Here is a 60,948-nt window from a genome sequence, read left to right as displayed (position 1 = left end):
CCCATACAACTTGGTATTAGTTGGGGTAAAATGGACAATGAGTTTCTTTTGAAGATGAAACGTGGTGTTTACTTTCAGTGACACAAACAATTTGATTCGGATTGTTTATGTCTGAATATATGAGGGTCTGGATGGGGCCCTTCATTTATGTATAAATTCTGTAAATTTAGAAAATTTTTCTCTATTCTTTATTTTTTTTGCCCATTGTTTTCTATCCTTTTGTTTTAGCACCCCATTATTCTCTATTCTAATCCCGCACCTGGAAGGAGCGCTCGATTCCAATCTTAATTGACTAGGATTGTCAGTTTTATTACCGAAGTTCGGTGGTTCTCTCCGGGGACTCTGGCCTTTTCCACCAATACAAACTGACAGACACGAAATAGAACAATAGTGCTGAAAGTTGCGGTAAACACCAATTAATCAATCAATCGTCTATTCGTTTTTATTCTAGCACCCCATTATTCGCTTTTCTTATTTTCTGACGTTAAATTTCAACAGTAGTTACCAAAGCAGATACAGAAGTTTGCGCAGGGTCTGGGTTGGCGAGAGAAGCTAACAACACAAATAAAGGCAATAGTACTATACCGCTGTTCAATATGCTTAAATCGATTAAACTCAAACAAATCCGGGTCACAAACTAAAACTGAGGGAAACACATCAACTATAAGAGGAAACCAAACGGAACAACAGAAACACTGAACTGCTACAAAAACAAACGCCAACATCCATAGAATATGTGATAACAACTGTCATATTCCCGACTTAAAAGACTTCACAAACGAAACAAACGTTGTTATAAGCATACATGAGTGTCATTATTCTTTAAATAATAATGGTCTAGGATTTTTTCTAAGATCAACTTTACTGATGTTGGACATTTAGTTTCTTGATAAGTTCTTAATTTATCAACGGGGATTTGTTCAGAAATGCATGTTATAAATCATGCATCGTGATATATCGGAAGAACAGATTATTAGCCCTACTCTACATGTAATTGTTCCTTCATCTCAGTCAAGCAACTTGCAAAATCAACCCAACCGATTTATTGCTTAATTTTTGTTGGTCCATTATATATTTATCTATACATATGCAATATATGAGACTAGATGCCCATGAAACAGCAACCGGTCAACCGCTGAAAAAAATAAAACAAATACTTTCTATATGAAACATAATTTATTGATCAGTAAATGTTCTTGATTTTCCCATTTCAGATAGATTTTTGTATTTAAAATATAAATCAAAGCTTCAGATAAATAAACAACAAATGAACAACTTTTCTTACACATGACTTTGGTAAACTAGCATTTCTTCAGTATACATTATATATATATAAATGTACACTGACGTAATTGGTATATATTAAGTACATGTATATAAATTAGATTCAACTTACATCTGTGAATGATACATATATAAATATAAATCTATAGAAAAAGGAAAGTTAATGCGTATAGATGTTCATGAGCAAACAATTCCGTGATATAAGTAATATCAAAATGTCTTAATTTACATCGGCATTTTTTTAAATCAAATCATATGTATTCGTAAAGACATGTATATAAAATGAATGTGATGCCCATGAGAATATAAAAGTTGCATAATTAATTTACTTATTACAATGCTACAGGTTTCTAAACAAATATTCATATAAAGGTCATCAAAGATACCAGGTTTACAGTTTGCTAAGACGGAGGCACGTTTCGTTTACAAAAATATCATCAGTGGCGCTCGAATTAAAATGGTTTGCAAGCCAACTCTATACAAAGTTGAAAAGCGTTAATATCCGAAAATTTCGAAAAAAATCAGTTAAGTCTATCTATGCTTTGGGTTGAAAAACCTTAATATTTCGAATATATCGCCATTTTATAAACAGTTAATTTATAGAAAATGAACATGTCAATGATAGTGCATGTCAACACAAAAATGTTGACTACTGGGCTAGTTACCGTCCTTTACAGATATTGAGCGAGAAAAAGTACTACTTATAACATACTCACATTGTTATGTGTGCAGTTTAAACCACTTAAGATGGTACATTGGATAAATCATGTAATAAGGATTAAATGAAAATAATACTTTAAAATGTCATGCATCTAAAGCACTTTTCTTGATTTAACTGAGATCACCCCCAGTTTTTGGTGGGGTTCGTGTTGCTCAGTCTTTGGTTTTCTTTGTTGTTTTGTGTACTATTATTTGTCTGTTTGTCTTTTTTCTTTTTTAGCCATAGCGTTGTCAGTTTATTTTCGACTTATGAATTTGAATGTCCTTTTGGTATCCTTCGCTTATCTTTTACTCTCATTAAAACCCAAGCATTTGAAAGCCATGAATGTATATATACAATTCAGTATATGTTCAGTTTAGCTTTTGGGATAAGTAGATGAAGAATTTGTGAGACAATTGAGACGTGCTTGGATGTTTTTGATGACAACTTATACTTAGTGTATGGGTTAAACAGGTTTGCTGTAAAAAAAAATTAAAAAAATTAATAAATTAAAAATCGGTGTTTGGAATTGTTTTAATTAGATTTTTAAATCGTTAGGGATTGCTTAGGAAAAGAGACTACAATATATACAAGAATTCAAATGTGCAATCCATTTACTAGAAGTATCCCTTTAAAATTATTAGGACATTAATAAATTATTTTTTCTACTATATACCTGAAAAATAGTGTAAAGAGATCACGGACCACGGTCCCAACTACTAGAAAAAAGTTAAGTTACAATATTTAAAAAAAAAATTGTATATAAATTTAATAGTCAGTGTCCATTTCTTCTTCACTATGACACATTCTACAAAAATTGATTTTAGCAGACAATAAAATAAGAGACAAATTTCTTTACGAGGGTATACGACAATGGAAAACTTATGACAAAAAAAATAAACTCATCATAAATACCAGGGTTACAGTGACCAAGGAATGTATTACTTTATTAAAAGTACGATATGTGCTCATGATATGTAATACAATATAGTTTACGTCTAACAATATGAAGAAGTATTCAGAGTCCATCCGTATATGAAAATCAAATAACAATTACATTTGCGGGAACATGACTAAATGGTCTTTGTTTGAAAAATTAATAAAACAATATACAAAGCAAAACACAATATAATACAGTATGTAATCAAAAATCAAAACTGATAAATGATAGAAAGGTTAATGAGTGATATTTATGAATGAATTTAGTTGTAGCCGATATATATTATATTATATATGAATGTACCCTCAGCTGCCCTGGGTTAAAATTAAATGGCAAATATTGACTCAGCTTAGACCTTTCCTGATAGACTGAAATGTTGACTACATTGAGGAATCACGATTGTGTCTAGAGTTTTTTCATAACCTTTCTTTTAAATTATCTTTGACTAGTGATATGTTTTCAGATACATGTCATTGATTCGACGCCTTCAACGTCAATCACAATCAATTTTATTGTTTTTATTATACATTTCTATAGCTACTTTTGAATGTTTAATTGAACGTATATCTGGAAGTTATCTTGTTTTATATATATTTTTTTGATATACAAATGAGGTTGAACTAGTTCTAAATCCATACAAAATATCATCAATATCCGAAATATCGCCCAATTATGTATAGTTTGCCTTTAAAAGGGTTTGTTTCTAAATAACCATTTTATCTGCTAAATGCTAGTAGACACATATACAAGGATGTATATATATATATATGTATATTTCTCTAATTCTTCGTCAATTTATCCCTTTCTGCACCCATTGTATAAAAAAAATTTAATCAACGTGTGGTTCGTTTGATCTCAGTTCTTCATTGGTTAAAATACGATTATGACGTCGAATTTTCTTGCTTTTCTCTGAATTTCCTATTGTGACGGCATGAAAAAAGGCGACCATGCCTGATGACGTCACATAGAAAGAACACATCTTTTTGCAGATCATTCGAAAAGAAGGAGTAAATTTGCCTGCATATTGTTTGAAAATCATTAGAGAAACAGATTCCACCACCAAATCTCGTGTAATACGATATTTATCCACTCTCGACAGTTAAATTTTAAATATTTAAAACGCTCGGCGAGCCTCGCGTTTTAAATTTGAAAATTAACTGTCTCGAGAGGATAAATATCGTATCACACTCGATGCAGTGGTAGAATCTATATATACATAACGGACGATATCAAATGTAGACAAAAAAAAATAAACAGATAACGAAAAGTTTGACAACATATATGGACAAATAAAGCATAAAGTCAGATCATTCAGGGATATAACAAACGTTTTTCTCGTTTTTGCATTTTGAATATAATGAACACGTTAATCTATAGGAGACTATAAAGTATTGTCGGTATGATGGAAGACCAAATATTTTTAACGCATCTTATAACCAATACTATAACTTTAGGATAACGTCCTTTCCATATCATGGCAGCGGTATTATTCTAAAATCCTGTAGTTGCCTGTAAATCAAACAATAAAATAGATATTACTTATTTACTAGTATATTTTTGTGAACATGTTTTGATTCTTCAAGTAGTTTCTATTAGTTTTTTTTTTACATATATCAGACATTAAATCTTAATCATATTTAAATGAAGGCAACACCAATGTAAGAAAACAGAAGGTAGTGTCATTGATTGGTTTATAAAAATGAAATCAAAATATTTTAAACCATGTAATAATGATAAAAAAATTAAAATACGTTTTCTTTTCATTTTTTCTTCTTTTTTCTCTTTTAAACTACAGCAATGAATCCAACATTAAACACATTGATGCTGGCATAACATGTATCTGACAAAATAAGGTGTGTAAATGAAAGAACTGACATGAATTTAAGCAAGTTCGGGATTCCAAACATTTAAAGGCGTCATATTGCTAGTAATTCTATATCTACAATTGCTATACTACATCTATCTGTCACTATCACAACAAATACTTTATAATATTCCGTATCAACTTCACAAATAATACACGATGGTCCAATGAAGTACAGATTCTAGATACAGACGTTGTTTATCACCTTAATAACGTGTTATAGTATTCTTTAATTTGTCTTTGTAATTTATTACTTTTACTGTTTAACCTATTTTTGGCATTATCCATTTGACGTGGCTCGGTACTTGTAAATCCCGTCATTGTTTTGTTGTGCTATGGTAAATTTTTGTATTCTTGTCTTTCGTTTTTGCTAATGTGCTTTGTCTATATGCCTTTTTGATTGTCTTTGTAGACATATTTGCTTTTTTTTGTAGATTTATTTTACACTTAATAAACTATCTTGCGGATGGTAAATTCTATATGATCACGAGCTATAAAAGCAGTAGGTGAATTAAAATAATATGCTCAAGTGGACATTGAGTAAATGTAAGGTGGACTCTCCAGAAGCTAACTTCTTATACCTTGGCAGAATTTATATCAATCATTTAGCTCTCGTTCAAATTCAAATTCAAATAATGAGGGCCTTGATGGAGTTTACAGAAAATAGAATAATGTCCCAATACTGCAGAGAATGGCAAAATAAAATAATAGAAAAAAATAAGCCAAACAAAAATAAAAGAGAAAAATAGTCCAACATATAAAGAAAAGAGAATAATGGGGTGCTAAATTATTAAGAATGGAGAAAAATGGGCACATTTTATAAAGAATAGAAAAAATGGCTAAAAATGATGAAGAATACAGAATTGTAGGACTCTCTCCAAATCTAGACCCTCATTAATGGGTAAAAAGAAAACTGTTTTAAAACAAATGATGAAAAAAAAACTCTTTGTAAATGCAACATGATTTTTGAATACTCTGTTTTATAGATTTAAACAGTTTCCGTATAACACTTATTATCAATACTACTACCACAGCCTTTTATTAAAAATTATTACCCGTCCTGTCGGATATGACTAAATTGAAGAAAAGCATTTCAACAATATTTTTAGTTTCAATTTTAATTTCAAATAGTACTTAGTATGAAAGCTCTTTTCTTTTGCATTTCATTGATAAGCACTTTAGTATAGTTATGTGATTTAATATGTCATAAAGAAGATATCTGGTGTATTGCCCAATTTTGCATCAATAAAGCGACATTAAAAACATCTAGAGATCAACATATGGTTTTAATCAATATGCATATGTCTAGTTTACAACATGTCAAAAAAAAATGCTCCTAGCCTAAAAATAATTTATCTTATTAAATCGAGACTCAATAATATGCGTTTAACACCTCGACTGGACATTAAACAGACATTCATTATCAACAAAACTCAATTCAATCTCGCTTTCATTAAAAAAATGATGATCTCCTAGAGTTTTCAAAAGAAATTCGGTATATTTTGTCCAGTGCATAGACATAAGTAATCGTCTTTTCAATTTCTTCCCTATATATTTTATATTAAAAACGCTTTTTTTTTCTTACAAAAATATTTTGAAAGCGTTTGTGTTTGGATTTTTTTTCCAAACCAGGTGTTGAAAGATGCACAAATGTTTGAATTTTGATTATTTATTTGTTGGTAGTTTTGTCTTCTGTTGTTTATTTTTTTATACTAAATTGAAAACACTAATAATAATCATTTATTTTAGTAGAAAGGTAAAGCAACTTTTCTAACAATAGATAAATCTACTGTTAAATTCATTAGAAATAAAAAGGTTCATTACAAAATTTCGACCAAAAAAAAAAAATAAATATGGGATAATGTCCTTTCTAGCGTAAACAATTTGATTAAAATGTGATCAGAAATAAACACACAAAAGTTGTTTGAAAAATGAGGTTTTATATGAAATATATAATAGCACAAAATTGCAAGTGACGAATGTCTATGTCCACTCACTTACACATTTATCAGATCTATATGTTTTTGTAAATAATATTTCTCTTCTTTGGTCCTAAAATTCATGAAATAGTTTTCAAGAACATGAGTTATGATTTCCCTTAACATAGTAGCCCATATTTATAATAAATGATAATCATAACTGAAATGGATATTTACCTCCGCGCTGTTCTGTCGTATACTACCAGATACTTGAGGTCTTCTAATCTATAAAACAAAGAGTTCTATATAATACTGTGATTTGGTTTATTTCCATGGAGTTAAAATTTGGAGATTTCTAAGCACAACCTGATTTGAGATTTTTTATTCTGACGTTGTTTTTTTTTTTTTTTTTCCTCGATCCTAATCTTTTTTTACAAATTTGATTTTCATTACAGATCAGTTTAAGTGATGACATATTTTCACCATTTTATCTCAATCGCCAAACCTTCCAGAACATCTAACCCGTCTAAAAAGTATTGAGTGATTGATGTGTGATTGTAAACGGAAATAGTTTTTTATTTCATTTATAATTATAGAAGAATTAATCAACGAATACACCGAAGATGATATCACTAATTCGATAACATGTGTCACAGTGTGTTGAGTTTAGTGGATTGATATTTCAGTAGACAGCCGGTATTCGAATAGGTATTTATTGTGCACCACTACTGGCCATTTTTTTCTCATTTGAGGCAATTTATACAGAACCTTCTCAAAGACGAAAAGAAAAAGCATGCATCTTGCAAAGTTCTTTGATATTTACTTTCAGATATATTTATGATGATCTGTCACTCAATAACCCACATTTTAATGAGTGCTTAAATCTGATATTTCCCAGCGAACTTGAAATTAAGGGTTCTACCAAAAGTAGAATGTCTGCTTTATATCTTGATTTTTTCCAATTGTCAACTTCCTATCTCTCAGTGGTAATATACCCTACCCTCTGTTCTATCGTATCGCGTTAACATATCTCATGTAATACGTAAGGCTCGTGCATGTTCAAACTATACAGACTTTATGAACAGTGCTGTTCTCCTTACACAAAATCTGCTTCAACAGAGTTATGATGAAGAATGAATGGAATCGACACTATATAAGTTTCACGTTCACCATCAGGAAATTTTGTTGTCTCAGATCACTAGCGGCATATTTTCGCGGTCTCAGATCTTTATATACGAATATTCTAGTATTCGTTTGATCTGTAATTTATCCGATTGTTTCCTATTCCCGAATGTCACAATTTGATTGAATGTGAATTCGTATGGCGTTTCTACCCCAGAAATAGATTACCTTAGCTGTATTTAGCAAAACTTTTAGGAATTTTTGGTCTTCAATGCTCTTCAACTTCGTACTTTATTTGGCCTTTTTAACTTTTTTTTTATTCGAGCGTCACTGATAAGTCTTTTGTAGACGAAACGCGCGTCTGGCGCAAATACAAAATTTCAATCCTGGTATCTATGTTGAGTTTATTTACCCTGTCGACGCATCCTGTCTTCTTCTTTTTTAAGTTCATTCGATTCCCTCAGTTTTTGTTACCTTGGTTTGTCTCTTTTAATCGATTTACGAGATTTTTACATCAGTAAACTACTGTCGCCTTCATTAAGAATAAACAGTGCATTATAATGGTTCCTCACAAACTCTGAACATTTTAGTCAGAACTTCTGTGTTGACATGAAATATCAATAAATGTGGTTATTTCCGGTAAATTTTCAGTTAATAAATGTTTGAATTATTCAAAACACTACTTGTGTTTAAATTGAAATTCCTTCACTTTTGTACTATTAATGGATAGTTAGACCAAAATAACGGACCGACGAAGCATATGGACACATACATCATTTTATAACCCTGCTTTCACCTTTCATACAAATGTATATTTTGATATAATAGTAAATCAGAAGTAACAAATATTAAGATCTACCTCAAAACGCTTTTCTTGATCTAATTGTTCAGTTATTTTTGCATATGTGTCTTTGCTATCCTCAGGATTCCAGGATTGTCCGTTTGGGGGTCTGGTTTGACTTGGATCACTATAGTCACTATACTTATCATCATCATAACCTAAATTTGTAAAACCCTGAAAAACAAACCAACAAAATTCATTTCAATACACTTTGAACATCAGATCAATTACAATTGAAACTTATAACACATAGTAGTGAAGACTCGGTGGGTGAGTGGTCTAAGTAGTCGAACTACTATATCACTAGCCTGTCAATCCTGAGGTTGTGAGTCCGAATCCCGCTTCCTCCACCAATAAAAACTGACCGGTACGAAATAGCGCAATAGTGCTGAAAGTGGCGTTAATTACCAATCAATCAATCAACAATCAATCCAATACATAGTGTAACAAACATGAGCAGCATTTTAAAGCTTGACATCACTAGGCATTTAGTTGTTTGATTTTATTTCATGTCAATACCACTTTAAGGACATTTACATCTATAATGGTAATTTCATTGTTGATCTTCAAAAAATCTGATATAAGAAAGTATCATATTATGACGACATTTAAAATAAGCCTCAAAATTTGGGACACCTGGCCCCAATTCATCGTGACACAATATTTCAGCTGTAAGAAGGTACTACAAAACAAATGGCAGTTAAGAGCAAGGAAAAACAATAATTAATAAACTGCTTCGCTGAGCGCAGCTGGATACGCCCACAGAGGTCCAACCCTGAACAGTTGGGGCAAAAATGGACACAATATTCAAGTTTGATACAGGTCTGAATTTGGATTGTAATTAAATATTTGACATACATGTATTATAGGTTTCTGAATAAATGAGGTCAAAGAATTTGAAATTGGTTATATGAATTGAATTTATATTCAATTAAAGATTTCTTGCTGTTGTGCAAAACACTGTGCTGTTGCGCAATACTTAGTAAATCTGTTGTCAGACTATAAACAAATAAGTTCAATTAATTCTAAATGTCATATTAGAAATTTATGAAAATCAAAAGGGAGCTTACATCAATAGAAATAAACAATTCACCAAAGTTTCATGAAAACTGCTCACAGCATTTTGAGGTATTGTCCGAAAACTGGAAAATCCCCCCTTTTTTAATGAATAAAACCCAATAACTCAGAAATTTAAAATGTAAAATTTATAAATTCTAAAGGGAGGTTACATCAATAGGTATTAACAATTCACCAAAGTTTCATAAAAACTGCTGAAAGCATTCTTGAGTTATTGTCCGACAACTGGAAAATCCCCCCTTTTTTAATGATTAAAACCCCATAACTCGGAAACTTAAAATCTAAAATTTATAAAAAAACAAAAGAGAGGTCACGTCAATAAATATAAAAAAATTCACCCAAGTTTTATGTAAATTGGTTAAAGCGTTTTTGAGTTAATGTCCTACATGTTGACGACGGACAGGACGGACAGACGGACAACGGTATACCATAATACGTCCCGTAAACGGGCGTATAAAAAAAATGTGCCAGGTCCGCTGAAGAATATGCATATTGTAGAAAACCTTAGTGTATCGAATAATTCACATTCATAAACAGTAAATATGGAATGGCCGTATCAATGATATTTTTAATGTCAAGTTAATGCGGTTAATAAAACTTAATGCGTTTGGAGTAATATCTGGGTTTTCAGAAAACAAAAAATGGATGGCCAGGGATGTAAAACTACTGAGGACATATATGACAAAAATGGATGGCCAAGGATGTAAAACTACTGAGGACCTATATGATAAAAATGGATGGCCAAGGATTTAAAACTACTGAGGACCTATATGACAAAAATGGATGGCTAAGGATGTAAAACTACTGAGGACCTATATGACAAAAATGGATGGCCAGGGATGTAAAACTACTGAGGACCTATATGACAAAAATGAATGGCCAAGGATGTAAAACTTCTGAGGACCTATATGACAAAAATGGATGGCCAAGGATGTAAAACTACTGAGGACCAATATGACAAAAATGGATGGCCAAGGATGTAAAACTACTGAGAACCTATATGACAAAAATGCACCTAATACGAATAGTCAAAGTCATATAAGTTCAATTTTGCCTGATGTAGTTGGCAACTTAGTTTCTAAATAGTTCTTTAATTATGTAATGTGAAAGCTATATGTTATAAATCCTGTCGAACCACTGACCAATTGTTATGATGATAAGACTCGGGGCATAACAGTCCACCAGCAGCGGTCGGAACCAGTGTTAACACCTTTTTTACGTAACCTAAGTGCTCTTCTGTATTTATTGTCATCAGGAGCGCTCAAAACCAAAAATCTGAAAGCCAGGACGTTTATTTACTTCAGGAGCTTTTGACCAAAAGGAACATAAAACGAATAAAGCCGAAATGTTCCGAGGTTAACTGTTACCATATGCTACACTCATATGGTCATGATAATATCGAAACAATGAGACATTCATTTTGAAAGTCGGTGAACTTTAAAAAAAAAAAACAAGTCAACAATCATTGTATTTGCAACTATTTGAAATTCATTTATTTGCAACTGTTTGAAATTCATTTCATTTGCTAGTCGGTTAAGAGAATTATTTTCAATCTCGACTTTTTGTAATATCTACGTGATAAACGACATATGATCTCTATAACTATAAAAGTTATTTGAATTAAGACACATACACTTACAGGTTGTTGATTTTTAGAGTCATTTCTATAATAAGGAGGTCCAGGTCTTCCCATAACATCTGACATTGGTTCATAACTGTGTCTTCTATCATATCTAAATTTAACAATATCAAACGATGCCTTCAAATGTGCCAATACTCACAGTTATAATTATAGTTCACGTTAAAATGTCAGATCTTAATTGATTAATACGAGGAAGACTCTATCCCATGGCTTGGCGAGAGAAAGTTTTGCAAATGTCACCCTCTCGGGCAGACCAATCAAAAACCGATAATTTAAATAGACATAAGCTATATGAAAAAATTAGAATAAGATAATTTTTTTGTTCAATCATTGATGAGAGTGAAATAATAAAATAATAATTTGCTTTTAGCAGCCAGTTTTGATATTTTTTTCAAAATAATGTAAGAAACATTGCTAATGAATTATTCACTTGCAAGTGAATAATTCGACCTCATTGGTTCCGTATTCATGTGACCTTCAATTCAACACTTTGCTAGAGATGGGCTACGCATGAATTCAGCTATTAAAAGGAAAAGAATGTCAACATTGAAAGTGAAACAAGGATGAATCATTTGGTTGAATGATTCGATCCAAAAATAAATAAATCCTATACAAGTAAAAACGATGGTAAATATACTTTTGAACCTACAGTACGAAATCAAACAGACCTAGAAAAATCCAATTGCACGTGATCGCTTTCTATCTATATGTATATGTATGTTTATATCGGGTTATATGACCGTCGGCAGTCTTCGGAGGTCATATCGATGGTTAATTAGTTGGAGTCTAGGCTAAAATATACACGAAAGGCTAATACATATAATCGATTCAATGTATTGTTAATTGCTTGTTTTTGACCTTTTGCAATTTGGATATACGTTTTAGTTTGTTATAAACCAAATATGAGAATTTGAAGCAAATCGGTGAACATAAATTTAACAGCTAATGCTCCTTTAAAAAACAATAAATTTGCATCAATAATTTTAAAGACGCTTTATAGGTTTCTGTCTCGGGCCTTTTTTTCCTGGTGGAGTGTTGTCTTGTGTGCAATTATATTACATCTTCTTATTTTTATATTTAAAATGATGTGCTGATTTTTTTTTTATTTCATTAAAACAAAAAACTTTTATGTGTTTAAAATGTTCATAGAATTCTAAAATTAATGAAGTATAAATTCAAGAACTAATTTTAAACATACCCATATTTGTCTCCTTTATTTTTACAGCAACAGCAAATTATCAGAACAAAAATTAAGATTAAAATAACTGCTCCCCCTGATCCGGCTGCTATGGCAACAGCTAATTCCCATTTCATTCTTCGGACTTCACAGTTGTCTCCTTCATATTTATAATATTCTTCGCTTGCACACCTGTAATGAAAAGAAAGAAGAATCGTAATTAATGGCAAAACACTATTTTCGAATTTTATGCAGTTAACTTTTAAAGATGTTTCCTAAATTCATCTTCGTATTTACATACCATTCGGTTTTGATGCTTGTAAGTTGATGCTCATAATAGTTTTATGTATTCGACTTCCAAATCTTTAAGTCTCCAGTTTTACGTGAAGACGGTTATTTCAGACTCACGTGACATGTGTTTGCATAAAAAATCTCTTTAAAGATTAAATATTGACAAATTCAATGTTGAATGTTGAAAGCTTAAAAAAATATTAATGTTGAAAGCGAATGCTGAAAATCATCGAATTTTGTATGTTGAAAATGAAATTTTGTTTGTTGATATCGAATGTTGATTTTGAAATCGAGTGTTGAATGCATATGTTTAATATCGAATGTTGAATGTCGAAAATCGAATGTTGAATGTTGAAAATCGAGCTGTTATGGAGTCAAGAATCAGAAATATTTTATCAACCCTTTTGCCGATCCACAATTTTATATCATTCTAAATGGTTGTCTTCAAACCACATATAATACAACATCACATTGTCAAACTTGTTATATCGGTTGTCCAACGCAATATTTTGATAGAAATATACAAATTTCTAAATGCATTTTCTGCTTTAAACTTTGTCTTCGGTTGACAAATATAACACTTTCATCTAACTGTTTAGTTGATGACGGCTGAAATAAAGAAAATTGCCACACTCAAATGTCTGTACTGGGAATATAAAACTGAAAAATTGGATGTTGCATATCTCAATGCACTTTTCCAACCAGCCTTACTCCAGACTTCCTTCAAAAAAGAAGGTAGAATTTACTAGTACAAGTACCTTTCTTCTGCCAGTCTGTCATTAAAGCCAGTTGACATATTAAAAGATGACAGCCAAACTGAATTTATATGAATGAAGTATTTGAGAAATATGAAAAAAAGTAACATATGTACAATAATTTGTCAGAAGAAAATTTAAGATATAAATTAGAAGATGTGGTATGAGTGCCAATGAGACAACTCTCCGTTCAAGTCACAATGTGTAAAAAGTAAACAATTATAGGTCAAAGTACGGCCTTCAACACGGAGCTTTGGCTCACATCGAACAGCAAGCTATAAAGGCCTCCAAAATGACTAGTGTAAAACAATTCAAACAGGAAAACCAACGGTCTAATCTATATAAAAAGCGAGAAACACTTATGAACCACATCAACAAACGACAACCACTGAACAACAGGCTCCTGACTTAGGACAGGTGCATACAATTGAAGCGGGTTTAAACGTTTGAACAGGCGCCAACCTTCACCCTAACCTGAAACAGTAGTGTAACATTACAACATAAAAAGACACACTATAAAGTATCAATTGAAATGGTATATTTTAAACAATGTAGATTAAAACCAGAGGAATAAAAAAAACATCAAGGAAATGTTGAAAAAAATCTTAACAAACATTTCGAACTCGAAGGTAAATTTTAAAAGGGGAAAGACCATAACACCTGACAAAATAAAACGTTAGACTATATATCAAACAACGGAACGAACGGAAAACAACTTTCATATTCCTGACTTAATACACGACTGTCATATTCCTGACTTAATACACTACTGTCATATTCCTGACTTAATACAGGCATTTTCAGAAGAAATTGTGAGCAGCGTGGGTGATAAAACACATATACACTTACGAACAATGATGTCCAAACATGTTATTATCTGTTACTATTGTGCTGCAAGTTCCATGGTTAGAACAAGTTACATCTTTACATCTACTTGTGCACGTGGCCTCTGTTGGACTTGTATTAGTACACAGGTATCCATAAAATTTATCACAAACACCAGCGTTGCATGGATTGCTAAACGCACTAAGAGCTGAAAAGGTATAATTTTTTAATCGTTAATTCACTCAAAACTTCAGGTCTTAGCCAATAACGGGCATATATAAGTTGTCAACATGTTTAGAAATATGACAGAACTTCAAAACATACACATGTAAATTTGATACAGTGAAAACTCGCGGACTTTTTAGAACATGATATTTGTATAAAATGACATCGTTTACTAATAACTATCATATATAGCAAAATTGGACTACCTTGTTGAAAAAGTGTTATCATCGTGCCGTACTGTCAAAAGTTATGCAGCCAAAAGGAGTACATTTTATATCCAGTTTGGCCTTTCACAGACAAAATATTTCCTAAATAAGACATTTTTGCATACATATTCAAAACTTTGACACATTAATTTTGTAACATATTAAGACAAAGTGATTAAAGACATTAAGGTTAAGTACAACAACTAGACATGTCAGGCTCTTTTTATATTACGGGTGAATTAGGAAAGTTGTAATGTAATAATTAACCATCAGGAATGTGTTTTAATTACATTTGCGAGCAATTTTTTGTATTGTAATGATAAGCTCACCTGAAACTTTAAAATCTTTGGCGTTAGTTAAATTAGATGCGGTATTGTTTTCAAAGGCCTCTATAATCTGATTTACGATTAAAGATGAATTTATTGCTGCCGTATTGGCATCGACAGAAATTTTAACATCTGATAGGTGACTTGCTGCACTGTAAATAAAACATTTTTTTTGCAAATGACAACTCTGACAAAGGTTAATACATTTGATTTAAAGTGATTTTGTTTGTCATGAAAAAAGATTCTTATCCTCTACTTGACAAAATATAGATTTTCTAACCTCAATCCGTTCTTTAACAAGAAATTTCTAGAGTTTGCATTTAATCAGTTACTCCTATAATATTCTTCTTGGGTCATTTAATATTAACTTAGTATAATCATTGAAATTATTAATTCAGCAAAACTGTTACCTTATTATTATGATGGTGTAAAATATCACATTTAATCAAGTATCTTGTCTTTAGCATCAATATAGATTCATTAAATTGTGGAAGTTTTCAGTACAAACAATACAAATATATGTGTACATACCGTTTTCTCCTCGTTTTGTTTTTACACCTGAAAGTAGAGATCGCGTCATTATTAAAATCGTCAAACATCATCATCATCGTCGTCATCGTCATCGTCATCATCTTCATCATCATCATCATCAATAATAATAATAATGGTACATGTAAATTCATTAAGTGACATAAGTCGGATTCATTGTCTGGTTTGCAATCTACAATCAAGCATTTATATAACAGTTTCGGAACATAAAGCTATGTGAACAGGTGCTTTGGGCTTGGACCTTTTCTTTCCTCTTTTTTAACGGACAGAGGGGCAGCAAGTATAAACAAATGTTATTGTAATATTAAATGACATAGAAAGTATAAGAAAAATAAGTTGAAACATTATAGAAAAACTAGTATAAATAGCATAAACGACACAAAATGCTTAAGGGGGTCCATGCAACAAGCGTGGATATGCGTTCTCAACATTGTGATGTAAGCTGAAACATTTTTAAATCCGAGAATCGCCGAAACTTGCTGGAGAGGATTGATTTCAATGCTTAAATGTTCTATCTAAATATTATCCACAATTTCACATACCCATTCTCAACAACAACAACTTTTCTAACTGCATCCACGTTTTGCAGTACCTCATCTTCTATCTAAAATGATAATAATATCGGTAATTCTAAATTCTAAACAGCGACAACAACAGAAAAACATGAGAGATACCAGAAAGGATTGGTGAAATAATAAGTTGTATTAGTTATACCCGCGTTGAATGGTGTTGACTAATGTATATAATAGAATGTAACGGACAATGTATATATGTGCAAGACATTTTTAAGACATAAGTTTTTCAGGAAACAGTAGATATTCGGAAGTTCAGAAAACGTATCACATTGTACGACAAGTCTGGTACCATATATCAATAAGCTAATATGACATGCAGTTGCTGAGAAAAATGTAACAAAAATGTCATACATGTGGATGGCATTCTTTTAAAATGCAAGTTTCCTGCTTACACGAAGTATATAGAACATTGAAAGAACTTAAAACGTTTAACACGGTATGGCATATTTTAAAATCAATGTGCAATATAAATTGTAACAAAAAGGAATCACTTATAGTTGCTGAAAGCGGCTAAAACAATCAGATGGGCGGACGGACGTTAGAATAGAGGTAAACTAGTCTACCCCTTCCTTTGAAGAGAGGTGTATATACATAGACAGATATCATTGAAGCCAACCAATTTCGGTGTACCAATTCTGTTTTCCGGCTATACGCGTAAAAATAACTCATCTTGATTAATGTTTCTTCAATGATGATCGATACAATTTGTTTTAATCTTCTAAAACCTTAAACAAAAGTTAAAAAGATAAAACAACCGAAAGTCTCGAAAAGGCAGAGATAATTCAAACAAAAAAACTTATTCAACAAAAAAAAGTGAAATATGTTTGTTTCAAAAAAATAATACTTATTCATTCCAAAGACAACTTGAAACATACTGGATTTACAAGTAAATATAAGTTTGAAATGGTAACCCAATATGGCCTTTTATCATTTATGAATATCATGGTAGACATTCTTATTTGCCTTTAGTCATGAAAATTGTTCGCAAAAACAACAATTTATGACTAGAGTTTATAAAAGTACTTTTAAAGCAAAAAAAAAATTATTTACACGTCCTTGCTTCTCACACGAAATGTACGCCTGCAAACCTTTTCAACATCGGCGTACATAAATTTGGACAGGTGTTCATGTTTGTTTTGTTTTTTTATTTGACGCCTGTATATTTCATACTGAACTTAAATTAGAAGCTAGTAATCAATGGTGGTTCTCTTAATCAATGATATCAAGTCAAATCAAAATCAAGCTAGTATACTACATGTATATTGGTACTCACAAATTTCCTTAGATCCTCGTCGCTCTTTATGTTGTCACATACGATATCCAACTCTGTGCTAACTTCAAATAAACTATTTCCATCTGAAACAGAAAACGTTTATTTCAAATTCTTATCTGTTTTTCCTTTTTTGTTATTGGCATGTATTTGACTTCTCTATTTTTAAAAGAATTTTGAGCACAACAACACCGAATGAAGCGATTAGTTAGCAAAACTTAATTTATTCATGTATATGATTTTCAAAGAATTTTACAAAATGATATAACTTTTATTGTTCACTTTCGTAGTATATTCTGTAAGTATTTTAGATGAGTCCATAAAAGATTAAACAAAGTCGAAAATTTGAAGAAATAAGAGGCAGAAAATACCAAGGGAACATTCAAAAGTCAAGAGAAACTGACAAAGCTTGACAAAAAATTGTAGACGACTTAAAGACAGACAAGTTCACATAACACCACATAGAAACTTTATGGAGACTGAACAACGCGAACTCCATCAAAAATTTGGGGTGTATATGAGTTGCTCAGGAAGCGTAAGCAGATTCTGCTCCACTGGTGGGACCTACCGTGTTCACTGATAGTAGGTAAAAATTCGTTTATGAGTCTCAATCGCAGTCTCATAGGTTTCACAATGCCTTTTTCATACATCTTTTTGCATTAAGGTTAGCCCATTCTCTATATTTTCCATTTCTAAAGACTTGTTATCTTAAATACAGGGACACATTTTATATAAGGACAGTATATTGCATTTTTTTATTATACTATGTATGTTCTAAATTGTAAACAGTAAATATATTATCCCATGAAAATAGTCTACATGTTTAACCCCGCCACATTATTTATGGGCCGGTCCCACGTCAGGAGCCTGTAGTTCAGTAGTTGTCGTTGGTTAATGTCCGTCATATTTTTTTTCGAAAACTTATAAATAGGCCGTTAGTTTTCTCAATTAAATTGTTTCATATTTAATTGTTTCATGTCGGTTCCTTTTATAGCCGACTATACGGTTTGGATTTTTCTCATTGTTGAATGCCCTATGGTTGACTATAATTTCTTACATCCACTTCATTTGAACTTTGGTGGGTAGTTGTCTCATTGGTAATCATACCACATCTCCTGATTGTTATATTATGTTTTCTCGGCAATATGACCCCAAGGGTGACTGGGGTATTGGAAGGTATTCTTCCTGCCTACAGTAGAATCCTGGTCAAAGTGTGGGGGGGGGGGGGGGGGGGCGTTAGGCTGTGGCGAGCTACGTCCGGTCAGAATGGGGACGTTTCATCAGATGCCTCGTGTAGTGAGATTGTCGCGCTCTATGCACAATAAGAACCCTTGAATAAACTCTTTGAGGGGTCCGTAGGTGACCTGTTCCTATGCTAAATTCCCTATCCAACACACTCTCGTTTTCCTTTGGAATTCCAAATTTCCCGTTTATCATTATTGCAAGACATAATTAGGTCTTTCCACTTTTCGGTGGAAAGACCCTTTTGTATTTGTTCTGATTATTATTATTTTTTTTTTTTTTTCTTCTTCCGCCACTTTTATTTCTTGCGTATAGATTTTGTTTCGCCAGATGTCGCTTAGATGTTTGGTATATGATATCGAACAGTTTATGCGCCTTTGAAATTCACCCTGCGTAACCGAATACTTTTCTTTTTAGGAGTTATCTCCCCGAACACTGTTTTCCTTGTGACTGCATCTCCTCCGTAACTGTATAAGAAAGCGACAAATTTATTTTATAAAATTGCTCGTTATATCCTTCGCATGATTTGTCCAATTTTGACCGAAGCCATACGAACACTCCATATGAGAGTTATTTCCCCTTATGCATTTGATATAAGTGATATGCATTTCTATCTTATAAACCATAAGTGATAGAGACCTAGGATCTTTTGATTTGAGGTCCTTGGTCCAAAAAAAAGAAAATAAGGTCAAGGTCAGAGGTCAAGGTCATATTTTAAATTTTGATTTTGGCTTATTTTCAATTCCATTCAAAAACCGTATAAGATATCGACAACATATTTTTATTAAATTCTAAGTTGCGACATGTCGTAACACATAAATTTTGGTTGAAAGGGTACACTAACATTAAATTGGAGTTTTCTCCCCTCTTATATTAAAAATTAGGCATATAGTGATATAACTCACTAACCATATATAATTAAGACCTATGGTCTTTTGATTTGAAGCCCTTGTTTTATGACCTTGAAATTGAGCTCAAGGTCATAGGTAAATTTGACGTTCTAGATATTGACCTTTGCTTTTACCTCATATGTATACATGATAAAGCCATGGGACTTTTTGCATTACGTTGCAAGCCACTTGACCATGGAAAAGCCAACCGGAAGTGACCATGTGTAAACCGGAAGTAGCTATTTTTTTGTACATATTTAATGTGAAAGTATATTAAACCATATATTTTTGGAATCAGTATCAAGTAAACTATAAAAAAAACCCGGAAGTGACATTTTTCAAACCGGAAGTAACAATTTATCTCCCTTATTTAGAAAAAAAATGTATAGAAACCATATATTTTTGGAATCAGTGTACAATAAGCTATCATTTGACGCTGGATATGATATTTTAAACCGAATTTTAATAGTTCTATATCAAAATTGATCTTTATGGGTGGAAAGACCTTCAATTGTTCTCTGAACAATTGGTTTTTAATTATTGTATTTTCTGTTAATTCCTTCTCGTCGTGAAAATGCATGAAATATTTGCCACTGGACGTCAAGCATACATGAATGAATCAATCAATATTGGCAACAATGCCTTCATTTTATTGCCTTTTCATATATAATCATCTACTATGGTCAATTGTGAACAGACGACACATAAAATATTGTTACATGTAACGAATGATATTAGCACTTTATAAATTATGTGCGTCCGATTGAGTACTGTTTCTGATTAAACTTCACCAGTAACGCTCAAAAACACAAATCTGAAAGCCGGGGATGTACAAATAATTGATAAACCATATTGTTCCAACCTTTGTTTTCTTATAAATTTTAAGAAATATTCGTTATTAATCATGTTAGCGGAGAAACACTAACTACTCGAATTATGATACCCTTGGGGCAACGGTAATTAACAGTCCACCGGCAGCAGTATCCACTCAGTGCCTGAAAATTGAATTTAAAACACTTTATACATTCGTAAATTTCGTGCGTCCGTAGCTCTTTTTTTGTACATTGTATTAACATTCGTCAGCACGCTCCAAACCAAAAATTTGAAAGCCAAGGATGTATAAATACTTGTGGAGCTATTTTGTCAAATGGGACCTAACACGAATCGTCAAAAAAGCTGTCCATTGAATCGATACCAATGAAGGTGGACTTAGTTTTATTTAAACTGAAGCACTGACTACTTGGTGGAAAATAAATTTTTGGGACTGGTAGTTCACCAGCAGTGGTACTGAGCAAGTGATTGTAAAAAAAACAGAATGATACGTATTTCCATGAATCCGCACAATTAACGTACGCACTTTTCTGACGTTTGCTTCATCAGTACTACTAAAAGTTTGGTAAAAACTGAAAACGTTAGCAAATATAACAAAAACCAAAAGTCCATAATTAATCAGCCAAAACTGTCTAAGGTCATAATTGCAACATTAATTTTCGTACAATACATAATTTAAAACAGGACATTTTTTACACAAAGACTGTATTCTATTCATCATGTGAGTCGAGCATGTGTTCAATGACAACATGTATATGTGAAACAACCATAGCTGGTTCGGAATTTTGTCGTATGATTATATAGCTCGTCAAACAATAGACGCAAGAACAAACTTTGAATTAATGCCTTGAATACCTGATTTAAAGGCTACTTACATATTGCCAAAAAAAGAACCTACCAATTGATGACTGAATGTCGTCTGCTAACGTTGTTGATGGAGGTGCATTTGTGGATGTCGTAGTTGTTGTTGTTGTCGTCGTTGAAGTCGTCGGTAAAACTGAACTCGATACTAGAATATTAGAACTACTGGTGGTTTGAGTAATTGTTGACGATGGTATGATATCTAGGGAAGGTATTGAAACTATGTTGCTATGGGTAGCACTTTGAATAACTGATACTATTGTTACCGAACTGCTTTCCATTTCTGATTTCAATGAATTAATTGATACTGACGATGAAGCATCTATAATGGGTATTGATGTCATTCCATTGCCAACTGTTGTCAAAGAAGGATTTTCTGTTTTTGATATAGAAGATGTTCCTTCACTTTTGGAGGATTTGAGGTAATCTGATACTGACGATACTATATCGATTATTGTGGACGATTCCATAGATGATGGTGATGAATACATGTTTGTCATTGAATTAAGTCCTGTAGATATCATCGGGCTATTTGTTTCGACAACGTCTGTTGTCTGTGTTATCGACATCTCAGGTTGAGAACCTGCAGTAGTTTGACTTGAACTATTTTGATTATTTTGATTCGTATTGTTTACACTTGTACTTGTTAATGTAACAATATCACTCGAGGATAGCATGTTAGGTGTGCTTGATACAAAAGGATTGTCCGATGAAGACATTGTCTGAGTTGGATTGTTTGAGGATGCCATTATATTCACTGGACTAGAAGAGGATATGTATGACAACATATCGATACTTGAAGTTAACGATATATCGATACTTGAATCTAATGTTGTATCGATGAACATGGATGATGACGATGGTGAAACAACTTCATCTGAGTTGTTCGATAAAACAGAAGAAGATGGATAATTTGATGGAAACAGTTCTGTTGCTTCAATGTCAGTGGTTAACAAATTACTCGAGTTGTTCACAGTAGTTGGTGATATGGTAGTGGTGGAATTGCTTTCTGCTGTAATGGTGGAATTGTTTTCTGCTGTAGTCTGAGATAATAAAAGAACAACTGAAAAAAAAAGAAAACTAACTTTGTTACACTTAGTTCAAAAAAACCATAAAATTTTCTTTATTGGATTACAAATCAATATAAGCGTAGTGTATCTTGACTACTGGTTTCCAAAGTAAGATTGGACGAATTTTTATTGTCCAAACATAAACATTCACAGAGTTCACTTTAACTTTGAAAGCAGTTCGTTGAAATGTTCAAAAATGTAAATATATATGCCCATTACAATGTTTCCTGCTTCCCTACCTACACAGACCTGCCATAACACATTTCATAGACATTTTTTTGTAACACACTATTTAAGTCCATACATTTCCGTGGTTATGCACAGTTTGAATTTTCACTTATTTTGGTTTGTATATATCTTTCATATCAAACATGATCAATTTATAGTTGATTTTAAATTTAATTTAATCTTAAATAAATGTAAAATAATATTGCAAAACACAACTAACTCCTATCGATTGATAGTTTTATTATGATAGTATCCTATTTTAAGGCGATCAATATCATTGAATCCTAATACAGCGGACTTGTAGCTTTGTTACAAAGTAATGTCACTTTGAAAAGCAATACGCTCCTTTCATTGGTTACATTCTATTTGCTAATGTTTCATCTCAAAAGCAATATCCTTTCATTTGAGAGGCAATTTATTGTTACTCTATTCATGCATCCTTTTCGAATCTTTTCCCTTAATTACTATGATCCTTTGAACATCCCTATTACATAACTGAAGAGTTTTAATATATTTTGTATGCCTAAAAATTGAAGTTCAAGCAAACATTTTTAAAAATGTAAGTATTTCATAAAATAATTTACAGCCATATATATCCACTTATGTATACTAGTCAACAAAAGTAACGATACACAAGTTTGAACTCCAATTTATCATAAAATATAATAAAAAGGAAAAACTGTTAAATTATCCAATGAAAAACATTCATTTGCAAAGCAAATGCATATGATTAAAAGAATCTGACTAAACTGGAAAGTGAGAAAATACCGTGTTATTGAACACAGGGGTCAAATTCATTTTGCGGATAATGATGACAAAAGTCGGCACTTAATTTCGAAGATGATAATTAAGTATTCAAATATATGCAAAGGTATTCAAGATTTTAAGCAGACCATGTTTAAGTTTAAAGTTTTAAGTTCTAATATCGATTTTTGAATTTTTGGGTGAAAATACGATTTTTGAAATAACATATTTACCTTGGTACAGTGTATCCAATTTCATTATATATGGAAAATACATTGCCTAGTAACGTTTTTTTTGTTTACTAGTATATAATAATGCAAAGAGAAATAACTTTCAAGGGTGAATACATCAGCCCCAAATTCCCGTCTCCGTTAGTAAAGTGCCTTAAAGTGAAACTTTCTTTTTAAAAATCCTCGATAAGCAGGTCGTATTCATAGGAATAATATAGCAGAAACTAACACTGAGGTAGAATAATGTGTGTGGGTAGGATCACTTGTCTTTACGTGTACCCATGCAGTGTATCGGCCTAGTACAAATAAGGCTGCCTATATTCATGTAGCACTGTTACACATTCTCGACCTAATTAGCATGTAATAGTTGCCGCTGAACGTAAACCAGTCGTTAAGAGAATTCATTAGGCGGGGGAATTATTTGATTATGTGAGAACTTTCCACAAACAAAAACTATCGTATTTAAAAATTACTAATTTTGGACATTCACTTGTGTTTTCCAAAGTGTAACATATAAAGGTTTACGACAGAAAAAAAGTATTAGTAGAATTGATATCACGTGCCTTTACTGAGAGGAATAGCACACTTGTAGATATGGGATATAGGGGTAAACAATATGGGAACAAGGAAAAAAGAGGAAAAGGTGGATACTGAGTACAAAAGAGAGGGATTTGGGAAATTGGCATCAGATCTCCAAGTCACCCTCCCCTCTCTTTACTTATCACATCAAAAATGTAATACATGTTAGACAGTAGCAGTGGGAAAATTAAATACAAATCAATGAAGATTAATACAATCTTGTTATAAGGTGATAAACGGTATCGATCTATTTATCAAGTCAATTGCTTTCTGATTCAGATGCGTAGAAAAAACAAAATGCAATTGTAGTACAATTGAATTTTCACCTGTAAAAATCTTACCTGTGCAAAATGTGTAGCCACAAAAAAGTAACGGTACGTCCAGTATCGCCATGATTTGAATCTGAAAAGAAAAGTAGATGATGGTGATGTATAGATTTATGACCACTGTTGCTAAGAATAACTTAATTTAGTATGCTAGAACACATCTGAACTTGATCGCACCTAGGTGTGGTGTGCCTGATAGGAAAGGTTAATGTTGACGTGGACTGTAGCATTTAATATAGATACAAACATTGATCGAGGGGTAGAGGATGATCAGAGGATGCTGGATCAATAAACTAGTTCTCTTTTAGCTTTGTTATGATGCTTCTTCTTATTCATAAAACGGAATGAAATGTTTCGTGCACATATATATTTTTTATTTATAGAGTATGAACGAAGCCCATGAACACTCATTAATGAATAAATGATAAATGCATGTTTAACCTGTAAATGTTTTAAAGATTAATTCAATGGAAGGATCGATCGACTTCGATGTTATAATTTGCTTCTTATCCGTAAAGTAATGGAACATCAAAATAATGATACTGGTGATTGAATAATAACACTTTATAAATGTTATTTGTCCGAAGCGATTTTCTTGATTAAGGGAGCTACCATTTGATTTTTAGGGGGGGGGTGGGGGCGCTAAGATGAAATTTGAAAAAAATAGGCAGGACAGGAGTTTTGAGTAAAAAAAAGGCAGGATGAGCACTTGGCAAAACAAAAAGGCAGGATGACAATTTATGTAAAAAAAGTCAGGATAAATTAATAAAAAAAATGCAGGACCGAATAGAGTGAAAAATAAAAAGGCAGGACAGAGATCTAAACTTAAAAAAAATGCAGGACAAAAATTTTCATCCTAGCCCCCTCCCCATAAAAATCAAATGGTAGCTACCTAATCTTCACCAGGAACGCTCAAACCTTAACATTTGACAGCCCGTGATATAAATATACGTAGCCCCATTATAAGTAAATATATGACCAAAAAAGGTCATACAAAGAATAGTTAAATTCTTTGCTTGAGAAAGTTGGAACCTTTGTTTCTTGATAATTTCTTACTTTATCAACTGTTAATTTAGTAATTGATTATTTTACTAATAATAGTTGAATAAACAAGTATAAATCGGTACATGCACTGACATTTGATTAAAACAAGTTTTACAGCTAAAATAGGATTATGGACATGCAATATATATACAAGTTACATGTATTTTATAGCAATTATTCATAAATAGAATTTTTTTAATTTTTCAATATGAACCGTCAAAAATCTTTATAATGCAGTAACTTACAAGCATGAAAGGCGATCAAGCAACTTTTTGAAAGGTATTTTGGGGTTACACACATTATGTTTGTTGAGGTTTACCTTTGTTAAATTAACCATAGCTTTCATGCGCGGAGCTACGTTTACGCCAAAACGCCCGGGTGTGCACATAAATTTTGAAAAAAAAACATATTTTAACCCAAATAAATTAAAAGAACTTATTAAAAGCACACGAGCCTTGTAATTCTTTCTTCGATGAATTGTAATTGAAGATAAAAGACAAAGTGATGAAAGTTACTTTTTAATCAAATGGTATCATATTATTTTTTTAGGTACTCAAGTTTTTGTCATACAGCTCAGCTTTCGAAAAATTCCTGATGAAGGTAAATCCAGAAAAGCGTTTCGGACGCATGAAATTAATAAAGTGCTGTTTTCATATTTTATATTATATATTTTTTTCATTTTCTGTCAAAGTCTGAATCTACTGAGAATTCTACTAAGTTTACTATTGTTAAAAGCAATTCATTATCTGCTGAGATACAATATGGCTTACATTTTTTTTATGTTACAGTTCAGTATTTATTTTTACGTTACACCTGACCATCTATGAAAATTAATTAGGACATGTGTCCATTAACGAAATTTGAGTGTAAAGGCAAACAACAGTATACAAAACATAACTTAGAAACAAAAGACTGAGCAACACGGACCCCACCAAAAACTGGGGGTGATCTCAGGTACTCCGGAAGGGTAAGCAAATTCTGCTCTACTTGTGGCACACATCGTGTTGCTGATGTAAGTACAAACCCAGTGATAAGTCTGATTCGGTAGAAAAAGAGGACGGGATTGTGGTATTATCAACAATTGGAACATATCCGTCGTCAGTAGCAATCTGTGAAACAGATATTCTATAACGGTCAACCTACTCAGTATGTCGACCCGTAAAATTTTCGAAGGGATGATTTTAACTTGGAAAACTTAGAACTCTTGGTTCAGTACCTTCTTTGTAAGCAGCAACCCTCTATCAAGGACATGATGATAGGAAATGCAAGCTCTGGAATATCTTATCAACGTTAACTGGGAGATATATACTCCATATAAAGGTGTTACTGGAATGTTGCTACATAGAAAAAAAATCACAATTGGGAAGCTGAAATCATCTCTTTTTTCGTAAAGTTTTGTTCTTAATTGGTGAGTTTTTAATAACAGATATTGGGATCTCTTTCTCAATTATGCGTGAACTTCAGGGTGGGGGGGGGGGGGAGGGGGGCAGGAGGTCTTCTGTCCTGGATTAGCTTAGCGGACCCCAAACCACTCGAGGTTCGGGCGTACACTTTAAAATGGCCTAGCTACGCCACTGGCTTTGTTGTCTTTCTTGATTTTAAACCGTCAAAATGTGTGTACGCTCAGCATCTCATATAGCTTATATATTGAAAAAGAAACAGAGAAACTGAACTCGTGTGTAAATATATGACTTTCATTCAAACCTCATATCTATTATCATACCACTGACTATTACAAAGGGTCTGGATGGGGCCCTTCATTTCTGCATTCTTTAGCTTTTTATACCATTTTTCTCCATTCTTTATTCTTTTTCCCCATTATTCTCTATTCTTTATATTTAAGCACCTCATTATTCTCTATTGTTTATTTGTTTGGTCCATTTTTCTCTATTCTATATATTTTTACCCATTATTTTCTATTCTGTGAACCCACATCCACACCCTCTATTACCAACTGTTGCTGGTATTGATAGCAGATAAGTCTACATAATATCAACTTCATTTTCCATTAAATCAACCTGGGGCAAGGTGTTTACATTTGAATATCAAAACATAATGTAAATATGTTAAACAAAGACATCATTTTAGAAATAACCAACTTGTAAAATCTGGCTTGATATATACTAATGTATACATATCACAAAAAATAGTCTACAAAAAATATGATTTACCATAAAAAAAAAATCCTGACAATTAGACAAAAAGAACATTTTGATCAATAGTAAATATAAACAGTGCAAAAAAATAAATAGATATGAACTAGAGAAATTATATCAATAGAACCAATTTCCAAGCAGGGACCGAAGCTAGAACTTGAACAAAATGATTGCTTGCAACATACAGCAATTAATGCAAAAGCGGCATTTTTGCGCCTGTCCCAAGTCAGGAGCCACTAGCTTTTGTTGGTCTTGCTTAATTTATTTTTTTTTTTTTTATTTTGGGTCATTTGTATGTTACGGAGTTTAGTGTGGCGTCCATTTCTCTTGACTAGTAAACATTATTGTTTAGGAACCAGCTGAAGCCCGTCTGCGGGTGTTGGATTTTCAAGCTGTGTTGAAGACCAATTGGTGGCCTTGGGCTGTTTTATGCTTTTTTTGGTTGCGTCGTTGTCTCTTTGACACATTCCCCGTTTCCATTCTAAATTCTGAATCTTCTTTAGAAATGAAATGAGATTCCCATAAGATCGCTGAATAATATTCATTGTTGCTTACCTGTCGATGAAGTCAAAATATATCTTAGCTCCTATTAAATATCCTTATTTCATGTTCATTTTATTGACGACATTTTCATTGTCATTTGCGTTCAACTACATCACGAAACTATAATAATTACATTCAAATGGTAAAATAATTTTATGTTTTGATTGAAATATAAATAAACATATGAGAGTACGATGACACGATTTGATGCTAGATATTTAGGGAACAACCATTTAACTTCAAGGGGGTGGGGGCGGTGGGGTTATGTTTTTTTTGTCTGAGTCAGAATTTTATTTTTTGTCATCTGCTTGACCACAATAATTTTTTTCATCAAATTAGGGATCAGAATATTTTTTTAGGAAAAACCCATCCCCCCACCCCCATCCCCCCACCATTATCCCCCACCCCCACCCCCTTTGAAGTTAAATGGTCGTTCCCTTACTATATGGTGTTTGTGTTTTTTGTTGTTTATTATACTAGTCTTATAGAGTTAAATGCCTTTGTTTACGCGAATGAGACAGAAAACCAACAACAATAATAACCAAAGGACACCTATAGATCACCGTATAAAGTTAAGTCCGAAACCTCGTCTTGATTCTAAATTTCTATCACATACAGAATTATGTTGATGATAGATCTGAGTCTTTGTTATCTTTACTCACAACTTTTATTATGTCTGACGTATGTTGATCTCAGGTCGTTAGGTTGCTGTCATAGGGCATTTACATTTGCCCTACATCTCAATTTAAATATTGAGATTGAAATACAATATCAACAAAGAGAGAGTTTTTTTGCTCCGTGTTGAAGACCTCACTGTTACTTTGAGACGAAGAACAGCAATAAAAGCGCGGTTCCTTTGCTTTTTGTGTTTTTTTGTTTGTTGTGCATGTACTGATTTTGTGTCATTGATGGATACCCCATAGCATTTTTTTTTCTATGACAATGTCATGGCAAGAAGGGGGCAAACGATTAAAAGTCAAATAACAGACAGATGCGGATCCAAGATTTTGAAAAAGGGGGAGGGGGGTCGGGCATCAAACTAGACAAACTTTGGAGTGGAACAGATAAAAAGTCTGAATTAACCATAAATGTAACTCCATAAGGGGGACCCCCCGCCCCAAAAAAAAATCCGCCTCTGACAGACTACAAAACACAACAGTATTCAAAACTCAACACATACAGCCGATATGGAACGTATATAATAACTTAAAATTCATAAGTCATGACAGTGAAAAGTTTCAACTACAAGTACATGTATTCTGAGCCTTCTAAAAGCGCCTTTATGTAAATTTGTTTGCAAAAAAAACAAAGTTCTAAAGCGGTATTCATCTATTTGCTTTATTTCTATTTTAATATATTCTTGCATTTTTAATTCGTTTTTGCGTATATACATGATACATGATGCTCAATGTAAAACCTGTCGAATACTCGGTTTAAATCAGCCGGGTCACAAAAAATATTATCCCAACCAGCCTTGTAACATGTAAATGGAAAGAATACTCCTTTACTGAGTTAGTTCAGAACATTGATACTAATGGTATTGATAATTATGGTATTGAAACTAGGCGATGGGCAAATTGACTTTTTGTATTATAGGAGTCAGAATATGCATGTAAAGTTTATCACGGTGACCGTAACTGACCAAAAAATTGGATTTTTTAATTCTTTTTACGAACGTTTAACGCACATCAATTTGATAAAGATGAACATTGAAATGTAATCAAAATGTGCCATAAAAAAGTTGGAAGTTGGTAGGGCGTGGTAAGACAACTACAAACATGACAATACTATAATATATGGAAATAGGTTAAATACACATATATAAAACAATTGAATGAATATAGTGAGTCACTCTTTCATTATCATGAATAGACTAAAAGTCATAAAACACTTCTTTTTATAATATATCGTCGTTTTGAACTTCAATTGTCAATTCAATCTCATTAACCGTTTCATTTGGCTAAGCAATCATACTTTAACAAATATAATAGTGCAACCAAATGAATTATGAATACTCAAACTGCCGGTCAAAGAATGATGATACATATTGTTTAACAAGTATATGTTATATGGACTATTAATAAAACTTACATGATAAAATTCTTTGAGGAATTTGTTTTATAGAAGTTTTCATTATGCGCCTAATGTAGACCAGGCGGACTAGATATTTATAGTTGTCAAAAAAATAGGTGCGTGCACGTATTTCAAGACATTCTTTAAAAGTTTGATCATCGAAGGAAATTTCCTGATGTATGAAAGACAAAGTTTAGAACACGTTTTTTTTTTTTTTTTTTTTTAAATTTCTGATTAGTAAGTTCTCCTTTAAAAAACCTGGTTCTGAACCTTAGTGTCTCCTATATAATATAAAAAAAAACAATTACCTGAATTAATAGTTTAAAAAATTGCAAATTATATGTGGTATCACGTTCAAGTAGATGAAAACTACAATCCTATCAATCTTATAATATATTATGTTAAGAAACGGATATATATAAGGCTGGCGTACATGCATAAATGTAAAAATAAAAAATTACCTTCGCTCGCTAGGACAGAAAGAGAACTTTCCGAGTTCAAAAATGACTAATTTTTATGATAAATCTAACCATATTTCATCACGAAGTTTACAAATATGTTACTAATGTAAACAATACAAATCCTTCTCTATAGGTGTCACTTTAACATGTTAAACAAGACAAAGACAAGAGGCAGTTAAACTTATATCAATCAAAACTATAGGTGTGTACTATTGTCGTATTTTTAGTGGGAAATGACAAATTTATATAGATTTATAATGCGTTGTCCTGGTAATTTTTACCTGTGACCTAGGTGTTAACTTAACAGGAATGCATTTTGTGAAAAATTATGCGGTTTTTAAAGCGGATTTCAGTTTCTGATTTATTGTAATTTTTGAAAGATTTAATGACCAGTTGTATTTATAGTTTTTATAGTTTCCTGTCTGTCTTTATTTATCAACTTTACCGTGACTTCTGAGTATTACAAAAAACAATTTCTCATATGATTCCTAATATAACTGAAACGAGGAAACAGGCGGTTTTCAATAGAAATCATATGATTTTGCAGTTCGTATTAATTTTTGTTAGTTGCACAAGGTCAGACATGTAAATTGAACAAGTCAGCTCTTTAAAATATTACGAAAGAAAGTGTATACAAAAAAAAACATAAACTTATTTATTCAAAACGAGGCGGAAGATAATATAATAAGGAGACCTTCAATTCATAATCCGAGAGAAACAGACAACACCATGGCAAAAAAACCAAAAGACGACAAAAACAAAGAAGTTCACAAAATACATAGAAAACTATTGAAAAATTAAGACTGAGCAACGCGAACCCCATCAAAACAAGGGTGTGATCTAAAGGTACTCCGAAACAGATCTGCTCCACAGTGGCACCCGTCATGTTGCTACCGCTAAATACCAATGCGGTAATGAGTCTCATTTAGTGATGTTCTTAATATTTATTGATAGTCCCAACAGCAAAGCTACTACCTTTTTTCAAGTTATTGATAGTCCAACAGCAAAGCTACTACCTCTTTTCAAGTTATTGATAGTCCAACAGCAAAGCTACTACCTCTTTTCAAGTTATTGATAGTCCAACAGCAAAGCTACTACCTCTTTTCAAGTTATTGACCCCTTTTCAAGTTTATCAAAACAAATAGTTTGTGTTATTCATTTTAACAGATTGGCATATTTAAAAGACAATTGTAGATCTTATTAGTAAATTTGATATTTCGATATGCATCACACAGATTTGCAAATTTTAAAAGATAGTGAAATAGCATAGTAAATTTGATATTTCGATAAACATCACGCATATTGCGTTATGTAGTCAAAAGAAAAGAAAAAAACTGTATAATTTACTAGATAAGCAAGCAACCTAATCGTCCTTGTAATAACTATCCGTTCTAGTAAAATCAACTACACAGAGAGTAATTTTACTATAAAAGCTAGTAAATAAACTTAAAAAAGGGTAAATGCACTCGATTCTTTTTCTTGTTTTGTCTTTTAAATTTAAAAAGCTAAACGGGACTTTTACAGGATTTTTCAGATGAAATAAAAGCTGAAATAGATAAATTTAATGTCTTGTCTTTCCTATGGCAACGTATTAGCAGAAGTTATCAGTTGTGACAAAGTAAGACCCCTAAGACTGAATATGACATAGACACTAGAAATGAGACGAAAAACTTGACAACAGCCTTTCATCAGCACTCAGAGTAACATCAAATCTTAAAGAAAATTTATAACCTTACCTATGTATACATATCTTCTTTATGGATAAAAAATCCGCCATAAATATCAATTGGATGTTTATTTACAACGATATGTTTCAATTGACATTCAAACCACGCCTAGTTCATAGAGTCAAAACAAACATACCAAATCGATGCAAATCAAATAGTCAATATAAAAGGTTAAATTAGCTTGATTATATTGTCACACAAGTTTCTGTGAAGAAAATTTTCATCTAAGTAATTGGTTATCTCCCCTTATTAAAGGTATGCAAAACATGTAAAAAAAACTCTCAGGAAAGTGTTCTATTTTAACCTTCTGGTGACGGAATCAGTTAGTGGGGGTTCAAATGAAAGTTTTGCCAACTCTCACAGATATGAGTATCCATAAAATAAAATAAAAAAAAGTGTACATGTCGTTCTTTGAATGTGAACGGTTTCTGGATGCTAGCCTACTTGAGAATGTATAAATTTCTCAGTGAATTATCGAGTATAAACTTCACCTGAAGAATATGATTTTCAAGTAACCCTTACTTACAACATGCTTCAAATCAATAAATTAAAACGACCTGAAACAAATCAAAAGTTTTATGATATAATATGTAAGCTGAAAAATATGCGAGTCAAGCTGTATAAATTCGATTACAATCATATTTAAACAAGTTAAAGATACCAAAGCGATACTGTACATCATGTTTATAGAAAGAAGGATGAAACTATAATAAAACCAATTCCAAAGACCAATATGGACTAAAAAGTAGAGATTTAAGTTATTTCGTTTATATAATTATCTTATTCAAACAGATTGTTATAATTTAAAATACTGAATTTCTCTAATTTTTTCATGAATAGTAGAGATTAATCGTTCGTCTGTTATAGGGCAGTATATGCCGCTTCTGATATCACAACACCCTATAAACTAATTCGAAGACTTATCTTATTAGTCAATATGTGGTTGGTATCAAGGTGGAACAACATATCCAGAAATGATAGGTTGTGTCATCTTTGCGAATCAAGAGACATCGGTGATGAATATCATTATTATGTCGTATAATGCTCTAAATAAAGACAAAAAGAGGTTGTTACCACACTATTGTACTTTTTGTCCAAATATATATAAATTTCCACATTTAATGAGCTTGGTAACTATACTGTTCTTGAAAAAACTATGTAGATTTATAAAAAATAGTTTGCGATTCAATTATGTATGTCTGTATTGTTCACATGTGCTTTAATATATAATGTAATTGTTTAGTACGTCTAAACAAGTGACAACTCCACTGAAGGTGATACACGGCTGAAATCACATATAATATTCATAATTACTCTAAATATCAGCATCTGCAAATTTGCGGAAGCAAATTTTTGTTCTTCCCTCGCCGGGATTCGAACTCATGCTATTGGGATATTGAAAAAGTATATTTTAACAAAACGCATTTGACTATAGCAGGTCGAACAACGGATGTTCTTAAACCCTGCTGACTGCCATTGGCGACTGCCAAATAAACGGTTCACCAGATGTAACAAAATGGATCTTAACTATTAATTTAATACCAAACAGAAAACAATAAACTTGCGGAAAAGATGGTATACCGCAAACAAAAGGTGAAAAAATTAGTACACCATATCCGGATTTCGACAATTAATGTCTCTTCAGTGATGTTAGGAATCGAAACTGTATTTGGAAGGCCATATAATTTACCTCAATGTTATATATATATATATATATAAGTACATCTGAACCAGTGACAACTCTACGACAGATTTTATCCATCGGATCACAAGTAATGGTGATACAAGGCTGAACACACATTCTGTATACATAATTCGTCTAAATAACAGCCACACAATGTTAGATCTGTAAATTTGCGGGAGCAATTTTTTTTTGTTCTTCCCTGGCCGGGATTCGAACTCATGCTACTGAGATATCGTGGCACCAAATCGCCTTGCACTATGCCCGATTCGTATATGTATATTCTCTGCCACTATGTAATTTGTAGTTAATGAGAAATACAATTCATTCATTCATTCAGTTAAGCACCAAGAAAAACAAAGTACAAAAGATACTGAAACAACGAATCTATATCATTTCAAATAGAACTACTAAAGATTGAGCAATGACGACCCTACTACACAGTAAAAGCATGGTCGTCCCTTAAATGTCGTTTTTCTATAATATTGTCCACGTATCAATAGAAGGTATCTACTGTGAATTAAGTAGTGTCCCCTATAATACGGCATAGACACTAGTATTGAGACGAAAAATATGTCAACAGCCTGCCAACATCGAATCTTAAGGAAACAAAAAGAAAAGCGAAATTTACCTGCAATTTTCATTATTTTAACACCACAAGGGTCAGATATATTGCTATTGGGAATGAATTATTTACCTGTCGAGATACGAGTTCAAAGTCAGATTTACTGTGTAGTATGGTCGCCGTTGCTCAATCTTTAGTTCTATGTGAAATGTTATGGATTCGTTGTTTTAAGGCCTTTGATATTCAGTCTCTCTTTTGGTCAAGTAATTAGTGTCCTTCTTACATTTATAGCTGGGTCATGTATACTTTTCTTAATATATACGATTCTCATTACTCAATCTTGGAGCTTTGTAAACACAGGAATGGAAAAGAAAACCTGGAGCATCATTTCAATCATAAAAAGGACATTTAACTGTACTACATGTATTTCTTACCGTAAAGTCTTATCCTAAGTCCCTCAGAAAAAAAATACAATCCATTTAACATGAATGAAACATCATAAAGTCACAATTTAATCTCAATGAATCATTTATGATTTATACTAAATATAATCGATTTACTATGTTTTACAAACTTGGGGGATTATTCTTAATGTTACTCTGTATCTGTGACACATGATGCTGTTTACATAGTTAAAGCTTCATACCTTTGTTGCACTAGTATAGATCAGAAACGGTTACATCTGCCAAAAAGAATAACACTTTTGTAACTGGGTGTCCCTCTACTACAGAAAGGAGGGCATCAAGTTTTCTGAGTCTGTACATTTGTCCGTCTTTATGTCGCTCGTCCGTCCCGTGTGAGATAAATTATTGCTTTTATGTAATTAACTATGAATTGGTGGTCAGATAAACGTAACACTCACTTTAAAATATTTATCACCATAAAAACTGCTCAATAATGGAAAATAAAAAAAGACAAACGATATTGAGAGAAATTATAAGATCCGGAAAACCACACAAAATGGCTGCAAAAAAAGAGATTACATAGAGATTACTTAAAATGATTCAAATTTTTGATAAATATACCAATTGACTTTGCAATACACATAAAATAAGAAGATGTGGTATGATTGCTAATGAGACAACTCTTCACCAAATACCAAATGACGTGGAATTTAGAACATTATAGATCATATTCATATGAAGAAGAAAAATACTAAGAAGAAGAAGTTGTTTTTAGCTTGCAACACTATTTGTAAACGCAAGGTATACGATATAATGTTTCTTTACGTAATGTACAGTAAGTACATATAACCTTGACCGACTACTAGTATTATGAAACAGCTGCTATATATTTTATTTTTTGCATTTATCTTTTGAAATATACAGTGAGTCCTCATTTTATACAATCTTTGTGTCAATATAACCTCGAATTTTTGTACGCGTTAGTCTTCAAATCATGAATGTTTTTGCTCGTTCTGATAAAATTCTTATCATCCCTGGACTTCCCCAATCCAGTTGTTAAAGCCATGAAGAAAAGGGGCAACTGTTTGGTCGCATGGGGTGTATAAATACGCATCATCCACGTCCAGCCAGAATGAGTATGTAAATTCAAAGCCTCGTGTGTCATGCTCTCTGGACATTTAACAAATATTGAAACATTCTCAAAACTCATAAGTCGAACTTGAGAAAAACTGACAACACCAAGGCAAATATGCAAAAAACGAACAAAAGACGAACAAACAAAAAAACATTAAATTGTGTGCAACACAAACCCCTACATAAACCGGATGTGAACTAAGGTACTACGGAAGGGTTGGCATTTCCGGTTCCACATGTGATACTGTTTAAAACTTTCATATTGTATAAACCGCAGTCACCATTTTGAGACTAAAGATATTGCCGAAACATTGTTGAGATATAGCGCTATACTGAGTGGATTAACAGGGGTCCCTGATTCCAGCTGCCTTCTCATTTCGATCACCTCCTAATTCGCTCCCCTTTACACCAAGTAAAAATTGATTTGAGAAACTTTTACACCTCTTCTCCCGATGCCCTTTCCCACCACGCTTGCTTCGTTTCCGTCCCTTTACTCTCACATCCCGTCGCCTCATTCCCAGGTTCCCTTATCCATTCCCAACCCGTCTTTATTTACATCCCAGTGCATTAGTTTTAACTGTTAACTAGTTTCAGTTTTCCGTGTATAATTACGATATATTTTGAGCAAAAAAAATAGCGGATAAATAATGTTACACAGGAGTATAATAAATCAGCTTTAAATTATCAATATTTATGATAAATGTTACGATACGAATTCAATGTAATGTGAAATTTGAACAAATTAGTAAATGTACATTTTGGTTATTTAATATTTCTATATTGGCAACAGCTGTCATTTATGTGGGTTAATCGTCAATATTCTAATTAGAAATACATGATATTAGTTTGTATAAAACTTAGTAGTTGGGCGGTTTATTTTTTTATTACTATAATTTAATTTTGGTGTACGTGTGGGAGGATATTGTTTATCCATTCCACTGCTATTCATTCTTGAGGTAGTGTAGGTATAGATCTATAGCGTCCTAAAAAAAAAACTTTCGTCATAATTTTAAAGAGAGTGTTCCTTTGGCTGTCTGAAATATATGAATAAGATCAAATACATTTATTGGTAGAAAGCGTATCAACTCCCTGCACTTGCCAATGCTAGAATTTTCTGAGCTGGTCTTTTTGCAATTTGCTGCAGTATTTTGTACCTGGGCTCTAGCATTATGAGAACAACTTTCCTCTTTTGTGCATTAAATGCAGAATATAAAGAAATGTTAGGACATTAGAACATTCATAACGTTAAATTAGTTGGCAATCGTCCGATTGGAAAAAGACTCAATTGTGTTTGCCTTCCTCTCGTAACTTTGATGCAGAATCTCGAAGTATTGTCATTAGAGAAAGGAAATGCAATTGAGTAAAAATTCTGTTGAAGATGAAATCCATTTTTAATGCAATGCCCATGCTTAACAACAGTACGCAAACTGTACTCTGATCAATTAAATAATGATAATAAAAATTTTAGTAAACTTTCTGATGAAAACAAATTAATTTGACTTTAAAGCAATGAAGACACAGATATCATTTATTTAATGCATACACATTTAGAATAGCTGTCCTAAGAAAGAGATGTACTAATCAATAATTGACTTAAGAGCTGTCCCCCATTATTATTATTATTATTTGCATTATTAGATGAAATTTTTGTGTTCCAAGTGGAATCCAAATTTCTGCTTTTTATACCAGAATATATATTTCATGCAGTTCTTTTCTTTCGTATATGTAAATATATATTGAATGTTTAATCAACTTAATCATTGAAATCATGTTCAGTATTGTATGTTTTGTCTTGTAGTCATATTAACCGTAATTATTCTGCCCCAATACGGCACTGTGATTAGTTAATAAGATTATTTGTATTTGTCAACATATTACATATAACAATAATGACATTGTTGTCAAATCGAACAAAAAAGGGTTTATTTCCAAAACTGCAAATAAATCTAGATTGGTTAAGTCTTTTCGCAAAAAGGTAGAGAAGATACCAACGCAAAGGGACATTCAAAATTATAAGTCGAGGAAAATAGACATAACCATGTGTGGTAAACAGAGGTATACAATACACTACATAGAAAACTAAAGACTGAGTAGCATGAACACCCAGTAAGGACCAGGAGTATTCAATTGCTTCGGAAGGGTAAATAGATAATTTTTCCACTAGTCGAACCGTCGTGTTGCTCTTAGTAGTTTCAAAAACAACAGATTTGTCCCATACTTTTTTATTTATAGTACATGTATAGCACCTTTTAAAAATACAAATGAGGTTTTAGACCAGTATAAAAGACAAGATTAACTGATAAGTATATGGTTTTCTTAAACACGAGTCAAGTAGTAGCAGAATAATTGTAATACAGTTGTGTTTTTTTTAATAGTGCATGTGATATCTTGAGTTTCCAAGCAGCATTGCCGTTGTTGAGAGGATACAGTCCGTTGACTATGACGAGCATACACAATCGCATCAATGTTAGAATGGAATAGGGTTATTAGTTCTATGCTTTTTAAAGTTCTACAGACTAGTTGAAAACACTTTAAGCGACTGTTCGTAGGAATTGTAAGTGATGCTATAGGAATTATTTTATCTTTCAAAGCATGTCCTATTTTTAACATGGGAGTCTAAATTCCTCAAACATTTTCTGATGAATTCACAAAACCTTCCTTAATTGTTTATTGTACCATTGGCATGCGTACAAATTTTGCACCAAACAACATCTACAACCAATCCATGATAGAGGAAGTATATTTTTAATTTTATTGCTATGTACTGATGTGTGAACATAATTTCAATTGAATCCTAGTAAATCCTGAGCTAAAGTTATAATCTCACGACTTTAAACCACCTTAAAAATCATAACTTCATAATATCGTAATAAAACAATCCAAATTATATTTGTTATTGGTTTTTGTTTAAGTTCGGGCTTCAAATTTTTAAGGTTAAGGGGAGGGTTGAGCGCTCAAAAACATGTTTAACCCTGCCACATTCTTTATGTGCCTGTCCCAAGTCAGGAGCCTGTAGTTCAGTGGTTGTCGTTGGTTCCTGTCTGTCATTTTTGTTTTTCGTTATTTGTTTTGTTATAAATTAGGCCGTTAGTTTTTTCAATTGAATTGTTTCATATTTTTCATGTCGGGGCCTTTTATAGCCGACTATACGGAATGGGTTTTTCTCATTGTTGAAGGCCGAACGGTTGCCTATAATTGCTTACATCCACTTCATTTGAACTTTGGTGGATAGTTGTCTTATTGGCAATCATACCTCATCTACTTTTTTTTATATTAATCAGTTTTGTGATGTATATCTCCCGCAATATTTAGTGAGGTCTTCGAAGATTAGGTTACATTTTCTACGTAACCATTGCCCCTTAGTTTTCTGTTATTATGAGGGTCTTGAGATGCACAAAATATTATTCTCAACATATGTGTTCTTTCCAACAGAAGATCATACGAAAATTTTTCAATAAATAATGCTATCATATCAGTCCTTGTGGGAACAAATGTGCTATATTCTTTATTCCATCAGAAACAAATAATGACATATCTCTTCAAGTGGAAACAATATTGCAGAATATTTCTTTCATTTAATTTTTTTTATATTATAAAGGAAATTCTTAGAAATTTATTCCAGGACAATAGGAACATACCGGTGTCCTGTGTTGACATGACTTTATATACAAAATTGAATAAAATGAATACCTAAAAACAGATGTTCAAAGAAGTTAAAATGACATTTAAGCACATATACATATACTTTATCAAAACTATAAAATACCTATCTATAAGAGATGGATGAGGTCCTCGTGTGCTTACAATCTCCAGTGAAGGCTTTGAGATTTAGGCAGGTATGTTTTGAATTATTTGGTATTTGACATTTTTTTTTTAATTTTCAAATTTATTGTCAACTTCCTATAAAACCATATCGCTTTCTTCCGAAAAAAATTTCCTGTCATAAAGTTTTATTAGTTTTTGTAATTGCCCACTTTTATTTTTTAATATATCACTATAAATTCTCTCGATATCAGACAATATCAACTTTTTACTCTTAATCTTAAATTTACGACTTCCGTTTTTGATTTGAGTGTGTTATCTTATAGTGAAAATTTTCACATAAACACAAGTTCTAAAAAGACTATACGTCAATGAGACATCAATTACACTATGAAACCAAATAAATACATCTGACAGTGACGTAGGAGTGGACTGAAAAAAAGTAGTGAGGGGGATAAACTACAAAAAGTGACAATCAAGAAAAAAAAACCCACCTACCCCACCCCCACCCCCACATACACACACACACACTTCTATAGTCTTATATTTAGTCGTGAAGTCATTTAGTTTGTTCTTTCATTTTCATTTTTTTTTTATTTTTCAATAAAAAAAAAAATGCCAAAAAGAGTAAGGTGAAAAACATACACCATTTTCTAAAGTCGAGATTAGGTCTTGGATGATGATTATGACAGACTTTTTGTTGTATCTGTTAAGACTTGAGACGATTTAGAGCTTGACGTATTGTATGGCTGTAAAACTGTATGTTGGGTTGCTGTCTCCACGTACACATTACGTCTTTTATATTCATTTCAAATGATAGACAAGTGGTCATACCAATTGTCAAACTCTAAATCGCTCGAGGTTCCTGATTTGATGCTTTCCTGTATATTATAGGTCATGCGCGGTGTGATCTTTAGATTTTAAGGTTGACATATATTTGAAAATAACATCAAATCTTTTTTGCATCATACAAGCTGCATCTTTATCAAATGCATGTAAAATATATAATCCCATTATAAACTGAACGTGACTGTGAATGAGGATGTACATCCAACAGATCCGGCCTATAAATGCATATTTGAGGGTCTGGTGGGGGATTATTAAATAGAGATTAATTGGCGAAAATATAAAGAATAGATCAAATTTAACCCAAAAAAAACAAAGAATAGAGAATAATGGGGTTCTAAAATATCGAGAATAGAAAAAAATGACCCCCCCCCCCCCCCAAAAAAAAAAAACAAATAATAGAGAATAATGTGGTTCTAAAATATCAAGAAAAGAGAAAAATGAACCCCCCAAAAAAACCAAAGAATAGAGAATAATGGGTCCTAAAATATCAAGAATAGAGAAAAATGGACAAAAAAAAACAAAGAATAGAGAATAGTGGATGCTAAAATATAAAGAATAGAGAAAAATGGGGTGCTAAAATATAAAGAATAGAGAAAAGTGGTTTAGAAAATTAAAGAAAACAGAATTGAAGGACCCTCCATCCAGAACTTCATACATGCATATTTCAATGTGGTATTGTTCATCTGGTAACCTCGAAAACTTAAACAACTTATATAACACGACATAAACACTCAAATAGTTTAAATAATTTCGAGATGAGGTGAAAACAGTTAAAGGAGTGTTTTACTATCACAAGAATTTTCATATGAAGAAAAGTAAGACAAATACATCAGTCAGATAGTTATCCAACATTACCAAATAAGGATGGGTTGTTGTCTTTTATGTCTGTTTTTCGTTCCTTTTGATATAAAAATCAATCTTTTTTTTCTATTTTGTATTGTTTCACCTAATACCATGCTTGGAAATTTTATCGCTTACTATACTAAACGGTGTGGGTTTCGCTCAATGTTGAAGGCGTACGGTGACTTGTAAGTGTTTTCATCTTTGTCCTTTAGTCTTTATGGATAGTTGTCTAATTGACATATTTTACTTTTTAACCGTTTTAGTTTTAGACAAGTCCGCCTTTCCCTAATACTTACTTTACAGATGATTTATAGGAAGATATTCAAATGACAAGGGAGGAAACCAGACTAATTTGAATATAAAAGTCATTAAAGGTATATCTGTTAATCTTCAGGATGTCAGTAACTAGCCACAAACGAGAAAACGATTCTGTACGAAGTATACATCCGGGCAATACGATATTAGCACGAATATGTGTTTGCACTGCCTTCAATAGAAGACGGGCATTATGTTTTTCCGGTCTGTGCGTCTGTTCGTACGTCCTTTCTTTTTCAGGGTAATATGTTTTGGTCTAACGTAGTTTTTAAGTTTTGGTTAAATGTATATGTTGAATTTTTTGTTTCAGGTAGTTTGTGGTCACAGCAACATGAAACTTAGTATATATGGTCATTATATAGTGAGAATTCGTCAATAAATGACAAATTTGATTTGATAAAAATCATAGATGTTTGTGAATTTTTTATTCTTCGTGACATGATAAACCGAAATATATTGCTATATTGGCTCAACATAATATCAAGCACTGTAAACAAAAAATACCCAGGGTAAAATAGTTGTTCTTGGGGTAAAAAAACAGAATTTTGTTTTAAGAACAACATTCCACACAGGACACAACACCAACGGTTTATAGTCATAAATAGATTATAAAACGTTACTGTTGAGGAAAAACAGTATTATCTTTTTAATCATTGTAGTGGTCATATGACAGAGGTTATATAATTTAAAGAATTTCCGAAATTTCAAATGTTTGACTCAATTTCTATATGTATAAAAGGATTATATCTCAATTAGACAGCAACCAAATCAAATAAATGACCTACAGATATCTAGAGGTCAACATACAAAAAGTTGGTGTCTATACAATATGCCAAGTTAGCTTTCAATCATCCCGAGTCTAAAAAGTTATCAACTAATTAAGCAGAAACTACCAAAGATCTGATGGCGGACAAAACATGTCTATGAGCCATCAATGAGAAAGGACTATGTTGCCAGTATATGATTCTTGCAATCAAAAGTAAATAAAAAAAACCCAAATACTGTGGATTCATTTATTTTTGTGTAATGAGGAAAAATGCATTTCCTTAGATACAATTGTCATTATTACAAAATTTTCAAAATATTATAATGCTTACTGTTCCTTGGAAAACTGCGCTCCCCTTGTGTATTTATCAACTTTATATTTGTTAAAATTCATTAAAATTTTCTGTACATATTTAGGTGATTCCGAATACTATGGGAGATATTTCTGAATGCATTATCATGAAAAATGCTCACATTTATTAGTTTTCCATACTTTGTATTCAAGTAAGTGATACTATCGACATCAGCTGTGGCGTCATTACATGGCTGTATGATTTCTTACTTTATTTTATATTATATTTTGCTATGGTTTTTACATAGTTGCTTAAATCAACTTCATTTTGACTTTGAGGGTAGTTGTTTAATTGACAATCATATCACAGCATGCATGGCTTAATATTTTTTACGCAGGATGCAATATAGACAATTTTGATTGGTCAATCGATCTTTTGTTTGTGCTTTTAATTTATCTTAATTTATGCTACTACTTTGTCATAATTGTGAAAGATAGTACGATCTCAAATAGAACCAATAATTTTATACAAGTTTTTAACAAATTCATAATAATACATACGGAAATAGTAGAGAGTCACCTTGTAACCTTACTACTAGTAGTTTATATGGGTAAAACCCTAATTCCGTATGCGGAATCGAATATCACACATTTTTATGTTTTCCAGAGTAATTGCAAATAATAAGTTCAAACATAACTATATATAATTGTGCATAAATTATCAATATCAAATATAATTGAGGAAACGAAGAAATTTACTACTTAAGTAAAAACTTCCGTCAAGGGATACTACGGATAGTTGAAACATTTTAAATGCATTATGTAAATACAACATTACTGCCAGTGTATTTTTGGTATTTTATTTGTTTTGTATCAAATCAAATTTGCATACCTACCATTCAGACAGGAAGAAAAACTTACAAACATAAAGGCAGCTCAAAACGATAAAAAAAAGTTTATTGAGCATGCCACAACATTGAATGTTTTATTATGAATCAAATAATGAATGGACCAAAATAGTGCAAAATTCTCACTAAAATTCCTTTCCTGTTTCTGGAAAATTTTGAAATATTATTTAGCTCCTGCCATTAAAACCCTACCAGTAAGCGAGCCAATTACAAAGGGAAAAAAATCTTATTTTACCTTACTATAGACTGGTAACCGTCCGTTATTTGACAAGTTTGACAATATTTGTATATTCCATAGGCATACTGAATATAAAAGTGGGAACCAACCTAAATTATTGTAACTTCTTCTGTGTTTAGAGGCAATGTGTCAGACACTAATTCGAAAGAGTCTAAAAAAATATCTCACTATCAAAGCATACCTCTCAAAACTAAATCCCGAATTGGCAAAAACACGATAAGATATGACAACAGACCACCATGGCGCGATAAGGTTTCATGCTTGGCACTAGCACGTGAAAACATGATGCGGTCAACAGGGGACGATCCAGGGTTCGTGGAAAGTGGCCTAATGGTCGGAAATGGTAAAAAACGGCAAGACGATTTTTATTTCCGATTTCGTGTCAAAAAATGATATTATTTCCGATCAAAGAAGTGACCCTTTATGCCCACTACTGAATCCGCAATAGGATAAACTAGTCTTTGAAATCTCAATTCTCCCCCTTAAATTCTGATCTATAAAATAACAGAAAGTATACACAAAGAATAAATACAGCAACGCTTTCGGAAGTCTCCTAATGCCTCCTTAAAAAAGAAATAACTTAAATTACCTTTTCCATAGCAGTCAACGGCTAAATACACGGTAACAATATTTTAATTAGACGACACATTAAATTCGGAGTGTCTATTCGTCCGGCTAGCCGGACGAATAGTTTAAAATCTCTATTCGTCCGGCCATCCGTCTGCGGATGCGCAAATCTTCAATATCAATAAAAGTGTCATGTGACGCGGAAAGTGTCCCGGATGAGGTGTCGGATAACAAACTAGCCTGGCATCCCGGCCCGATCTAGCTGCGCTAATAACAAACGTGCGTATGCAATGGACGTTTTGAGAATCGGAGATCGTGATTTATATTTAAAGATGTCATAAAGAAAACAAGAGAGAATGTGTTTGCTTTAAACAAATTTCTATAGGAGTGATTCTAGAATAATAGCGTATACATGTTTACTGTGAGGAATACGCCTGAAATCAAAGTGAAATTGATGATTTACCCCCATTTACCTTATGGAGGCAAAACTCATTCGGAAAAAATACTATATCAAACTTGCTTGGATGCATTATTTTTAAGTTATACTACAACGGGGATCTATGAACATGCACTGATATGCCTGGAATGGGAATATGACACCAAGGTTGGGGTATCCCCCTTTTTTTCTGTTGTATCTAATATACATTTTTTTTCTAAAAAAAATTCTATCGAAAACACAATCCTACTTTTTCGGGGTAGGTTACACGTGTCTACCCTTTTCTTCAATTTCATATGAATTAAAAATCGTCGAACAATTTAAATGCATAATCATTTGAGGACCTTACTTTAACCAAACTTCACACGGAAACAATAACTTCATGATCTTTTGGAATCAGAGATGTCTAATTATGCCAATAATCATTGGCCCGACTATTTACCTTACAGGAAATTCATAGGCAGACAACACACATGTGATATACATTATATATCGGTCATTGAACTATAATTAATCATTTGATATCTGGTAATTTGACTTCTATTGATGTAAGGATCGCAACATGACACGTAGATAATAAATATAAATGTTTAATAAATGGTTTGAAATTTTTAAAAACAGTAAAAATCAATTGTTTGATTCAATACTGATCCCCCAAACCACACTAGAGTCACACACTGATAATACACATGTATACCGATGACATTCCTACTTCCCATCCCCCTTTTCCCCACTCTCCTATCAACTGTCTAAATTTTTTAAGATAGTTGCATATATTGTTTATATGATGCTTTTCGAATAATGATTAGTTACTGAATCAGCTTTGATACATTATAATAAGTTACTACTAATAATGGTATCTAGATTTGGCTACGAATACCACATCTTATTGCAGTAACTAATGTTGTTTTTTTTACAGTAAGAAATAATCAAAAGACAAAGGCATGTAGATATTTCTAGTTATACAAACGCAAGGTCGAGAGAATGACTTATTTTTGAAAGCATGGGACAAAAACAGGGGAGATAAGGCAAAAAACGAACAAAATGTTCATTCCTCCATATCCGGTAGTAGTTGCATATAAGTAAAATTATATACTTAAAGTTTTATAACAAAAACATGACCGATCATACACATACCGCTGTAACTCATCTTCCCCCTCCCTCTTTCCCTCTCTGAGGGTATGGATTGGGTTAACAGAGAGTAATGGGCAAATAAACAGCATAAAGGGGAAAAAAGAAGATGGAAAAATAGGCCAAAAAGTAAAGAATTGTGAATTATGGAGTGCTAAAATATAAAGACTAGAGAATAATGGGGAAAAAAGAAAAAAAAAGTAAAATGGCATAAAAAAATTAAAAAATACGTAAGTGGAGGTCTCCCCCCTTCAGACCATTTTCTATGTTACTGATGATAATAAGAATATAAATAACAGTAAAAAAATACAATGTTTCCGAATAATTTTTTGTTTGTTTAAACCTATCTAATTTCATTTACAGTAATTACATGACTTAAGCCATGTATTTTTGTATTGTAAGACTCTCCTGTACACACACAAAGATTAATACATTCTTATACATTTTTATCAGTTGATACTTTGAATAATTTGATAAAATGCTTTTCTCATAATTAGTAATGCAAACAAAGTTACTGTACTAAATCGGCTTTGGTTACTATCAATACAAGTATCTGATTTTGGCTGTGAATAATTCTTATACAGATCTTGTATATGTTGTGTACAAGTTGTAATTTCGTACAAATTATAATTTGTACAGGGTTTTTGTACAAGTTATCAGTATTTTGACACACACCTTCTTTCACCAGGTGATACAAGTTTATCTTCAATAATTATCCAGTTCGATGTTTTACTCATAAATTTATATACATTAGGCACTGTCCTCTATGTTATAAAACTACAAATAAGGACACCTGATTGGTTTAGATTATATCTTTATTTTTTTACTAATACCAAATTCTATGTCCTCAAAATTCATTTTAGTATTTTTGTATTAACTTTGAATCAGTACTACATGTATGTGCAAGACTGTAGCATGTAGTTGTGGAAATAAACAGTGATAAGCTTACCAAAGACTCTGTGCTTATTTTATCTTATTATGTAAAGAGAGTCACAAAATACTGATAACTTGTACAAAAATACTGTGCAAATTACAATTTGTACAACATGACAATTTGTACACAACGTATAGATTCTACGAAAACCTTTCAAATGTAATAATTTTAAAGGGACTTTTTTAAAACTTTATTCACTATAGTAGACTAATTATGCCCCCCTGTTGATCGTCAACAAATTTTAAATATCATGATTAATGCGATATATATAAATTTTTCCTATGAAATCGTCCAAAAAATGTTGCGCTTCGCTCGGCGCTACATCTTCATTTATCCGGAATTGCTTAGTGTATTGCACTGTTAAATAAAGTACAATCTGACTACATTAGAGCCTTTGCAAAAACATTTCGCATTTCTATCTTTTATTCATCTTCTGTATGGAGTGTTTAAACTTTGTGACGATAAACGCAAAATCAAAAGGTTAAGAGTAGAAGAGATGAGGGGTAAACCTCCATTAGATAGCAACCCGACACAAATAACCAAACACATCTAAATATTTTCAGTTGTACAAACGCAAGGCCGAGGGATTGAAGCCTTTTTTAATGCTTGGAAAGTACAATGTATTTATCAATTTCCACTAGTAAAAGCATTTCTAAATTAAATGAAACATCCGAAGAAAGAAACTTGTATAGTATCTGAAGTATATAAACAACAGATAGTCCTGCAGATTTATATATTATTTGTCTCATTTATATTCTATCAATCAAGTTATTCTTTCCCTCAGTATTGTTCTTTTGTATTTGTTTACGTGTTGCATCTTGTGGGCCCATTAATTTGGAATGAAATATATCAAATTATATTCCGTTTTCTATTTATATTCTATAACTGAAATAGTAATTAAACAGCGAAGTTAAAGATACTTTTCTCAAATACTAGATGTGAACATATTTTGCCACTTATGCGTAGCTTATAATGCTAAAACTATGGTCTTTACTATATTTCAATCAATAACGTTATTTAAAATTAAACACAAACCTTATCAGACTTTCGATGTCCTGTCTAGTTGTGAATTCCAAAATGATAACAACCCCATTTATTGCCTTTTATTGCACTCCTATTATCACAATCACCCGGAAAGATTTAAGGTTCAATATATATCGAGGGTGTGACCATATACCTGAGGTATAATTCGTTGGGTAATTACGTACAAGGTGTTTAGACTAACCGTTATTTGTAAGATAATTTTGTTTATATATATAAGATAAGAAAACTATGCATTGTGAAATATAAAACCATGAATGACGCGATAAAACAAAGGAATATGGACAGTGTCAACTTCATTACGTATTCAATATACTTTTACTTAAGTGTTCACGTTATCTTTTATATAACTTAGTATTTTCGCATCACAAGGGTCCATCATAATGCTAATTATCATAACTTATTAGCACGTTCATGGTTCCATTTTGATACTTTCTAATTTCCAAAATATACATATTTGAAGTCTATCGTTTTATGATAAAAGAAAACGGGTGATTGGACACTAAAAACATGAAATGCCAAAGAAACAACTTTCTAACACAAATATCCAAAGTTTTTTTTTTATTTCTTTTTAATACGTCTATTTAAACATTTTACTTGAAAAGGAGATCTTTTTATAGTATAACGCCCTTCTCTCCTTATAGAATTTCATTTGTTTTACAGCTCTTTTACAACACTGTTTCAATGCCTTGTATATAAATGAAATGTTAATTACAGAATGTATCAATGACTTTCAAGACAAGAAAGAAACTAAAGTAATTAAATTTCATTCAAAATAGGAAGTTTAAAAGAGTGTTTACATGTAACTGAGCGGGACTCCCGAGAATTCCATCCTTTCAAGTGACATTTCTTTTGAATCATATATAAAGTAGAAGAAATGGTGACACATAAATAGTGATAAAAAGTCACGATTTACAGATTTACGTATTGAACCAGTCTTTTGACCTTCCTTAATACTTAATAGAATTTATGATATTGATCTAACAGCTTAAAACTCCTTGGACAAATAAATAGTTAGCAATAAAGAAGTTTTATTAACAGGAACTTATAAAGAACATACATGTATGAATAAGGAAGTGAGACATTCGCCATCTACGATTGTTTTCAATCGTCTCCCTTGAATTCGTGGTCATTGCGTAAGGTTAAAATGAAGTAATTATTATATAGGCGACAATGGTAGCCTTTTTGGGTTCTACGTTTTTACTATAAAAATTCCGTTGAAAAAACTGTCATATTCTGAATTCAACACCTTTGGTTATGAATCAATTTGCAAAACACATATGATGCCGCAGCTTTTTTGATAGAAAAATGGCATTTTTTAAGGGTACTCTATGGTTCCAAAATTTTCAAATTGATATGAATGACAAACACCCCTTGCTTAATTTTCTACAGAAAATGTTGTTCATCACAGATATAGTTTCCTCAAAATTTCTCGCTATGTCTACATCAAGAGTCAACAATAATTTCTCACTATTTCAATTTTCTTTTCTAAATAAGTAACAGGGCAGCAGAATAAATTTACTTCTACCTACTATCTTAGGGAGGTATGTCCAAGACACAATGTAGTCTCGATATCGACGACATCAACGATATCGAGTCGATATCGACAAATAATGATCCAAATGTTTATCTGCTACATTTTTCTATATAGACAATTTAGTTTCTCCTGGTTCGTCTAATAAAGATGTCGATATCGACGACATCGACGATATCCAGTCGATATTGACACATTATGTTCCAAATGTCTATCTGTTTTACAGTTATGTATATAAACAATTTTAGTTTCTCCCAGATCGTCTATTTTAGATGTCGATATCGACGATATCTACGACATCGTGTCGATATCGAAAAATTATGTTCCAAATGTTTATCTCCTACAGTTATCTGTATAGACAATTTAGTTTCTCCTGTTTCGTCTGTTTTAAGATGTCGATATCGACGATATCGACGACATCGAGTCGATATCGACACATGTTCCAAATGTTTATCTGCTACAAATATCTATATAGACAATTTAGTTTCTCCTGGTTCGTCTGTTAAATATGTCGACGATATCAATTCCATATCAACATTTAAACATTTTCTTCATAATTTGTTTCTCTATTTATTTCGTTTAGTTTACGTACCTTAATTACTCACTAAGATAAGGGGATGTTGCACGATTTGCAATGAGACAACAGACCACAATACACAAAAAGAATGAAGATGTTAACAACTATACGTCACCTAACAGTCTTCACAACAAAGGTTAACAATAATACCGGCATAATAAAATATCAAATATTTCAAATGGGAAAACAAACATCCTGATTTATGTATAAATGATAAACAAAAATCAAATATGACTGACAGCAACGAACGACAACCACTTATTCAAAGAGCTCCCGAGAAGGGTCAATCACAATAAGGATGTGGCGAGGTTAAACTTGTGCGTTAAAACTTCCCTTAAATCTATGACGGTGGTATAGCATAAATACATAAAATTCAACAAATAGACAAAATCACAAAGTACCGATTTAAGAGTACTCGAAACTATTCAAATAAAGTTAAAATCTAATTTCAACCTATAGATAAACCATGTTTTCTCTGTTTGAAATGGGAACCAGTTCACATCCCATGGATTTGAATTTTACATAGCAAGTCATGTTTGTACTATATCTGCATTTTTAGATCTTTATATTCAACCATATCTCACTTAGTTAACACTTATATTACCATGTCAGCCATTGTCAATGTAATACAATGTAATTGTTTTTTTTTTAAGAATACATTAGTGTGTTTTAAAGGGTACATTACTTTGGAGATGTGACCACCTGATTGTCTTTTAAAAAAATAAATAGATTTCAATTCAGCCATCATCTATCCCTATATCAATCTTCGGTCTTAATCTATGTATATAATCAGCTTATTATGTCTTATATTTATTTATTATCTTAAGTCATCATCGATATCGAGTCGACATTGTCGATATCGACGATATCAACATCAGGTTTTGTCATTGGTGTCGTCATCAAAATCTACATCTGGTTATGATATGCGTGTATAAGTTCATCGATATCGATTCGACATTGTGTCGACATTGCCGATATCGACGATATCGACATCTTGGTATGTCTTGGACATGTATGATCTTAGGTGGCGCAAATCATCTTTAATTACTTCATTTTAACCGTAAAGCCTATGATGGCATTCATGATATGTGTTACATGTATATCCACCAGGGACATATAATACGAATTATGAAGTCCTAAACATGCATGAACTATGTGTCACTGGACGTTAATCAAACAACAATCAATCATCACTATTCCCAACTGTAAAAATGTGAAAACACAAATAAACTGAAGTCAATACACGTGTATTATCGTATGATTTGCTGATATTACCCCAGCAGAATGGAAGTGTGGAAAAGGGGGGAGGATAAAGAGTTTTCTCTTTCAAAATATGTAGACAAATAAGGATGCGACTTGTATTCTTTGGAATCAATGTTGATCTTTGACAATGTGCTATTCAAACACAGCAACTATAGTTTACGTTTTGATCATTATGGAATATATGCAAACTCTTCCGGAGCACCTGAGATCAACTAAGTTTTGGTGGGTGTTCGTGTTGCTCAGTTTTAAATTTTTTATCTTGTGTATTGTGGACTTGGTTGTCTCTCGGTTTGTTTTTTGCAATATCGATGTCAGTTTATCTTCGACTTATGAGTTTTGAATGTCCCCATGGTATCTTCTTACTCGTTCTTACTTGATTTATATCGACCGAACTTTAAGCGCCTAATATATTTAAGACAAATCACGAAAAAAAATAACCATGGTCAATTCAGGATCTATAAACTTTGCCCCTTTCTTGTGTGTTCATCTTCTCTCAAATATAATAATTAGAGTGAAAAATTAAAACAGTCACATTGATGTTTCCAGTCAGTTAAAAACACCAGTGCTATTAATGCGCGGAATTTATAGACACACATTCCCATCGAAACTCTATATGGACCTTAATATGATATGATCATAACACACTTCATCGTTCGTACACATTTAACATCTGATATACAAATTATGAGAACCATTAGTCGAATAAAAACAGACCACAATATGGTCAAAAGAAACCGACAAAATAACAACAAAAGTTCAGAAACATTACACATAATACAGTAAAAGATTAGTCAACACAAATCCTATCAAATACTTGAAGGGTAGGCAGCACCAGTTGTGTTGTCGTTCTTGATATGAACGAATTATTTTTCACTGTTAACCAAAAACCGACATGTATTTTTCACACGGTTGGCTGATGGTGGTAACGCGACGCCAGTCAGCAAATACAGGGGGAGGGGGGTATGTGGCGATGAGAACACATTCAGTCACCTATTTACAATGACTGTCATTTGATGCAAAACAACATTTAATAAATTTTATGCGTCCGAATCTCTTTCTGGTTTTAATTTCATCAGCAACAATCAAAGCTGAATATTTGAAAGCCAATGATCTATAAAAGCCGAAACAGTTGTAGAGCTATAGGACAAAAAGGACCTAAAAATAATAGCCAAATCAATCTTAGGTCAATGTTGCTTTAAAATCATACATTTTAAACAAAAAATATCCTTTACTCTGTCAGAACTACGAGTAAAAATATCAATATTACAATAATATATACTATTCTCAATCCCTGCATGTCTTTGAACTCAAATGCATACGTAAAAGGGTCCTTTAGTATGTTGGAACTGCGAGTATTAAGAAAATTTATTTTTAAAATCTCAAAATGATTCGTATTATATTTCAAATGGCATTTAATTTCACTATTGAAATTAACTATTCATTGTCAATAGATATTGAAACAATACAGTTCAAAACTTTGAAGTTGTCATTCAAATTCAACGAACCAAAGTATACAATCACGGTTACTGATTGTTTTGTTTTGGGTTTTTTTTATAACAGAAAGTATGGAGAGTTTTAATTTTCGTATATAAAATGTAAGTACTTAGTATTTGAAGGAAAATATAAGGGCAGTTATATATTGATTTGATGCTAGACTTAGACAATAGGCAATATTGAAATATAATTTATAAAAATAAACAAGAATTGTAATGTAATCAATATAACATCTTTGAATAATAGATTATAATATAAAATATGAAGTGTGGTATGATTGCGGACGAGACAACTATCCCTACTAACAGAGTCTAAACGACGTGGATTTAGGCAAATAATGATACTACTATCCAACAGAGATCCAACAAAGTCCAAACGTCGTGAATTTAGGCAATTACAAGTCACCAATGACCAAACCCCATACTGTTTATTATATATAGAATGCTTGATAATACAATGAACATTTATTTTTCGATCAAAGAGTTAAGACAAATATAGATACCTAAAGGAAGCTAAAATTTCCTGTTACTGGTCAAATCAAAGACAATTAGTATGTTCGTGAGTTGTAACAAGATACAGAATAAATGTGAGGCCAAACTAAATATAATTGTTTCCATCCACTTATTGGTAGAAAAATGGGGTAGGTATGTAAAATAATTTTATTTTTTCCGATATTTAACTAAAAATGTGTAGGCATGATATTTTAGGTTAGGAACGGGAACCAATATTTTTTGGCCTAAGTGGTAGCAAGTTACAAAATAAGTTATACAAGATTAGAATAGTAACAGATAATCCTGCAACTTTTGATTCCATTGAGGACAATTAACTGTCACGTGACTGGTAAAGTTTCGAGGGAGAACGTTCACTTCAATAAAGAGCTGCGCCATGAGCGCATGATACGCCCGTCTCTTTTTCAACGAATAAAAGCTCCATAACTCCTCAATGTCATATCAAAAATGTATAAGAAAAAACTAAAGGGAGGTCATTTTGATAGATATAAACCAGTCACCAAAGTTTAATGATAACTGCTCAAAGCACTTTTGAGTTATTGTCCGAAAAACTGGAAAATCCCCCCTTTATTTATGAATAAAATCCCAACTCGGAAACGTAAAATCTAAAATTTATAAAAATCAATAGGGAGCTTAAGTCAAAAGATATAAACAATTCACCAAAGTTTCATGAAAACTGCTCAAAGCATTTTTGAGTTATTGTCCGAAAACTGGAAAATCCCCCTTTCTAATGAATAAAACACCATAACTGGGAAACGTATAAACTAAAATTTATAAGAATCTAAGGGGAGCCTACGTCAATAGATATAAAAAATTCACCAAAGATTCATGCAAATTGGTTACAGCGTTTTTGAGTTATTGTCCGACATGTTGACGACGGATGGACAGACGGACGGACGGACGGACAACGGTATACCATAATACGTCCCGTAAACGGGCGTATAAAAAGATGACCAGTTTCATTGAATTATAAAATCACAGTAATTACAATTTATGATAATTGTCATCATATTGAGAAAATTCATTTAGTTTGTCTTATAATGAATCCATAAGGACATACGATACAGTTACAGGGGAGGTTATGACGCTGATAACGTGAAATGTTATTTTTCTCGACGTCAAACTGTGACATATCCGGAAAAGATGCGTTTTTCGACAGATTTTAATCATTAGCTTGAAAACGAGTACATGGACCCCTATTTTCAAAAATGACATTTGATAAATCCTACTTTGTAAAGAATCACTCTGATTTAAACAAAAAATTCTCTGAAACTGACATTATCAAGATGCTTGATTTCTTGATTGACAACATATTTGTTACGTTTGGAGGACGTGTTTTTCAACAGACTATCGGAATTCCAATGGGAACCAATTGTGCCCCTCTTCTTGCCGACTTGTTTCTTTATTATTATGAGGCTGACTTCATACAGGAACTTCTTAGGAAGAAAGATAAGAAGTTAGCAATATCCTTTAACTCTACGTTCCGCTATATAGATGATGTTCTCTCACTAAATAATACAAAATTTGGTGACTATGTTGAACGAATCTATCCCATCGAACTAGAGATAAAGGATACTACAGATACAGTTACGTCTGCCTCATATCTTGACTTACATCTAGAAATTGACAATGAGGGTCGGTTGAAAACAAAACTTTACGACAAAAGAGATGATTTCAGCTTCCCAATTGTGAATTTTCCATTTCTATGTAGCAACATTCCAGCAGCGCCTGCATACGGAGTATATATCTCCCAATTGATACGATATTCCCGGGCTTGTGTTTCCTATCATGATTTCCTTGATAGAGGATTGCTGCTCACAAGGAAGCTATTAAGCCAAGAGTTCCAAATGGTGAAGTTGAAATCATCCCTTCGTAAATTTTACGGACGCCATCACGAGTTGGTTGACCGTTATGGAATTACCGTTTCACAGATGATATCGGATATGTTCCTTATGTCGTAACTACAATACCCTTCCCTTTTCACGAATATGACTTACCGAATTAGACTATTTACCGGATTTGTAATAACATAAGCAACACGACGGGTGCCACATGTGGAGCAGGATCTGCTTACCCTTCCGGAGCACCTGAGATCACCCCCAGTTTTTGGTGGGGTTCGTGTTGCTTAGTCTTCGGTTTTCTATGTTGTGTCATCTGTACTATTATTTGTCTGTTTGTCTTTTTATTTTTGGCCATGGCGTTGTCAGTTTGTTTTCGATCTATGAGTTTGACTGTCCCTCTGGTATCTATCGTCCCTCTTTTTGAATTGATTATGTATGAAGATTATTTGTACCAATTCTTATGAACAAATCACCGATGATTTTTTTTTTCAATTAAATAAATTTACAGCAAATATGCCGGGTTTTTTTCTAAAATCATGAAAATGTAATTATGCAATTGAAATAAATTTTTTCGAAAGAATAGTTACAAAAATTAAGAGCATATTTATGTAAAGAAGATGTTCAAATTGCTTTAACAAAAATCCGCTTGTGTTTATCTTTTGCAACAAAAAAGTTAGGTCTGTCTTTCCAAATTGAAAGGATAGAAATTTCCAAGAAATCGAAATTTTTAGTATATGTCTAAAATTCATAGTATAGTATAAAGCAGAAGAAATATAATTTTTAATATGATTCTATCTCAATTAACTTGTACGAGTAAACGTAATCGAGCAACATGAAAGAGTTATAATCAGCTCAAATGTAGGCGTTGCCTTGCACCTACTAAGTACCTCTCTTGTTATTTGGTCATACATGTAAGTAAGGACAATCTATGGCAAATTCTAGAAAAATTATAAAACACCAAGTAACCCACGTGTCATATGTGAAGATGCTAATTATCACACTTAAGGATGTACTTAGGTCAGGTTCAGGAATTTTTGTCAGATGTTCAGACTCCTTGTTTTTTTTCTATGATACAGGGTAAAATATTTTGCCCCATAACACCCATTTTTCATTTCATATAAGACTTCAATGGCTCATAAAAGGTCATTTACCAAAATTTAAGCAGAATCTAGATTTTTTTCTTTCGATTTGAGACCCAAGTAATACCAATGCAAATATAAGGTAAAAGTCCAAGTCAGCCTTTTCCCGCCATTTTTAAAAAAATAAATATCTTGAAAAGGAGCTCCATAACCTTATATTTTTAGCTTATTTTGTTCCTAAACTAAATTGAATGCTCTTTTGACTAATAGTATCAATTTCAAATTCTATATTTGTTTAATTTCACCTTAGTACATCCTTAAGGCAGACGAACTTCATGTGTTAAGTGGACTTGTTTGTCTTTTCATCGTTTTTCGTTTTTTGCCATGACGGTGTCTTCGACTTGTGAGTTTGAATATCCCTTTGGTACCTCCCGCCTCTCTTTCATACAAATGATTTTTTGGTCGATAATTTGAAGTCTATTATAATACTGTATCGGCTCTTGTATGCTTCAGTTTCAGGTAAAAATTAAAAAGATGGCAAGTGCAATCAAAGCAGCAAAGGAAGAGTTAATTTGTCACATTTGTAAAAACAATCTGAATGATCCAAAGACATTGTTGTGTCTGCATTCGTTTTGCAAAAACTGTATCCAAGGATTTATCGTTGAAAATGTCAGAAACATCAAGAAGCCAAAAGGTTTCGAATGTCCAACATGCAGACGAGAAACAAGTGTCACGAAATTCATTGGGAAGTCACCCGTTGATTGGGCAGACGAGCTTCATACCAATGAGTCTTTGGTCAATATTTTGAAACTTTTAACACTAAGCGATGACCAAACATCGAAACAGTGTCCTTTCCATATGAGTAAAGAAGTTGAATTCTTCTGCGAACAACATCTCACGTTGGCATGTTCCCTCTGTGCAAACATTACTCACAAATCGTGTGAGTCGGTGCTTCCGCTTTCAGAAGCAATAAGCAAACGCCGCATGAGCAGTAGCAAGATAATATCCGGTCTTTCGGAGCAAATTACCATGACTGAAAAGGTAATGAACAATAGGCACGTTCAGCTTGAAACAATAGAAAAGACAGAAATGGACATTAAAAACCAATTGGGCGATATGAGACAAAGGTTTATGGATTTTTTTGGTCAAATGGAGGGAAGAATTTTAGACAAAATTGCACAAGCGAGAATGAAAGAAGGTGGAGTACTCCAAACGGAGATTGACATATGTCACGGACTGCTTAATGAAATCGAAGATTCTATGAAAACTGTGCAAGAAGCTTTAGAATTTGCGGATGAAATTAAATTTCTTATTCAGTATAATGACCATCTTAAGCGTTACAGTGAACGACAACAACGGTTAAAGGCAATGGCTGAAAGTCTTAGGGATATCAGAATATCCTTTCAAGCTAACCGTGAGGTGGAACACTATCTATTTCAGATCAAAAGCGTTGGTACACTTAACATAGACAGAACACGTAGTAAAATAGCTGGACTTGGACAAACCCACCATGAATTGCTTGGCACTAGTAATCAAGACTTTATGTATGACTTTATAAATGTACCGAAGACAGCGAGATCAACTGTTGACATTGCTTTTGTCAGGCCAAATACACATCGACCGACTACATACAACCCGAGTTCAACGTCACTTCCGTCAATAAGATCGATCAGCGAGAAAGGAGATATGACGTCACGAACATCTCGCATGTCCTACGTTGAAATCAAATCTCAGCGAGATCCACCTCAGGTTGATTATGAAACAGAGCAACCAGGCGTCAGTATAGCATACAAAAGCTCAAAGACTGTCAAAGCAACTTTAAAGACTGAACTTGATGTCGCGGTTGCCTTTCAGAAAGAGTGCTCTATTGAAGGTGCAGCTTTTCTGAAATCAGGTTACATCGTACTGTCAGATTCTGCAAACAGTTCACTGAAGCTTCTCAATTCTAAATATCAGTTCCTGACAATGACCAAATTTTCTTCTAACCCTGGCGATATAACGACTGTAGGTGAATTCGACGTTGTTGTGTGTCTTCCCGACACAATGCGTCTAAAGCATCAGAAAATTGAAAACGAGCGTATATATTCTGGAGAGGTTTTGTCGGTTAGCGATAAATGTTACTCCGTTTCCTTTAACAAAGGAACACTTGCCACCTGTTCAAGCAAAAGCATTTACGTTTTCCAGCGTGACCATAACGCATGGCTCAAAACTACGACGATTCCAGTACGTTCCGAAAGTCTGATGTACATTGCCGTGGATCCTTCGGGAGAGAAAATCGTCGTGACTCGAAATGGACATCCTAACACGTCAATTATCTGCATGACAATCCGTGGAACTAAAATTTGGAATTTCTCTCACGAGAGCGTCAAGCTTCCTCGTGGGGTTGTTTTCTATGGCAATAAAATTCTCGTGGCAGCTTGGGATCAGCATAAAATACTTCAGATCAGCTCTGATGGTCGTCTAGAAGGGGTCGTCGTGAACCAAGGGATTCAATGGCCATGGAAAATCAGTCTTAATCATCGTGGGGACAAGATGATTGTCTCACAGTGCTACTATAGATTGCCAACGAAAGAGAAAAACTGCTTGAAAATATTTAAGCTTAGCAAACCGGAGCCGAAAGAGATTGTTACAGACCGATCAATAGAAGAATAAATATTGTCCGTAAGAAAAAGGCAAGATAAGAAAATTTCACACAAATAGAATAGAATAGTTTTAAAACTTTCAAACTTGAGCACAATTAGTTACAGAAATCGTAAATATTCAGTCATATATAAGTTATGCATTCTATTAAATCGGTTTTAGTTTAAAAGAGCCCACCATCATGTAGAAAAAAAAAGATTAATGCATATATACATTTTATCATCTATCTTAACTTTTCAATATCGAAATTAATCAAAGTACTGAAGTACTGAACATCGGATGACCACAAGTTCTTGAGGATGGTCAAAAGCACTTGTCTCAGAAAAAAAACAACATATCTCTTTACCTGAAACTGAGGTTAATGTACAGATATATATTTTTTTCTAGACAAGTGCGTGCGAGTATGATGAATAAATGACAGGAAATTCAACTTCACCGTAATAAATATTATATTGTAGTGATACAAATCAGTATACACTGATTTGTTGTTATATATTATATTAAAATAACAGTTACATATATATATGATTTGCATCCGTTTGTATATCATTCTATTCTACTGTTCTAATAATAGTGCAATGCAAGTGCATGGTGGACACTTTTCTGTAAAAATTCGATTTTTCTAAGATTGGATACGAGTAGGCATTCATATTTTCCCGCAAAAACAATTACAGAGTTACCGGTCCTGTCGCAAAACGTTCTTTGAGATATTCTTCCGCATGCTTTAACACAATTTTTCGGTACGTGTGCATTGATATTATCAATGATTTTTTACTTATATATATATATATCTAACTACAAAACATTTTCACATTATTAATTTATGTTGTAAACAAAAATATTTTTATCAGTATTCATTGAAGAGATGTATTTATATCAAATGACAAGGAATGTTATTTTGCACTCGTTTATGTGCGCATATTTATCATGTTTATAGATCGGTTACAAACCCAAAACTAATTTACATAATGGAAATATAGGCGATAGCAATACATCGGATTGACCTCAAGGTCATCGCGATGTAAAAAGTACCCCTCCTTTTTAATTTTTTGATTAACCACAAACACATCCGAACATTCAATATGAGGGTTTATATGAAAAAACATCAAAGCAGAAGGTTATTCAGAGTGTCGACTTTTGTTAGGTTAAGAATGGAGACAATCAACATCGTTTGCTTTCCAATATTAAAAAAGTGTTACTAAATTTTAATGTTGTTTGTTATATTTTTTCAGAACAAAAGGTCAAAAGATTAAATGTGATGCAAAATAAATAAACTTGGGTAAAAATGAAAATATGTACCATGTAATAAACAAGTCACGAAGTCCGGGTACACAAAATTACGGTACCGATATATCATTTGTGGTTTCACGTTAATGTCATAAGACACCTTTCACAAAAATTATTAGTGCATATATTGTTATTGATGAAATAACTGTAGAACACAGTGGAATTCCCATATTGACGTCATGCTAAATAAAGATATTGCTTAATCCTGATTATCCGTATTGTAAAATAAGCGCAAAAAAAGGAAGTCAAGATATCAAATATTGAGG

General features: G+C 32.5%; 2 protein-coding genes across 7 annotated transcripts; one reads left to right on the top strand and one right to left on the bottom strand.

Annotated features, from left to right (window-relative positions):
- Positions 1 to 1,157: 1,157 nt before the first annotated feature.
- LOC127718020 (serine-rich adhesin for platelets-like) lies at positions 1,158 to 48,553 on the bottom strand. Of its 6 annotated transcripts, none has more exons than XM_052223909.1 (14): positions 48,453 to 48,553; positions 24,605 to 24,665; positions 21,450 to 22,475; positions 17,592 to 17,674; positions 16,286 to 16,347; positions 15,726 to 15,752; positions 15,198 to 15,346; positions 14,462 to 14,645; positions 12,588 to 12,758; positions 11,381 to 11,480; positions 8,689 to 8,844; positions 6,945 to 6,992; positions 5,844 to 5,861; positions 1,158 to 4,433 (listed from the first exon to the last, which is right to left on the bottom strand). In XM_052223909.1, the coding sequence occupies exons 2-14, from the start codon at positions 24,654 to 24,656 to the stop codon at positions 4,416 to 4,418; spliced, it is 2,094 nt and encodes a 697-aa protein (XP_052079869.1). In that variant the 5' UTR covers positions 24,657 to 24,665; positions 48,453 to 48,553; the 3' UTR covers positions 1,158 to 4,415. The 6 variants fall into 6 exon arrangements, with proteins under 6 accessions (XP_052079869.1, XP_052079873.1, XP_052079870.1 ...); XM_052223913.1 differs by having other exon boundaries at positions 11,387 to 11,480; positions 48,453 to 48,552; XM_052223910.1 differs by lacking the exon at positions 48,453 to 48,553 and adding an exon at positions 32,603 to 32,709.
- Positions 48,554 to 53,364: 4,811 nt separating this feature from the next.
- On the top strand, positions 53,365 to 59,641 carry LOC127718019 (tripartite motif-containing protein 3-like). The gene is made up of 2 exons (XM_052223908.1): positions 53,365 to 53,427; positions 57,269 to 59,641. The coding sequence occupies exon 2, from the start codon at positions 57,290 to 57,292 to the stop codon at positions 59,405 to 59,407; it is 2,118 nt and encodes a 705-aa protein (XP_052079868.1). The 5' UTR covers positions 53,365 to 53,427; positions 57,269 to 57,289; the 3' UTR covers positions 59,408 to 59,641.
- Positions 59,642 to 60,948: the final 1,307 nt, after the last annotated feature.

The sequence above is a fragment of the Mytilus californianus genome, unplaced genomic scaffold (assembly GCF_021869535.1).
Source record: "Mytilus californianus isolate M0D057914Y unplaced genomic scaffold, xbMytCali1.0.p SCAF_10, whole genome shotgun sequence".
Classification (NCBI taxonomy): Eukaryota; Metazoa; Mollusca; class Bivalvia; order Mytilida; family Mytilidae; genus Mytilus; species Mytilus californianus.
This window is presented reverse-complemented; position numbering and strand designations above follow the sequence as displayed.

Coding starts and splice junctions, on each gene's coding strand:
- LOC127718020 (XM_052223909.1), bottom strand. CDS start 24,656: ATGGCGATACTGGACGTACCGTTACTTTTTTGTGGCTACACATTTTGC. Junction 14,646..15,197: donor CAAAGATTTTAAAGTTTCAG/GTGAGCTTATCA, acceptor ATACCTTTTCAG/CTCTTAGTGCGTTTAGCAAT. Junction 12,759..14,461: donor ATGTTTGGACATCATTGTTC/GTAAGTGTATAT, acceptor TTTTCATTACAG/GTGTGCAAGCGAAGAATATT.
- LOC127718019 (XM_052223908.1), top strand. CDS start 57,290: ATGGCAAGTGCAATCAAAGCAGCAAAGGAAGAGTTAATTTGTCACATT.